The sequence below is a fragment of the Vanellus vanellus genome (assembly GCF_965231255.1).
Source record: "Vanellus vanellus genome assembly, chromosome: 17".
NCBI classification, from domain to species: domain Eukaryota; kingdom Metazoa; phylum Chordata; class Aves; order Charadriiformes; family Charadriidae; genus Vanellus; species Vanellus vanellus.
The window spans coordinates 9,894,525-9,966,613 of record NC_138922.1 but is presented as its reverse complement, the minus strand read 5'-3'; the positions used below and the strand labels follow the sequence as shown (position 1 = coordinate 9,966,613).

General features: G+C 42.6%; 2 protein-coding genes across 2 annotated transcripts; one reads left to right on the top strand and one right to left on the bottom strand.

Annotated features, from left to right (window-relative positions):
* Window positions 1–13,165: 13,165 nt before the first annotated feature.
* PCTP (phosphatidylcholine transfer protein) lies at window positions 13,166–22,885 on the bottom strand (the record flags this gene model as incomplete). Its single annotated transcript, XM_082492312.1, has 6 exons — window positions 13,166–14,345; window positions 14,861–14,928; window positions 15,624–15,795; window positions 16,114–16,193; window positions 19,999–20,116; window positions 22,562–22,885. 6 exons carry the CDS (start codon window positions 22,883–22,885, stop codon window positions 14,280–14,282), a joined length of 828 nt encoding a protein of 275 aa, XP_082348438.1. The 3' UTR covers window positions 13,166–14,279.
* Window positions 22,886–31,627: 8,742 nt separating this feature from the next.
* On the top strand, window positions 31,628–38,905 carry TMEM100 (transmembrane protein 100). Its single transcript, XM_082492348.1, has 3 exons — window positions 31,628–31,720; window positions 34,684–34,868; window positions 37,581–38,905. The coding sequence occupies exon 3, from the start codon at window positions 37,643–37,645 to the stop codon at window positions 38,045–38,047; it is 405 nt and encodes a 134-aa protein (XP_082348474.1). The 5' UTR covers window positions 31,628–31,720; window positions 34,684–34,868; window positions 37,581–37,642; the 3' UTR covers window positions 38,048–38,905.
* Window positions 38,906–72,089: the final 33,184 nt, after the last annotated feature.

The following is a 72,089-nucleotide window of genomic DNA, read 5'->3' as shown; positions in this document are numbered from 1 at the left end:
TTTTCACTCAAAGGTTTGTGTGAGTGAACTTCGGTGAACTATCTTAAGTGAAGGGTCACCCAAGGGACGGTAGTGGAGTTGACCATACTCTGTTTATTTCATGATAAAGTCAAAGTGTCTTACAGCATTTCGTAGTGACTGATCCAGAAAAGTTGGGTTTCGCTTCTTGTTCTGTTGTTGACTGAGTGCATCACTTCGTCGTGTGTTCTGTCTTTAAAATGTAAATAATGATATTTAATGGTTTATGAAAGCTCATCAAACTAATGAAAGCAGGTTTTAGTTGCAGTTACTACTGACTATTAAGTCATATCCTATCATTTCTTTTCAGCCATAACGAGGATTCTATCCTGTTCTTTGCACTTCATTACTCCATGCTCCTTCAGACAGAACCAGTATTTTATGAACCGAACAAGTAAGTCACTTTAATTTTACACTAGTCCCTTTTCTCCCTCTGACTTTTCATAAATAAGGTCTTTACAGTATAAATCTCTTTAGAGGAAAACCCTTGTATATTTTTACCATGAGCTGTGTGGTGACATAGAATGTTATTTTTATATATATTTGAGAGACTGAGAGAGAGTAATCTAGGTCTTTCTAGACCTTGTTCTCCTCAAATGAAAATGTTAGTACCAGAATCCATCTCCTGAGCCAACATTTATTAATGCATGAGAAAAGGCTTTAGTCTGAGATATTGGTAACATTATACCTTGGTAAGTGTCAGTGAGAAACAACAAACTGTAAGAAACTTTCATGAGTGATATTTTGGACAATGCTTAAAATTCTTCTTCATCTACTTTTAAGATGCTATGTTTTTATTTTACAAAATCTAAGTGAAATATCTGTACTCTGGTCTTCCTGCTCAGGTTGGTTGGTGTTTAACACCATGGGAAATTTTGTGATGTTGAGATTACTTACTGTGAAATACATTTATTACTCTTTTAAGGATCAGAGTTTCAAAATGTTAATACCAGCTCCTCTTGGAAACACCCTCATCATGATGGTGCAGTTTCAAACAGCCTATGCAGTGAAGCAAAGTAATGTTTTTCCTAATGTGCTAAGGTTTCGGGTTGCTTTGGAGTGATCTCACTAAAGGAGAGGTTACTTTAGGCCAACACCTCAGTTTAAAAACAGTTGTGCTGAAAGAAGGGTTTGGAAGAGTTGGAGAGTAATAAGAGGGCATTTTTCTATGCCAAGTCATGACAATATGCAACAGAGCATTCTTCGCCTAAAGCAGACATTGCTCTGCATTGCAGATTTTTATAATATCTTTCTATTTGTTACTTAGAAAAAGAACTTGGGGATTTGATCTGTGAGTTCAAGGCTCAGAGGGACTTTGCATTGGGCTTTAAAGATTTAGGTGTTTTTGTTAAACAGCTAGCTAAATAAATAACATTAAAATGATTGATGTCAGTGTATTCTTACTTGGTCACAACAGCTATAATTTTGAATAAATCTTTACTATTTCTCCTTTCAATCTGAAAATTGCCTTTTATAGATCTAATTAAATTTATTTCATGCCCTTTCACACTAAACGTTGCTCAGACAAAGCTTAGTTTCATGAAATTTCTATGTTCAAAGAACATTCTAAAATGTTCTTTGCTCCTGGTGAGAGAAAACCCGCCAGGCCTTTTCTAAGAACACAAACTAGCACAGTGGTGTTTATTACTCTGGTTAGTTCATTGCCAACTCTGATCAAGATGAGTGATCTACTGATGTTGCTAAAATGTTTATCCTGTCTACAGACCTGTGAGATATGGCTGGCTGCAGTTAGTATTTGTCATTTTCCATGAGGTAGTAAACAATATTGTAATGTTTCCCTGCCTGTGATGAAGATACTATTAATGCATTTACATACTGTGAACCTAGAGAGATAGTCTCTTAACTTCTGGTAGAGTGTTGTTGCATTTACTGATGGAGATTTGTGTCAAATGAATTGTATTTACAAGCCAGTGGAGGGGGGGAAAGCACGGCCCAGTTCCAGTTCACTGTTCCTGTTGATTTCAAACAGAAAAAGCAGCTGAACAGCCCAAATATACTGCTACATTTACTTTTTGTCCCACTTACTCTTTCATTACTTGCTTTTCTTTTTTTGGTACCTTGCAGAAGTAGATTTATTACTATGAATAACATGCTCAAATAGGAATAAATATCTCTTCCCTATTTTTTGTACATCCCAATTTGATGTACATCAGTAATGTGTTCCAATGAGGAATTTCAGTGTTCCTTGAAACCATCCATCTTCTGCACAGTAATTAGACCCATATGAAAGATGCTGTGAAGAGAAGCACACAAACATTAAGTGACCCTTACAGGGGCATAGTAAACTAGTAATAGAATTGAGTAAATAATCCCATTCAGCCCTGCTGAATCTAAAGGCTAGATTTCTAGCCCTAAATGGGATTAGCAAAAATTTCTAAGATCTTAATCTAGCTAATTCTACCCTTTTAAAGATTTGTCTCAACGTCCAGACACTTGAAAGATTTCTGTCACTAAATGTCCAGGACCTAAGCTGATCTAATTTGGCCCATAATTTTAATAAAACAGGTTAATTATTTTTAAAAAATTCTTAGTTCACAATGAATTATATGCAAATTGAATGTACATTATAATCTGCCTTTGTAAATGAAAGCAGTAGCAGCCAATTGTGATAGTGTTGGAGATTTTGCATTTTCTTAATTTTTTTTTTAGAATGGGCCTCTTTGAAACTGCCTAACGTTCAGCTGTACCATACATTATGAGATTGAAAAACAGAGTGCTCAGTAGGGAGAAAAAATATTTTGGGATGTTGCTTTTTGCAGCGTTGCAGGGAAAAGTCATACTGTCTAACAGCTCATTTGTCATCCAGGGTGGTTTCTTGAAGAGGGGACAAAATATCTGCAGAACTTTTTAAGAAGGTTTCCTGTCGTTGTGCACAATTTGTGTGAGGTTTCACAGCCATAATTTTAAAAAGCAAGAAGCAAAGACTTTTGCTAAATTCAGATAAAAATGGCCCCAGTCTACTCAGTGATGCCACAGTCTATTATTTCTATTTTCTAGGAATTTTGTTTTATACAATCATCACCACTAGGTGTCCCCCCCCAAAAAAGGTAACTCCTCACAGGTGCCGTTTTAAATAAGCGGTAAAATCACAGGATATTTAAAAATACAGTTTGCTTAGTACGAGAAAATAATTTACAGCCCTAATAGGTCAATTGGAAACATATATCTTGAGAAGAATTTATTTGCAGATTCTTCCCCTTTTTTTGCTATCGGTGATTCACTTCAGAAGGGAGATGACGCTTTTTTTGTAATCTCTCCTGTGCATATTGGAAAGTTTTGAAGCACAGTTCATTTTGCCATGTGGGATTTCTTAGAAGAGTGCTTAATGCTAAGGCACGGTAAGGATTTGGTAAACATAAGCAATGAAGCAGAAAACGAGTACGTGACATACTAGAAAATACATGTCCTAGGTTATAAGCGTACCAGAAAGGCTGGTGGGTAGGCTCCTCTAGGTGACTGCTGTGTCACTTTTTAGAAAAAGGAAGAGTGTGGTACTGAGAAGACATCATACTTTATGGCTGAGTGGAAATACCAAGAGATCAAGCTGTAGACAGCCAGGTATAGCTCCAGATTTTGGGATCTGCAAAGATCCAGATAAAAGTCAGATTGATCGTACAGAACAGCTACTAGAAAAAAAGAAATTAGTCAATTTTTTCATTTCATTAAAGAAATACAAAGTATTTGGTGAATATGGGGAGGAGCAGAAGGAATATTTTATATTAATCTTGTCAGTTTTGACTAGTAATCCAAAAGATATTACCAGCTAGAAGTTTAAAAGACTAAGTGGCATTTCATCCATTGTTTTTTTATTAGTAGTAAATGAAATCATGAAACTGAGTGCTTCCTTGTTCACATGGAGACCAGGAAAAATTCAGAAGGTAAAAAGAATTAATTTCTTTTGTCATGCTGGACATGAGCAGGAACTGAAAAGAGACTGGGTAGATGAAAGGCAAAGCAAAACTCCCACTGTCTTAGTGTAGGACTTCACCCTGTGTTTACAGCAGGCAGTTTCATGCCATAATTAATGTATATAAGAACAAGGTTGACAACTCATCATTTGGATGACTTTCATGATTTGGGGGACACTTAAAACTTCCAGTTGCCAAATCTTAGTATTTACTTTATTTTCAAGCATATTTGCAGTCTTCATGGTTAAGAAGCTTGAACTAAAGATGCCTACTATCAGATGACAGAAATACATGTTATGTGCATGTGCATGTGTGTTTGTAAGGAGGGTATTAATACAATTTTGAAGGTATCATGTTGAGGCTTCTGACTGATTGAGACAGTGAAACTGCAGGGTAAAATTTCTGTATAATATCTGCACCAGAATTTACCTCTGTGTATGTGACTGGATTCTCACATAGACCTGAGTGAGTGTCTTTCCTAGGAACTGATACTCCCAACTCAGAATTTGCCTCAGTGTTTTCTTCAAGTAATTCCCAAATCCTACTTTTTTTCACAGATGAAAGTATTAGAGCTGTACTTTAGCCTCTGAATAGCACGAATTAACAAAACGCTTATGTTTTTTTAAACCAAATAACTTTTTTTTTTTTCATTTTTCTGGTCTTTTTCCAACCCCGTGTGAAACATCAGGAAAGTATCAGGAAAAAGGAAACCAAATGCTGATGTGACTTCTCAGATAAAAAAAAAAAAAAAAAGATACTGTGTCCACATCGCTTCTGTTTCCCCAAATCCCTGATGTTGTAGTCTGCAGAGATCAGTAAGCAGTGTGCGCCCAATGGTGCCCTTGTTTTACTCAGTACCTGTGGCCCTTTCCTAATGCTTTGATATGCCTTCCTGGTTCTACTGTGTTTGAGTACCCAGTTTCCTCTAGTCTTTCCTCACTATTAAGCTCTATTTACTGCCCTTTTCCAGGTGCTGCTTTGCCCTCATTTACTTCACATGCATGCCTTTCTGTGTGTGGGTATATTTGTTTTCCTTCTCCTCTGCCACATTTCAGTCAGTAATCCTGCGCTTGCAACCTCTGCCAGTTGAGTCACCAGACTGCAAGAACACAAGGTCATTCTGTAAGACAATGAGGCTGCCAATTTAGCAATATCATCCACTGTATCAGAACACATTGGTTTTGTTTCTCAGCTTCCTCAAGTAATCAGTATCTGCTGTTTTAAGTCCATTAACTAAAGATCTTATTTCCTGTGCAGATGCGGTTAGCTCTCTAGATAACTCTACTGAAGCAAAAGTTAGACCAATAATATATTTATTTCTATCCTGCAAGGCCCTTTTGGTTTCCCAAACTGCAGCCTTCCAATAGAAAGGAAACAAAATACTATTTGAAGTAATATGGCAGACTGTGTTGCCTCACTTTGAGATTGCTGGCTTCAACAGGGGCATTTAGTCTCTCACTATGCATTATCATAAACAGTTTGAAGATTAACATTTTTGTTCCTGGACTGTGCTGCCTTGTACAGCAACTCTTCAACACAGGCAGAATTGATCCAGGTCAATGGCGAAAAGAGGCAGGATTCTTCTAAAGGCTCTGATGAGAGGGAAGTAACTCTATGGAGCAAAGCCAATGTTAAAATTCTTAAATAGTGTGGGGGGGGTGACTTTCCACTGCTGCTTGTGCCTTACAGCTGTTAGAGGAGGAGGGATTTATCTGTTCCTGCAGATGTAATACTTTGTCTCTGTTTTGTCCAGAGCATTAGCTGCTTTTTGGCAGTGGGAAAGGCTGTTAGTAGTTGAAAAATGTTAAATTTGTTTCACAAAAGAGAAATAAAAATACTATTTTCCTTATTTTTCCATGACAATTGGAGCATTGTCCCAGTTTTCCCCCAAAACCTGAAGATTTATTTTCCTTGCTGCTCTCCCTCTCTTTGCATCTTTCTGTAGCTCTATTTTATTTCTAATAATGTAAAATTGAAAAGTGGGAAATGCTTAAATATTTTGTATTTGCATTTGAAACTAATCCAATAAATATTATTTGCAGTATGTTCTAAAACTGAATGAAAAATTTGAACTACTCCACTGCTTATTTGTGTACTTTACCACATTACAGACTTCATTATTACTTGAAAAAAATTGTTGATTGTGGGACATTGTAGGTGTTGTAGACAAAAACACAACCTTGCTTGATAAACAGCAACTGACAGAGAGAAATCCAAAGTGGACGGCTCAATATTTGTCCTTTTAACCCACCTAAAAGCATATGACATTAGAATAGCCTTCTACAGTATTTGCAATTTCCTCTAATGTCCCCAGTGAACCAGATGAGCTTTGTGTATGCTTGCTTCACTACCAAAAATAGACTGCACTATCCTAGCTCGCTGATGTTCCATTCATTTGATCTCTCTGCTGTGTAAACTACTGAAGGCATATTACTGATACAGCCATTCTGAAGAGTTGAAAAAGAACCTTTTTTGTTTTCCTCCTCATTTGCTACCGCAGGCAATGAACTTGCTCCCAAACAAAATTGGAACCTTTGTGCAACACAAGGGTGGAGCAATGCAGATTTTTTGGGTTTGTTTTTTTTTTTTTACCTTTCAAAATATTAGGAGAAAACAGGAAATTGCAAAAGTTGAAGCTATATTATCTAGGGAAGAATGCTCTAAGAGCTTGGCATTTCCATTAGTGCAGCAGTGCTAAACTAATACAGGTTTGGAGTTTTAAAAGTCTGAAGACAGTATTTACTGGGACTCTAACAAACATTTTTGTTCTTTGATTAGTTGGCACAGCATGCAAAAAATGTCGCAATTTCAAAAAGTGTCTCTGCTTTGTGGAAAAAGAGACAAATGTACCTGAAAAATTGTCCTGCTTTTTTAATGGAAATCTGGTGAAATGTTTTATTATAATATATAGTGCATATAATTTATCATATAATTTTAAATAAAAACATACTCTGTATTCAGAATGCTGCTTAACACCGTTGAACATAATTTCATGTTCAGTACTCTTTTCAGTCCAATTTGTATTCCCTCCCCCCTTCTTAGTTTCAACAGATACAAATTCCAAAAGGCATAATTCTTATTCCCACATAAATCCAGATGCATAGATCCACGTACATATTTTGGGAATGCATCCAACATTTTTATAATACAGTAAAATGCACAAGAACTGACATGCATTAAATAATAGGTGGGTAGAAGGAGATCCTTGAGAGTGATGTTTGTGCTTTACTCTCCAAAGCAGGAAACATGGCTAAGTTGGTAACTCACTGGGCTAAAATGTCAGAAGGTCAGATCACACATTAGGATTTGGGCTCATCCCAAATGTTGACAGAATATTGAAGGGGGAAGGGAAAGGGAAAGGCATGTGACAATAAAGGACATTGTATTCACCAGTAAACATTGATTGGAAATCAAGTAGAGGAAAGTCCACTACAGAATTTCTTAGTCCACAAAGATTTCTTAATCTTTTATTGTTGAATATTGAAATAGGCTGTTAATGAGCACCACTTCTGGTGAAGACTACTCTACTTACTAACACTAAATATCCTTTTAAATTAATTTAATTTAATTAAATATGATTGAGTATATATTCCCATCTGACAAAAAGTGAGTCTCACTGTGTAGAAGGCTAAAATTTTGTGAGTGCTATTTGGCTCAGCATGTTGTCTTTAAAAATACCATGCCATGATAGTTAAACTAAAACTAGAGGAACATTGTGGAATGCTTAGATATTCTAAATCTGCATTTCATCTTCTCTTTTTATTACATCTCAACCTTGCCCAGTTGAACTTTTCCCAGCTTTAACCTTTCAAATAGGATCTACAGCTGCTGGATGCAACAGGAAATGAACAATAACTGGCATCAATAACTTTTTTCTGAGTGTGCAGCACAGCCTCAGTTTGTCTGCAGTTGCGGTCCTTTTCCAAAAGTAGTCATCATGTTTTCACTCAATAGTGTATTTGTTATTATATTAAGCTTCACTAGCAAAGTTTCAGTCTGCTTTCATTTAATTTAGTTCAAATTTCTCAGATTTCTCACCAAACTCCTACCAATAATTTTATTTAAAATAATAAACTAAAGCAATAATGCAACCCTACAACGAACATCTTGTAAAAAATGTGTATGTACCTGTTTCTAATAAAGATCTTGATTATAGGATTTTCATAGACTAGTGCATCTCATTGTATATCATAGGAATTTAGCTCATTCAAGTTGGAAAGCAAATAATGCTGCCTTCTCAGAAGGATTCACACTGTAATTTCCTGGATTTATTATTATTAAAAATCATATAATAATTCATCTTGGAAGGGACATATGGGATCATCCCATCATCTGCTCCAACCTGCAGCCCAGTGCAGCACCAAATTTGATGTTGGCTCTAATTTCAAGGTCAGATAAATTGCCTGGGGCTTGTTCAGCTGAGCTTTGAATATCTCCAAAAATGGAGATTTCACAGTCTCTCAGAGCAACTTGTTTCATTGCTGATTATCATCACTGTGAAAAAACCCCTTCCCTTAAATTGTCATAAAATATTCCGAATTACCAGAATTGCCAGTTTGAAAGAGAAGATGGGTTAAGCACATATTTGTGAAACATACTTTATGAAAGGGAATGATTTATATTATGTGATGTCTGTAAATGCATTTGGTGATCTGGCAGGTATTTCTAAGCCTGTCTTTGCTGAAAGACCTCAAAGTGTCCTCAGATTATCTGTTTATTCTTATTCTCTTGTTTCAAATGGATTTTAAAGTCCCTTTTCTAAATTACTGACATGCCTGCTTGTCATTTTAGTGAAGTAATCAAGCTCATTATTCAGTGATAATGCCCTCAACTTCATGGTTCCTAGACCCACGCCTTAAGTGTTATCAAGGGTCAGTTTATTCCCATGCTACAAGAAAAAAATCAGTGGAAGGCAATGTACTCTTTCACGTACCCACCTCACGTTCTGAGACAATAGACCCTTTTAGTGTCAAAGTAATTTCCTGCTGAAGAAATGTTCCCACTGTTTGTTTTTATTTCAATAGGTGAACAGCATCATACGAGCCTTTCATAGGGTAAATAGGTTGGCCATGCAATTTTGGTTTCTTGTGGGATCATGCTCTCCACTCAAATGTACAAACCAATTATATGACTTCCATGCTGAGAAAATGCATTAACTTTTAAAATGAACAGCAGCAGCCTGGTCTTAATAAAAATGTTTAAACCCCATTTTTATACCTTAACTCCAAGTTGCAGCTGAATACGAAATATCCATTTACAGCCAATTACACAAAATTTCTATCATGCTTTGGAAGATATGTACACGCATTAGGAATATTAAAAGTCAAAACCCCCACAACTCTAGATGAAATAGGGAAAGACTTAAAACCTTTCAACATATGCTTAGGCAGAAATGCAGTGAGCCTTGTAACTTAACAGCAGACATCTATTGAAGTATGTACAGCACATACATAACCCTTGGCCTTACATATTATAGAATTGCTACAATGCAAAACTTGCCATTCTAGGAACAACACTGTTTTAAAATGATTCATTCTCAAGAGTTTCTTCCATAGACAAGGAATAATAAGAGAATTAAGCTTGGGGCAAAAATGGACTCTTCCAGTGTCACAAAGCCCCTAATAGAACCTCTTCTGCTTCCAATGATGAAATAGGCCTTAGAAAAATCTAAAAACCTGCATGAAATCTAGTGAGGACAGACAAAGGCAAACTCACTTAAATCTTACTGTTACGGGTACTTAAACTGTAGGAACAGCTTTCAGTTTAACTAGTTGCACTGCAGGGATACAGGAAATTTTTCACAAGGCTAAAATTAATACCTATATTCAAGGCCCTTCAACATAATTGGTTATTATAGCATGTTCCACTGAAACACTTATTCACAGGATGCAGTTGTTCTTACTTTGGAAATTAAGGTTTCCAGTGGAGACTTGTTCCCATTTAAAATGTTCCTGTCTCACAGCAGGACTCCAGAATACTTTTGTAATTCAGATTCTAGATGAGAATAATCATTCATGGTCAAGTTCTCAAAGAGCAGTGAATACTGAACTAACAGAGAAAGATGACATTCTTTTACATGTGCATATATGTTCATATGTAATCCTAATTAGTATGTTAATTGGCAGTTGCAGAGAAGAATTAGCAGCATGCTTAAACACCGGCTTTAAGTACCTTATTGGTTAGGATTCCTCCTAAGTCTGCAGGTATGAAAAAAATTCAGCAAAACTCATCTTGCTATAGAGATTTGTTCTTGTTACTGCTCCTCAAAAAGCATTTATCTTCCATATAGTCCATCTAGATTTATGACAACTTACCTCCTGTCATAAGCCTTCCTTTCTGTTTTTGTATGGAAGTTTTCAGTGTCTTTTAACCACTAAGAGACAAGTGGAAAAAAAAAAGCTTTATGTCTTAAAGTCTAGTAGTCTCCTCTGATCATAAGACTACAGTGGGGCAGTAAATTTGGTTATGAATTACCCTCCTGTCTAAAGGAAGGCAAATCTGTGCTCAGGGAGACATTACTCTCAGCTAAGAGAAATTTAAGTACCATTAGATCCCATTTGAAAATGTTCTTTATACATAGAAAACTTATATAATGGGAAGCAAAAGCGTTGGTGGGAAGATATACCGTCTACTAGTGTGCATTAATACCAGAAGTCTATCCCCCTATCTTCCCACATTTTCATTCCGCTAAATTATAAAAACAGCCAACGACCTGCTTGAGAAATGAAGTATCAACCAGATGTTTCCTGAGCAAAGACAACTTGTGTTTCCCTTTACACATCATCTTCTGAGAGGCAGTACTACAGTGATTGTGTATCTGACATCATTCACTATGTTGACTTTGGGTTACTCAGAATCTTTCCCTTACTTTACCTTCCAACTCAAATACAATAGTTTTACAGAGAGATCACATGGAAAGAATGGATTTGAATGACAAACAGAATGTGGAAGAATGGTTTATATTCACTTTGTTACATCACTCCATATGGAAACAGGGTACGGATGACCAGCCATCCCCCAAAAGAACCACTTCTTTATGTGAAGAACAACATGCAAAAATATGTTTTTGTAAGAGCTGATAATTTTAAAACAAAAGCTCTATATGAGAATGCATCCAGAGCTCAGAAAGTCTGATTATTGTGCTTTGGATCAGATGCCCATTTCTTGCCAGAAACTACGGGATTTTTCTAGTTCTTTTTGGCTACTAGGAAAACTTCATTAGTCACTATTAATCTGTATGTGATACCTACTGATCTGTTAATGGGGGTAGGATATAGAAGATGAGAAGCTCAATCATCATCTAACAGAAATGCTTCATTCTTTTTAGTCAAATAACCCTACGTTTACAACAGATCATTCTAAAAGCACAAACTTTGTGCTCCATTTTTAGGCAACCTGGTGGAAACAGCTAACTTTCAGGTGCTACATTAACAAAAAGCAGAAGGGGGGGGAGGGAGGAGGGGAGGAGAGAGTCCATTTTTTTAACCCCGTGCATGAGAACTCATAATGCATAATGACTTACAACTTTCACAGCGGGTAAATTTCTGTTCAAGCTTTCCAGAAAAGTTCACATGATGTATGTTTAACTTATACAAGATCAATATTTAATCAGCCATGAATAAAGCTCTAAAATACTTTACGAATGTCTTTACATCCAAATACTGAAAGATACCAACACTTTCTTTCTGGTCATAATCTCCCATTTAGACAAGAAGCCAGGTCACACAAAGTTGGAACTGCTTTTTCTTCCCTAGTAAAACACGATAGGTGTAGTAACAAATACTTAAATAGCATCACTCCATATTTATGTCACTATGAAAGTCCATGGGGACCTAAATTTAACAGACCACCTGATGTATTCATCTCACATCGTTGGTTAGTTGCTCACAAATATAGGAAAAGCTACTTTCAGTTAGCTACTGTTTAATCAAATGTGTTTTAATTTAGAAAGCTGCGCACAGCAAAAGAAACTGCCTGTGCAATAGTTTTAATGACACGTGAGCAGAAGCCATGTATTCTATACTCTTGGGGGGGGCAGGCTGTAGGAAATCAAGTTTTCAGCAAGATTGACAATGGAGCCATTCAGCCTCTCGACTGCTCAACCTTACTGTTTCAGCACACTGCAGACAAATACATACTACGTCTTGATGACAAATAACTATAATGACAAACATGCGACTGTGGATTTATGAATATAAAATGCTTTCACTCTTTCTCCTGCTTTCATTTCATTAAAGACTAAAGCAAATTACAGATTGGTTGGAGGTTGCATCTCAATGCACGTGCTCATCTCACCAGGTACACATTTCTTGTAAACCTCGAAACTCTTAAATTTTAAGGTAGGTTTACAATTTAGGTTTTGTACCACTGTGGTACAGAGGTCAGTTTTGTTCAGAAGGGATTGGAAATCAACTAGTGTGCATCATTGTTCCAGGAAGATTCATCCTTTATCTTCTTTTTGAACACTCTACCCAGGTCCGCCTTTGCTGCTTTGCTTCAGGACATAATTTGTACCCACATCCAGTTGTTCAAAAGCAACTCAGGTATTCCTGGGATTTCTTATGACATTTGGATTCCTACAAATTTAGCACACTGCTAAAATGCTTTCTGAATTCTCAAGGTAATTTTTTTTTTTTAAACACTGTCAAAAAAAGAAATTTGAGAATTGATATACTCAGGTAAAACACCATCATATTCTTGGTATGATGGAGATTATTCATTTTCAGTACACATAAATAAAAATTTGGCTCCAGGTCCAGTAAGTACATGTGTGCAAAATTTATGGAAAGTTAAAGAGAATTATGCTAGTCTCTCTCCATGTCTGTTCTTTATCTGCTGGGAGGAGGGAGGGGGGGAGAGAAAAAAAAAGTGACAGCTAAATTTAAAATTGATTGAAAGTTGTCTAGCACTCTAATATTCAATTCAGTAATGGTCTCCAAGTCAAGGACACTTGAAAAATGCCTAAACTGCTGGCAGTCAGCCCTTCAGAACACATGGAATCCTACTTAGTTCTCATGAATCCAAGTTATTCGTTCAAAAGCCTTTAAAAATAAAACAGCCCACGATATCAGCCTGTCATTTGTGACCTGCCCAACATGGCCACTCTTAAACACAGGAGACAGAACAAGAACACTGCATGAATAGAATAATGATTTATTGGAAACCAATATTTACACAAAGTATAAATAAAGACAATCACTTCAACCATTATTTTTTTTTAACAAGACAAAGCTGGCCCATTACAAGATTTATTCAATAACAGGAATAGATTTAGTAACAAAGCAGAAAATTTAAATCCCTGAGATTGAGGCCCTCTCACCTTTTATGCGCCACCACCACCACCAGGCCCCCCCAAAAATAAAAAAGTGCTGGAAATTTAATTTCCTGCTTAGTTGTGCTTTTAGTAGGATACCATCCAAAATTACAGTTTCATTCGTTACATCAGCATGAAATTTAAAAATGCTAGCAAGCCCAGGTTTCACATCAAGTTCATTCACATTCAGTTGCAGGCATCCAGTTTAAAATTACTTCCAATTTAAAGCTGGTATCTAAGCTGTTTTATACATGAGGCTACTGACTCTGAAGATGTAAGTTGTTCCCCTTAAATCAGACATACAAGCCAACTCCTACTTTTTTTTCTAGCTGGACACAGCTAATGGGTTTTACTTTTCATACAGGAGTATTGAGATGTGAATGCAAGGCTTTAGGCACAAGTCTTTTTATATCTATACTTAAAGTGATCACAAGAAAGCTTATTAACACAGAATTCCAGTTCCTATTGTAGACTTCTAGTCATTTACCTATATATGCCCTCAGCATTTTTTAGGTTTATAGCAGGCAGACAGTTTAAGAATGACAAACTTGGGTAGCAAAAGTGTTTCCTCCTAAGCAATGAAAGTTTCATTATTCAATTTCAGTAGGAAGCCACCCTGCAAGGCCACAAAGGCAGATCCAGGCATAACACATGTAGAGAATTTTCACTCCAAGATCAGACATTTTTCCTAGTAAGATCATTGTCTCTTGTCCAAGGATGTATTATTTCAATAAACAGAACTCCTCTAGCTGACACATGATCATCAGCATAAGCAAAGCATTGGGGACAAGGCTAAACTCAAGTACTTTCAAAAGGATGCAGCTGATGTTGGTGTTCTTGTCAGTGGCTAGCTCTTCAGTTGGAGATGGAAACAAAGATCTACTAAAATTCAAGGCATATACCAACTAAAAGATCACTCTTTCCAAAATTAGAGGTAGATTTTATCCAGTGTAATATATAATAGCCACTCCTGTAAGTGCAGAGGCTCTAGGAATTAAACAACTCAAATCCATTTTGACCTATGTGCTCTTAGAATAATTATGGCAAGCTTTTTGCATATCCTTCAAGAAAGTAGGCACACCACTCTGTAAAGAGAAAAGTGGAAAAAAAAAAAAACATTCTTGCATAAAGTAATCAAGAAAAATTATAAGCAAGATGAGAATTCCTACTATATAGATCAAGGCCTTCAAACAAATACAGGAAAATTGTGAAGTCTTTCACAAAGCAGCAGACCATTCCTTTAATTCCTCATGAACAGACTGCTTTATTGAAGTTTGGTTGTGTTAAGGCTATTCACATATGCTCTGGAACATGGCTTTGTTGTTTTTATTGCACAAATTTACCTGTCTGGTTGACCTAACCAAAGGAATTTGATAGGAATAAAAAAAAAAAAAAAAAAACAAAACCAAACCACAAAAACTTAAGACAACAGCAATGAGAGCAGACAATAGCAAGACTCTAAAAATGGAACTGTGTAAGAGCTAGGAAGGTCAATACATGCGTTTCAGAAAAAAAGATAATTCTACTCAACATTCAGAAGACAGGTACATTGTTTGAAACAGATTAGCCAAAGACAATTGTGCTGTCGACCTTTACTTACCTTGGCAGCCCAATTGACCAGCCACGATGGAATCATGCCACCAGGATTATCAAAATAGTACATATAGACTAGAGATAAGAGAGAAGTTACCAGAAAGTTATCCAGCCATAGTTTGAGTATTAGCTCTGACACCATATGACAGAAGCTGTTGATGTGCATGACTGAGTCACCAAGTACAACAGTTCTGCTCTAAGCTCTTCACAAAAAAGTCAACTTGTACTGAAGTGGAATGTGAAGTTTAACCTCTGGGAAGCTGAGAGCACCATAATATTAATTTAGACTACTACAAACCATTTTAGGCAGCCTGTCTTATAAAATAAGGTTCTCTTTAAGGAAATAATCTCAGACAGGAGTCAATCTCTAGGCAAACCCTTTAATCTATAAATCTGTCAAACATGATACTTTTATCATTGCTGAGTTAACCACATTGCAGTTAGCATCAGATTCTACCCAACTGAACTGGCTGGCAGGAAAAGAAGTGTGGGCTGGGGGTGGGAGGGTGGGATGGAGGGATAAAATGAAGTGGTCAGTAGTTGTTCTTAACTATCCAGCCCAACTGTTAAATAAAAGATTCTTAATGGTAGTACACTGCACTGAACGTTTCCAAAAGTTTCATTCACTTGAAAGTATTCCTAGTGCTCAGTACATCCACTTTATAGTAACTGTTTTACCTTAAAATTTCCAGCCTCCCTCTTTGTGCATTTAGCTAATACGTACATTCTTTGGCTACATGACTCGTGATCACACTTTCTTGACCTCTTACCTTTAGATCCAGTCTTGCCATCACTTTCAATTGCCAGACTTTGTTTATAGCTTTTAACTCTGATAATGCCAGGCTTTTCAGGGCACTGAGGAACAGACACACTTTGAGCTAACACAACCCAGATCTTCCGCCCATCAACATCCATCTCTCGACATTCACGAATATACACATACTGTATTCCAAGTTGAGGAGGCATGTCAAAACAGTGTCAGTTTGACATATGATGAATTGACAAGTAAGTTCCATTACAAATACCAGCCCCTTCAAGATATTTCTTATGCTTCTACAGGATTCAATCCTGCAGAGTAATAATTCTACTACATGAGCTTTCAGAAGAGGCACCCACACGCTTCTTCATGCTATACATATTCATGTAATATGAGGACTGCAAGATCTTAGATCAAGTGCAGCAGAGCAGTAGTACACTGTTGGGATCCCTGGATGACCAGGTGACAAAAATGCAAGAGGAACAAAAAGCTTGAAAGGATACATCTCTGTTTGAGAGAGGAAAAGGGTACTTCACTTCCCAATAGATTACTTTTTCACCATCATATGTTTTCTCATGCAGTTCTACAGTTGAAAAAGGAAGACTGTTAGATATTTTTAATTTCCACTGCAACAGAATCATACATGGCATCAAAAACTGCTCAGGTTTCTGACATGAGCACATTTTACACACAATTCTTGTGTCAAAATTGACACGCATGTAAAGTTGTAGCAGTAGCAGGGTTGTTCAGGAACCAAATACATAAAAGTAGGTGCCCTGTTTTTCTGCTGCTATTGAATGAAAAAAAAAAAAAAAACAAAAAAAACAAAACCAAAAAACAAACCCCAACCAGCAAACAAAAAAACCCCAAAACACAAAACCAGAACAATTCTGGGAGGAGGCAGAGTCAAATTCTTTTTCAGACAGTTGGCTCATTCAAAGCCTTTCCATCTCAAAGCTTTTTCCTCACCTATGCACATTCTGCATAATTCTGAACCACAAGTACAGTATGCTTTTTCACAGCATGTCATCATCCTTGTAAATGATTCTGAGTTAATACGGAAACAGGATGAGTACTGCTTTCTAATACATGAAGGCGTCTTATACTAGGGATTAATGAAGTTTGGAAAAGCTATTAGGAATTTCATAGCAGTATATACAGGCAACAGTGGACACAAAGCTTGAGCAGTTTATGAGCCTTCATTACACCACCTGCAGTCTGCCTGGAAACTCAATCAGAAGGCAGCTGAATAACAAAAATAAATATCTAAGAATAGTCCCTAAAACATGGCAGTGACTCAGTCAGGTAGTAGCGTGACATAAAGGAGAAAAACTAGTTCAAATCAAACTACATAACTGAGTTTGAAAAACTGTATACTGTATGGCTTCTTCCCTTGAGGCAACAACTGCCATTATCAGGGTAATGGACCTGACAAGCCACTGGGCTGAGCAGGGTCCATTCCTGTCTGCTCAGGGACTGGTCATTACATGGGTGCAGTTAAAAAGGGTGTGATCCAGAAAGGTGGTTCATATTAACAGTCTGAGGTGTCTTTTCCTCCTTTAGAGCAGACTCCTGCCTAGAGGTGCTGTATAACCTTCAGTAATGCACAGTCTGCCACATCGCTTTCTGTGGTTTTGAAAAGAAGGTTAGAATAAACTGATAATCTCATCGCTAAGGCAAGAAGAGTGCCACAGAGGGGAGAGTCTTTCCATATGTAACATGTTCCAAACTAGGCTTCTGTTAGTATGTTCTGCAATTCAGCTGTTATCCACAAAAACAGTTTCTCCTGTTCTCCAGGTTGGAGCAGTACTGGATGGTCAATACTCCCAGTGTTGTATATGCTATCCACCAGAGGTCAGTGGAGCATTGGTTTAGCTTTACTTTAATTTCTAACTGCAGAGCTTTCCTTTTTCTAAGAGATTAAGACACTGTTTTAAAGTTCTCAACGCAATTGTTAGCTACTAACTCATGTACCTTTATATCTTTGCAAACACAGAAAAAACACACAATAGTAAGCTGTGTCCCACCTGTATTCACTTTAGTCTGTCAATACTAGTAGACAGCTTCTGATCAGTGCATTTTAATCAATAACCAGATTTCACTTAGCATTAATACAATAGATCACAAGTCCATTTTATTCATAGTGGGCATAGCTACATTTGCTGCTTTAGCAGTCAATTATTACCATTAAATTGCTGGGAAGTATGATCTCAATCAGTATGGTGTTGCAATCAGGAGTAGCAAGTTTCAATATGGCTCAGGCCCAACCATCTTGTATCATGCCACAGCAGCATGCGGTACCTCAGTCACTACTCTACAGGTTAGCCACAGCTTCCCTGCTGAATTGGCCGCTGCAGCACAGACCAGGCCTCAGGATGTCCACATCTTGTAGACATCCATCATCAGCCTGCTCTGGAAATTGCCAGGGCACTACAGCAATGCAACAGCAGCAGCAGACCGATACTAACATTTCTGAGGCCTCAGGCAAAACCTTGGCAAGAACAGATCAAAGCACGGCAAAATCCTGTCCATATCTGCTTCCAGTCAGGCCTTCATAAAGAGTTTTGCTGAACAGAAGTAGAGGATAGAGATTAGTTCCTCCTATGCTTAATGCAGGAGCAGTTACCTTTTCAACTAAAAAGGCAGCTACTTCTACTCTGGTCATGTTTGTATTTCAATGCTAGCCAGCAGTTCAGCAGGGAACTCTTCTTTGGATTGCCATTATTGCATAGCTGTAAGAGCAACAAGGAATATAAACAGTAAAACAAATAGCAGGGAGGCTCTGAATGGAAGTTTCTGGATTTTCTCTCTAAATGTAGAAGGAGAAAAAACAAAATTAAATTATTTACATTGAAAATGTTGGCTAGTATTACTACATCATATGTGCAGTTCTAAAGAACGGGTGGGGTTGTGTCAATTTTTAAACTAAAAGGAAAGCATTTGGAGTCTCCCACTCTGGAGGCATTCAAAACCCGCCTGGACGCTGTCCTGTGCAACTTGCTGTAGGTGACCCTGCTTTGCCAGAGGGTTGGACCGGATGATCTCCAGAGGTCCCTTCCAACCCTGACCATTCTGTGATTCACATTATGCTCATGCCCTTCAAGACTTAACTCCTGTGAAACACTGGACACGAAGTACGAGCACAAATATAAATTCCGATCATGATCGGCAAGGATATAAACACCAGCTCTGCAACATTGTCTAGCTTTTAGTTTAAGGGTGTAGCTTCCCCCAACTGCTTCCTTTCTTTTCTCTAAGGCGGCATTACCAAAAAAAATGTGTTTGTTTAAGAAGGATTCAGATCTCCTTAATGCACTTAAATCAAAGACTACTGAAGTACCTTAAGATAACGGTATTTTCACATCCAATATGGTAATGTTGAGTCCCACTCCAGTTCTTTTTGTTTCATTAATGGCAAAGTGGCCTTTGCTACAAGAAACCTATTGCCCATTTTGACAAATAACGCTCACTAATGAAGATACAGCTTCTTAAGCTTGACCAGGTACTGACACGAGTCAAATATGTGGTTCTCTATATCAATAGAGAGAATAATAATGCCACAGACAGTATCAGTAATCGTTCACCATAGAGTCATCCTAGACTTAACAAGCACAACATTTAACAATTCTTTTGTTTTTAACACCGTTCTTTGTTCAGCGTAACACTTAGACCTGTTTTATTGGCCTGAACAGATTTTAAGCACAGGCTTAAAATGGAAGGGCTCCCCATATTTAAAATAAATGGATTACTGGATGCCTACACCAGCTGAATCCTTGCCTTGTCACTGCTGACTTCAGATGTTTTAACATCATATGGATATCCGGGTTCAACTCCCTGTTTCAAAGACAACATTAAATAAACACAACTAAATCAGTTACTCCTTTCTCTGTAAAAGCCCAAAGTCACCAACTATTCTCTCGATACACCCATTTCTGATTGTAAAAGAACCACCAATGCTTTCAGGAAAAGACATTCAATCACACATCAAACTGGTGTAAGCCATTGCCCTGCACTGCTCTGCTGCAACATGCAAAGATGCACAAAAGGTACCATCTCCATTTCTCCACAGAACATCTACTGAAATTTAACCTAGGAATTACAACTACAAGCTGCAAGGTGCTCCAGCATAACAAGTGATGCCAGTTATATCCTTTAACCAGCATGGAAAGAATTTATTCCAGAAGGAAGCTATATGGTGAAGAGACATTAGCTCTTCCATGTCAGTGTTTACTTCTGCATTTGCAGCGGGCAACTTTATCCCAGAAGATACTTAAGTCTGGCTGGATGTCTTTGGATGCAGCAACTTTAAAATACCTTTGAAGAAAGTTTTAGTGGGAAGAGTCAATGTGGGCATAAAGCTTGCTTTTAAACTGCCTAGATGAGCTTACCTTTAACATACTGATCCCATTGTTTTCTGAAGTCTAAATCCATATAGACATCCGCACATAGTTTTGGGGGACAGTCAGCAAGACCACCGAAGATTTTATACTCATAAAGTCCTGATTGCTGTGGAAACAGAATGGGGAGAGGAAAAGTCACACAGGAAAGGGAAGTACTCTGCAGCAGGGAGAACAGCTGAAGGAAGTTAAGTGGGGCACATACTACAAATTTGCTTAAGAGCTGTAAATGCAAGTGTTCAAAAAACAATGCAAGATTCAGTCTAACCCAACTTTTTCATCTATACATGAAAGTTTAAATCCAGACACTTCTACTTCATCAGTAGTTCCAAAGGGATAGTGTTCCTTCACACACATGCCCCTTTTCATCTCCAGTGGTCAGTATGGACTAAATCCTGCCCACACTGAAGCTTACCAGAAGCATTAAATTGTTGTGGCAAGGTCTCCAGACCCTATATAATGTGCTTAAAAATCTCAGCTGTTTCCAGGAGGTCACCAAGTACTGCACGATCTGGAATGAACTTTCCAACAAGTCAGGCATGCTTATACTTCAAGCTGTGATGCAAGAATGCTTTATAATGCTCATGCTTATACACAATACACTATTACATCCGCTTTGAATATTTATCAGCTATTTTCTTTCTGAAAGCTGTCTGCACTGAAGGGATGGGGTGCAGGAAATCTCCTATATTAATGCTTTTAATGTTTCTTTCAACATATGGAAATTCATTCTGTGCATATAGAGCACTGTTTGTTTTGTTAGTACCTGAACTGGTACTAAATTAAAACCATGAGAGTATTTTGAATATACAGTGTAGGAGTCAAATTTAAGCATTCCCAAGGAAAGGGAGGGAAAGATTATACAACATTCTGTTAGTGAATGGTTGATTTTTCTTTTTCTTCCCTTCCCCTTCACAAATCAACCCTAGAAGATGAAGATTTGATGTACCAGAAGATAATAATGGGACCAAGAAGCTTAAGCTACTCATCTTCACTGTGGCTTCACTGAAGCACCAATCTCTAGCTTCAAACATGAACAGTTCAGCACCTGTGCAGCCCCATGCACTTATATCACCTTCGTAAAAGGCATCAACTTTTTATTTTCACAAGAAAATCTAATTTTGAAAATACCACACCTGAAATTGAGCTGAGACCCAACAGCATATCCCAACGCACTACACTGGTACTTCAAAACCAGTTGTTTCAGCTTAAACACTATTTCATTCCATGTCACTAATCAGAAATGCTATGTGGATTCTCTTGCATGTTTGTATATTTACATTGTGTCACACAAGGCAAGAGAACAGCAAAGCACAATTCTCCTCGCTCTTCTAGTAGTTTGGAAAAAATGTCTTACTTCAGAAAAAGAAGTCTTACTCCCCCATGTCAGTGGGCTGCTGTTCCACTGAAGAACAGAAGTCTTTGTATTCTTTTCCTGGACTTTGATTACAACTGCACCTTAGAGGTAACAAACCAAACTCACCCGAAACTTTAATTCTGCAGTCAACACGCAAAACTGGCTATTCATCAACACACTCACTGTTTCTTTGCATCCTTTAACTCCTCTTAATCTGTCTGACAGAAGAAAGCCATGCAGTAATTTTCTCTTTTAAGCTATCAGAGCTTGCCTCAAAGATTTTGCATAGAATCGAGCGCTTTATACCTTAATGAGGTCAGACTACAGTTTCAAACTTCCAGAGTAAAAGCTTTAGCACTACAAACTATTACAAGAAATTATGCTGTTCTTCTCTACTAATCTATTTGTTCCACTGCTAGACAAATTGTGGCATACATCGTTAAGTATCTTCTACTAAATAAGGTAGTATTTGGTAACAGTATGAAATACCAAATCATTATATGAAAAGGGAACGGTACATCTTGCAGGAGGTACGACAGACAAAAACATTCAATAAAGCCAGCAATGTACAATAAGAAAGTTAAAACAAGAGTGAAGCATTTCAGGTTTTCAGAGGCCTATCTGCAGGAGAGACAATCAGTGGGCTGGGATACAGCACAGAGCAGGAAAGCCCGGGAGATCTGTTTGTGCAGCCCCCAGAGAAGGTGGAAAGAGAAGCCAACAGGAATATAAAGGTAGGAAGATCCCTTGGAAGGGAGTTTTGGAGAGAGGGAGAAGGAAAGGAATCAGGAGCCTGCAGATCTGGAGGATGCTGTAACCCAGGCGGTGCCTCGGGACCGGAGCGCAGGGAGGGCTCTCTCCTCCGCCACAACCCCCAGCGGGGACTCGGAAGAGCAGCGGGACCCCGTCAGTCCCACGACCGCTCCTGTCGCCGACAGCACATTCCACCAGGAACTTCGCCGGCGCCAGCTGTTAACAAGCTTTAAGAGTCTCGCAGTTTGCGGGTTCCCCCAGCTGTTTGTAAGAGCGGTGTTTACCGCAGCAGAGCAGCTTTCCCCATCAGCAGTTAATGGCATTACCCTGAAAGCTGCTTTCTGGGAGCCTGGAGAAACTGAGCCCAGGCCGGCAGCGCCTGCACGGGCAACGGACCTCAGCCTGGCCTGGGTGAGGGCCCGGCGGCTCCGGACGGGGACGTACCGGCGTCCCCCCGACCCCGGGGGCCGGGCACCCGCCGGCCGCGCCGCGCACCGCTCCCCCGCCGCGCTCCCCGCCCCGGGGGCGCCCCCGCGCCGGGCTCAGCCGCGGGCGGGGAGGGCCCGAGGCGCGGCCGCTCCCGCAGCGCGGGGGAGCCCCTCTCTTCCGCCCGCCCACCTGGTCGTACAGCCGGTAGATCCTCACGCCCATGCTCTCCACCAGGAGCTGCCAGGGCCCCCCCGCCGCCGGCGCCGGCTGGTCCAGCTCCCGGCAGGCAGTCCGAAACTGCTCCTCGGAGAAGCGCCGCGGCGGCGGCGGCGCCTCCATTCTCCGCGGCGGCTGGAGGCGGCGGTCGCGCCGGGCACAGCCAATAGCCGCCGACCCCGCCGCGCCCCGGGGCCGCCGCGCCGCCATCACAGGGCGGGGGGAGGCGCCGGGCCCGCCCGGTGCGTGCGCGGCCGCGGGGGCTGCCCACGGCGGGGCAGGGGGCGGGGGACGTGGGTTTGTATGGCTGTGAACCCGCCGGCATGGGTACGGGCGCATCTCTCTGCCCCGCACGTTTTGTCCGTGGCTTCTGCAGTGTGGTGATGGGGTCTCGGTTTCTCCGTGGTAGGTGGGGGAGGCGGCCCTTAAATGTGCGTGTCGTCAGTCCGGTGCCAGAGCAGGGCCCGGTCCTGTTGGTGTGTTGGTCAGGGCCTTGCCTTTTGCGTGTTCCCCAAGGATGGAGATTACTGAATAGCCTTTGTGGGCACATGTCTTTTTAGATATGTTTGGATTTTAAAATGTTTTCCTTATGGACTGTTCATACAAGAATATACAAAGAACCCATACACGCTGTGCAGCTGGTTGGTAGGTGCATTTGACACGGGCACCCACCCACAGAGGCACAGCCAGCCCCGCAGAGGGAGCAGCAGGCTCTGGCCCGGGGGGGGCTGGGGTGGGCAGGATGGAGGGGACAGAAAACTATCACTGGGCAGAGCTCCCGGGCAGGAGGTATCCACCTCACACCTTACTTTGGCTCCTGCTAAATGACACCCCTATAACAATATGTTAATGTGTGAGGCTGGCACAGACAGCCAAAGCATTCAGGTCATCAAAATGTAAGTGGCTAAGGCAGGTTTTCTCTTTGGAGTTGTAAAACTGTTTTCATTACAGCTTTATTCTTCTAATTCCTGTGAGACTTTTGAGCTGAATGCTGTGTCTTCAGAATAAAATGCAAGAGCTCTAAGCTGTGGGACATCATCAAACATACTGATTGACGACACTAGCTCAAAGTGGTAACCTCTGTGCAAGGCTGGCAAAATTCAGGTTTTTCTAGCTTTCCTGCCAAGTGGCTAAGTTCTTTGTCAGAGAGTTCACTTATGTCAGCTGTCCCTTCCAGTTCCAGTCAATTGGTTTGCAAGCAGAGCATGAGGATTTCTGGCTGACTCCGATTTGGACATACAGGCTGAGCATCGTCCTTGCACAGTCCAGAAAACTTTTGGAGAGAAAGCTGTGGCAGAAGGCAAGATGGCATCTCACAACCCTCCTCCCAGCATGTAAATGTGATGCCAGAATTTGACCTGTAGCATCTTTCTAAAATAATGTCACCGATGGTGAAGAGTTGTTGGTCATACGTTACCTGCTCTCACCTCCCAAGTGAAACTGCTAGGCAAACATTCCAGTTCTTTTGCTTTATTTTTGTAGTGTGCTTACATGTATTATCACCTTTTATTAGTATTTATACAATACGTATAAAATATTTTGGCTTATTTATGTTCTTTGTGAATTACAATGGTGTGCTTTCAGTCAGCCCAGTTGGTTCTCCAAAACATGATGACAATACATTTCTTATGGCTGAACCCTTACGAGTAAATTCTTGGCTGAGCTAAGTTGACTTCAGTGGAGCTATGCTGCTCACCTAGCTGAGGATCTCGTCTTTAAAACAGAATAGGAGATAATGGTCTGTAGGTGAGACTGATTTAGTTTATCTTGCAGAAATATTTCTTTAAATGGTAGTTTTACTTTTGCAGCGATTTTACCAGATTTCTATGTCACTTTTAGATCCCATTCATGTTCTGGAATAGGGCTCACGTGAGGCTGAAAGAGCTTGTGGTTCTTGTTTCTACAGAGATGACTTTCACCCAGTGTGAAAAAGGAGGAGTTATGAGTCAAAGGTTAATGTTTAACATGCAGCAAGGACACATGCCTGTAAATGATCCTGTGAGATTAAATGATGTCTTAGGAGCCTTGTTTGTGCAAAAAGACTGAAGTGATCACAGCTCAGCGTTGCCTATTGTTTTACGGTAAATGTTTTGCATTATGTGGTTGTCTACATGGCATCAGAGTTGTAAGTTGGTCCCAGCTGGCTGCCCACTCCCTCCTCCCCTCAGCACTCTCACGGAAAAAGAGATTTATCTCACAAGGCTACTCTGGGGACCAAAACTTTCAAAAAAGGCATTACTATGTGACCTTTTTTCTTGGTAAATAAGGAGTGGTGGTTACTAAGAAAGCACAAACCGTTCTGCAAGGAGACTTTATTTTCTATTTTCATGTATGTTTATGTAAGTGTTATTATTTATCACTTGTATGACAATGTATTGCCGTTAGCTTAGGGATAGAAGCTAAACTTTGAACCCAAACCCTTTGTTATCTGCATTGCTAGATATTGTAGCTGTAGTCTGGGGTGAGTTCAGACACAGCGGGGACTAACTTCCTTGAGCTCTGCCCCAGCAGACAGTAGGATAGCAACTGCTTCAGGGCAGCTGGTTCTGGGAACATGAACCCAAGCTTGAGCACAGCTACCAAAGGCAGCCTAGATACAGCACGATCTGGTCCCACACATGGATCAGGGACCTAAATACTAACTGAATGAAAATAGAGGGTTACTATTCTAGGGTAATGAGGGGGAGTTTCAAAAGTGCCCACAACTTGACCCACATACTTAGTGTTTCTTAGGTATTTAGCTGCTGCTGCTTTCAGTGGGAAATGATACCTCAAGGAAACTTGCTGATCTGGGCTATCAATGGGATTAATGTACCTAAATTGCCCACCTGTTTTTTAGAATGGAAATAATCTGTGTTAATTCCACCTAACCTTTCTGCTACTGAAATCAATGCTGAGTAATCCATTGAATTCTATGGTGTGGGATCAAACCAGTAAATTGGACAACTCCTCCATCAGGAAATCGTATGTGGCCAGAAATGAAAACAGTAACGAATACTTCGTTGATGTTTTCAGGCCCCAGATGATTTTCAGTGTTTGCTTTGGATATGGCTATCCATATGTGAGAGAGTGCTACCGGCTATATTGTGTTTTCCTGTATCTGTCTCTGTGTGGCACTGGTGCACTTTGAGAATTTCTTGAAGATGAACGGAAGGTGTGGGATTTTGATGGATTCAACTGCTGTGCAGACATTTATATACTATTGTAATTCCATTTTACTCAGTGCATTCCAAAAACCTCGCAAAAGTGCTGAATAGTCCTGACACACCATTTATACAGTGTGCACATTCATATTTCTATTATACCCAGCCAAACCAATTATAATCTGCTACTGTTGTTTTATTGACTGAATTATGTAAAAGCCTTTCTTACAAATTGTTTCATGACTTTTTCAGCTTGCAAGAAGCAAATTCTTCATCCAGAAAGCTGAAACCTAACAATAGCATCTCTCACCGCAGACATGCGTAAGGCAGTCTGTATTCTTCTCTCCTTTATAAGTCAAAGGGAAATCTGTTTTTTCAACACTTTTAGCATATGCAGAAAATCTAACCTGTCTGCCACTTAGATTTTTATATATTTTATATATATATTGTATATTTTATATTTTTTGTATTCCCGCCTAAGTATATAGGCAGGAAGGGGCACCCAGAGTGACACTCATCTCTTTTGCAAAGAAGGAGCACAAAACATGCGCTATTTGAGTTGTCAGAAGGGGTCTTAAGTGGCCATTAAACACTGGCTTGTAATGGCCTTCTTCAGAGTTTAATTTAACCCCAAACTATGACTATATCTGTATTGAGTATCTAGCTTCACCAAAGTGCTATCCAAATAGAATAGGATTCAGAGAATAACTGGAGTTCTGCTGGTTTCCTGTCTTCAAATACTAAATATTCTTTTTATCTTTGGTAAAAGAGTTTTAATATGCTGGACTCCTGGTGTCAGGACCCATCTCTTTCATTTGGCCGAGTTTACTTTTGTTTTACACCTTTTAGCTACAGCTTTTCTTAAAAGTAATGCATTCCGAATGCAAATGAACTAGAGATTGTGAAGTGTGACCTACTTACCTGGCCTGGAGGAAAGAGGGGTAATTTTAAAGCTTCGCTGTAGGAAAGAAGGGATTGCACTATTATCTGCATGACCTCAAATGACTCATTCAAAAGATAAGCAAAGCTATTTGGATCTTGATTTGGCAAATGGTCATCACTACCACACCCTCTACTTTCCTAACCTGTTTACATGGATGTAGAAATATTTCTAAACATTTCCTTTAGCGTGTGATGCTAAAGCAGATGATATATATGAAAAGCTTTCTTGTGTGGGAATAATGAGAACTGGTCTTTTGCAGCAATTCTTTCTTTTCTTTCTTAACTACCCATTAGGTCAGACACTTAACTTACTGTTAATTTCACAGAAGTCATCTATTATGTAGGAGAACATCTGGAGATTTTTAGCTATATGCAGTATTTTTGATAGATCTTGTGTATAAGTTTAGTCCCAAGGACTTTAGTGGAGTAGGCCAAAGAAAGACTCATTAGACAGGGTAAAAGCCAAAAGATTTAAAATAAATTAGAAAAATTAGAAATAAACCGTAGTATTTTAACATTGAAGACACTAACATTTGAATGAATTGGTCAGACAAACTCTCCATCTCTTGATTGGATGATCTTCTGAAAAATATAATTCAGATGAGCAGAGAATTCTGTTTTCATAGTACAGATCTTGGACTGAATGTAAAGTTGAATGCTTTGTGTTATGCAAGATGTCAACTAAGACAACCTGAAGGCTTCTTCTGGCCATAAACCTGCATATCTGTGCATCAACAGCCATTAAACGTCATTGGCAAGTGATGATTTCCCCATAATACTTTCTTTCCCATCTCACCAGTTTTCCCAAGCTGACTAGAGCCTACAGAGAAGCTTGTTTTAAAGGAGGTAATTCAACTGATGGCCTGCTGGTGTAGGTTAGCTGAAAGCTTTCTTTCTAATGCTGGAGTATCAATTACAACTGGCTGAACTGCTCCATATTCATTAGATTGACCATTTGAAGAGGGAACAGTGGGTGCTCTTTATGCTGTGTCTACTGGCAGATCAGGGAAGCAAGATACAAAATGTGTCTTGACATCATCTGCTAGTTGAGGTTGGACAAGTCACTTTTTCAGCTTTTTGTCTGCATTTCCCTTCATGTCTTTGTGTCCTGTAAATTCTTTGGGGTACTCAGTGCAGGTGGAAAGCCAAGAAAAGCCCTCAGCAGAGCCATAGGAAGAGATCATACCTACCCTGCCTTAAATCTCAGCTGAATCTGCTGGATCCTACTGAAATAGTTTCTAACAAAAAGTACAGTTTTGGTGGAACTACATTGTCTTGTGTTTGTCACCAGGCTTCCCCCTAGCTCAGCCAGAAAGTGGCCATGTTGGCTAAAGATTCAGGGGTTCTGTAACCTACTTGTGCAAGATTCAGGATTTGGCTTCTGGTGGTGTGGCACATCCCTCTGTTAATTAAAAGCACATGTCCACATAAGGAGTGCAGCCCTTCAAATGCAAACTTCATGTAATTATGAAAGCAGTAGGAGATAAGAATAATTGTTTTCAGTTCCAGATGTCCTGTCATCTTCAGCACTGCAGGAAGATTAAGTGAAAGTTGAGTAGGGCAATAACAAAGTTCAAATGCACAGCAGGATACCTGATGTTGACCAAAGTAGTGGTAGGATCTAATGGAGTTCAAAGAAAATTCCTTTTCATGTTCCTAGTCACCAAAGAGGTTTCTCACTATAGTTGTAAGCACATCCATTTCGTGAGCCTGATTGCACACAGAGTGGGTGGTTTGCATAGCTGTCCACCAACAGCACCGAACTCCTTTGTGCTGTAAGCTGTTTTAATGAGAGGGGAGCTACAGCATTTTACGTGAAATGATTTGTCTCTCTGGTTTAACTGGCTTTGTTAAGTCTCCATTCCCCATCACAAAACACATACGCTGCATGACATGATAAGAACAATTTACAACATATTAAACATGTTGAAAGAGTGCTTTCTCAAAGTTCCAGTAAATGCAATCAACTGGCATGTTGTGTCTGTGTGTGGGCTTAGGGGTGAAATAAAAGAAAAATTCAGTGGAGGGTTAGGGAAAAGGCAAGAAAAACTAATTGAATAGGCTGTCCACAATGGTTGTACTTTGCCAGATTAATGAGTCACTGTTTGCTGTGCTGTTAAGGCCCAGGAGACTGTTAGAAACTCAAAGGAAGTCATGAAGTATTGCAAGTGTGTCTTAGTAGGCAGAGCAACAGCATTGCTCAATTTAGGAGTAAAACTCTGCTCGCTCAGTAGGCTGCACAACGAGTTCCAGAATCACACAGGCTTCTTGTCCCAGCCGATGGGGCTGCACCTCCTCTGAAGCAGCTGTGTTAAGGCCACAGGGAGATTTTGTCAGTTAGGGCAGGTCCTAAAGGGGAACTATGTAGCATTTACGCATGGCAATCCAAAATTATGAACCTGTAACCCCTCACTGCAGCTGTTGCTCAGTCCTGAAGTTTCCTCAGCTGTTTGCACTGAATTTCTGCAGGTGCCAAACGTGCTGCTTCGGGTATATTTGGTACTTCTTGGAGAGTCATGCTCAGAACACAGCAGGACCTTAAAAGGCAGAGGTAGTCAGTCATCCCTTTTTTCAAAGGCCAGAGGGGTGGTGCCTAAGTTGTATTCCACCCTTACGTCCCTGAGAGCTACAAACCCACCCTTCTAGGGGAGAGCCCACTAATCTCTCCGCACTGGAGAGAGATGTTACTCCCATCACTTTTCATCGTAGCTTTTCTGCTTCACAAAAAGGGGTTACAATGGCACTGGGTCAAGAAGACAGCGTGACTTTCTGGCCTGTTGTTAGGGCATTTATTTGTACAGAAGCATGTGAATTCTAAGCCCAGCTTCAATGCTCGTTTCTGTGTACTTGAGATTAATTCCTCAAAAATCAGTATTGGGAGTTATTTTATGTAATACTTTCAGTATTTTATGTAATAAACTTTCAGTAATAAACTTGGCATAGAAAAGTAAGAATGTACTAGTGAAACCGTTGATGGTGTAAGCATGGGAGGGAGGTCCTCTATCAACACAGGAGGACCAAATACTACACTGGAAGGACTTGAGAGGAACTGATGTAATAGGAATGGGGTGAAATTTCGGTCATGCACATATGTGCTAACGGCAAGAATTTCTGATATAAAGTGATAAATGGAACTGATACTGGAGAAAAATCCATATATACTGAAGAATCAGAGGATAATTATGAAGTGTTAGTATTTCTGGTAGAGACAAGGAAATACTTGCACTTCCATGCAGAATAGTGGTGAGGCCACATCTGAAAAAATTATGATTGGAAATAAGACTGAGAGAGTCTGATTTCTACCTCGTAGGACATTCGACGATTAATTGCCAAAAGAAAGAAGATAATTTTCAGCCAAAGGCTTGTTTATCCATGTATAATTGCCTATGAATACACGCAGCTAGAAACAAGATAGAGGTTCCTAGATATCAGCAGAATAAGGCTCATAGCCTTTCAACAGGAGGAGAAGGAAACCCAGTTGGTTTGACATGGAACTCATCAAGTTTAATAAAGATATCACCTGGCACGTCTGCCTGTACTAGGAAGGACTTAATGGCCCAAGGATCCTCTCTAATGACAGTTCCCCTCGGATCCAGTTTGCTTGTCATTTCTGCCGAAATGCCGATGTATTTGGAGGGAACACTAGCAAATGGGGAAAAAATGCCAGTTTCTTGTATGAAACTGTGGAGCAATTCCAAAACTCTCTGGCTGATTGGGCTGGAGGAGATGAACCCTTGGCAGGATCTCCATCACTGGGGAGTTCTTAATGATACACAGGGTGAAATCCTGGCCCCTGTAAAGCTGATGGAAGTTTTGCTATTAATTTCTGTGAGGCCAGGGTTTCACCCTGGAAAGGGAGTCAAAAGTACATGCATGCTTTCCAAGACAGAGTGGCTGATTAAATACATCTGGTGCACTGCTCTTTTATCAATCATTGATAAAATAGCGCCTTTTAAATATAAACTTTGGGTAGGCTTAACTGCAAAATTCAAACATGTCCTTTTACAAGCCTTAAAAGCAAAATTTGTCTGCTTTTTGTCTGAAAAGAACAGGAATCATGGTAAAAAAAGAACACACACTCGTACTCACCCGCTCCAAACCCCTGTAGCATTTGATGTTCTGCTGAAATGAGTGATTAAAAGCATAGAAAAGCCAGTTAAAATGTTTCTACACGATACATAAAACTTTATCCTCTAAGGATGTAATCCAAAACTGTGTTCCTCCTCACTTAATTCCTGAGCAGTTAAACACCAGCCAGGAGTTCATCCGGATTTCAGCACGGACCATGCTTTCACAGTACCACCCGGCACTGCCACTTCGGATGTGCCACTGGGGCCAAGGACAGGCAGCAAGCCCTCGACTCACGGTGCGTTGATACCGACGGGGCCGGACACCCCGCGTGGTGGTGTGCAGGGGGCAGAGAGGACTGGAAAATACTCTCCCAGGCCCCGTGTTTAACGTGACAGGGCCAGGCTGTGATGCAGAGCCTCGCCACGGTGGCGGAGCGGGAGACACGCGTGTCCCCACCGTGCGCATCTCGGAAATGGGCACGAGAACCGTGCGGCGCCAGCACCGCCGGGCCGGACAAGCAAACCGGCGGAGGGAGGGCAGGGCAAGGAAGGAGGCTGCCCTGCCCGGCCCGGCCCCTGAAGGACAGCCTTCCTCCCGGCCGCCCTCCCAAAGCGGAGCGGGACCTTCCCCGGTGAGTGCCGCCCCGCCCGTCGCAGCTCCCGCCGCTGAATTTGCTCCGGTCCCTTAATTGCTTCGCTCTCACCGAGAACTTTGTTTACAGTCCCTTGTGCAGCGGGCTGCATCCCCCTCTTATGCTCGCTCCGCGCTGGTGTCCGACGCAGTCCCGTCCGGCGGTCGGGAGGTAAGGCACGGCTCGGCTCGGCACACATACTACACTACACTACACTACACTACACTACACTACACTACACTACACTACACTACACTACACTACACTACACTACACTATACTATACGCTACACTATACTATACACTATACTATACTATACACTATACTATACTATACACTATACTATACACTATACTATACTATATACTATACTATACTATACTATACTATACTATACTATACTATACTATACTATACTATGGTGTGGCACGGTTCCGCTCGGCACGGCACGGCAGGACTCGGCACGGCACGCCGTGGCTAGCAGCCGCTGGATCCGCACGCCCGCGGCCGCGCCCCCGCCGGCTCTCGGTGCCCGCGGGGCTCCGGCCCCGCTGCGGCCGCGGCAGCGCCCGGGGACCGTCTCCCCGCGCCGGCGGGCGGGCTGGGGTGCTCGGGCGCCGCAGGGAGCCGCTCCGCTCCGGGCGGCGGGTGCCGAGGCCGTTCGCAGCACCGCTCCCTCCTGTGCGGCACAGGGCTTTTGAAGTATTAACAATGAAAGCTTCGGGGTCTCCGCCGCCGGAGCTGCTCCCTCCGTTGCAGGTCGGCGGGTGCCCCCGCGGAGTTGTGCCGTTTCGCTACCGGCGGGCTCTAGAGTGGCAAGCGCCCATAAAGCTTTCCTTGCCTGTTCGCCTCTCTTCTCTCTTGCATAGGTGTTCGGGGATAGGCGTGACGCGCAGGGCTGAACCCTAGGTGTGTGTGGCGTTTAACAGGCGCGTTTGAAAATTTTTCAATTTGCAGATAACAAAGTTCGTTTGTGGAGGGGTTTGGTTGGCTCCCATCCTACCCTCCAACTATGCGTGAAAAACGAAAAACGTGTGGGAGCTTAAATCTGGTAGTTATTTTACCTAAAAACTTGGTGGTGGAAACTTAGGGCATCCTGAGGCTCGGACAGTTGACATAGGTGTAATGTGTTCTTCTCCTATCCCTGCAGTTCAGGGCCTGATCCTGGAGTCTTGTAAGTACAAATTCTAGTTCTGCATTTCCAGGAGTGTTCACATGGGGAAGAGCTGGGGGATTGTGTTCAGGATCACTATAGTCTGTTGAATTCCAAATGAACTCTGGCTCTCCTCTTAGTACAGGACTCCTTATACTGTTTTCCATAGACGCTTTAATGCAAAACCAAGTGTGAAGCATGAGCGTTAATTGGAATTTTACATAAGCAAAAAAGGGTGTCTGAAAAATGCAAGGTATAGAGAATCAGGTCCAGACCCTAAAGGCAGAAAACTTAAACTTACTGGTTCTGAGTAAAATGCAAAAAAGGGGAAGGGATTGTAGTGGCTGAGAAATACCAGCTCTTTGCACTTGCACAGAGATATTCAGTACGTGGGAAGCCTCCTACGAGAGCACCATATTGAAATGATTCAGAGTTAAAATATTGGAAGCTTAACGTATAGGTTTCATGTGTTTCTGCTTCTCAGCTTTGTGGTGAGGGAGAGAAGGGAAGAAATCTTGTCTAGAAGAAGTTGCTTTGTCAGTCAGTTTTTTTGATAAAGACATTAATTTAAAAAAATTACCTAAACTGTATGTATCAAGGACAAATACAAATAAATTACTGACAGAGAAATTCATCTTTTCAAAGAATGATGCTAGCAGAGTGTCTTAGGGGGCACAATTGCATTAGCTTTTAAACAAAAGTAACCATTCTTGTAATATGAGTGGAAGTTGACTGCAAGATAATTTCAGAGGTCTGCTTTTGTTTTAATGTAATTTAGATTATTTATCTAAGGTGGTTTTTTTCTGCATTTCCCTCCAGACTTTTCAAAAAGTTAAACTAATTGCTAGGTGGTGTGCACTAGAATATAGTCAAGGAGATATGCAAGGAGACTTCCTTATTATTAGCTAACTTCAATAATCAGCTAAATATACTTTAGCTATGTCACAGGCTTATTCCAAGGATCATCTAGAGAAGAACAGCAGCAGTTTGTGCCTGTAAATGTTTGTGTTTGTGAAATGTTAGTAGAGTCTAAATAACTTAAAAAGAGAAAAAAAACTTAAAGTTTATCATTATACGAACTTATTCTTAGGAACTTATTCTCATCGCCACTTGGGACTCCCGCTTCAGTGTCGAAATGATCTTCCATAATCATGCACATATAGAATGGGAATGTTGAATAAGATTAGCAACATAAATCTCTGCTGCTTCATAAGTTTTACCCAGCTGCTTGCTGATTTCACAGCTATTTCTGCAGTTGGTAACAATTTCCATTGCTCTGCTTTCTGCAGAGTTGTTAGACTGCTCTGCTGCAGATTCTGTCTTGTCCCTATTTGAATTATGAATCTTGTGTTAAAAAATCCAATAACAGAAATGAACAATAATAAATATAATGAACTTATGTTCATTACAGTGAGTTCTTGGACTCAGTTTGCCTTGGCTTTTTTTTTCTGAGAGGAGTTTTCAGGATTGTATTACTTAGGTTTTGTTACAGTAGAATAGATTTAAAAGGGTTTTTAGTGGGAATCATGTTGTCACTGTCAGTTTACAGCTAGAAAAACCAAGGCACAGGGAGATGAAGTGATTTGCTCAAAGGAACTGGAATCAAAGAAGAGACAAAACCCGAAGTATTCTGAGTCATGATTCACATAGGTGAAGTGAGCAATAGAAATGAAGTTAACAGAAATTTTTAACTTCAGAAATTCATGTGCATTAGCTTTTCCTGCCTAGCTCGTTCTGGGGTACTTGGCTGGGTTGTGACACTCGTCGTCAAGATGTCACATCATCAAAGGAAAATGTTACATAGGGCCAGAAATGGGTGGCTGCTGCCAAGAAAAGAGGCAGAAACCACTAGGAGAGCCAGAGGGATAACATCTCCTGCTTCAGTTAGGTTAGGAGCAGGAATCAGCATTCAGTGGGAGCTTTTCCATGCAGGAGTTTTGTTCTTAAAAGCTGACAAATATTCAACAACTTCTCTTGTAGGAAACTTCCATCCTAGAATATTGTCACCTCCAATTCATCATTCAGCAACATCTGACACTTCAAAGCCTGGAGCAGCTCTTTCTGCTGCATGACTCTGCCTTGAATTGATATATGAGACATCTTAAGCAGTCTTCTTCTGCTTACTGAGCCAAGGGATTTGTTACGATGGATTTCTCATGGACCTGGTAGGTGTGCATGCTGATAGATTTCATGTCTTTTCAGTAAATCTCAACTTACACTTATTTGTGGGTAAAACATTCCTCTCCCGTTTATCCAGTGGTAGCCACGGATTGCTACGGAAACACATTCTTCCTCCAAGTCAAAGTAGTTCCTTAAGATAGTACTTCTAGTATGATTAGTGAGAGGATGCTGGTGTTGCCGGGTATCTTTGCCTAAATTTCTTACCCTGAAACTTGAACCAATTCACCTGTTGGCATAAGTCAGAAGTGACTTTGCTGGCAATGAGGATCTAATGCCCTGTTTTCTAGGGCTGAATACCTTTACTCACACTTCAAATAGGTTCTGTTGTTTGTTTAACTTACAGTATTTGAATAGAGGTTTGTTTATTTGTTTTATATGAATGCCTGTCTGCTTACATCCTATTACAGGGAAGAACTGTGCTCTGCAGAAGTCAACAGGTATCTTGCCCCTGACTTAATTTTGGAGATGTTAGGAGATTTAAAAAAAAAAAATCATGTTACTTTTGACTATATAAATATGTCTTCTTTCTTCATAAATTTCTGTACATGACATCCAAGAGATTTAATGCTCATTAGGGATGTATCTGAAGCAGACAGACAAGGCCTCTAGAGAAAGGAGTAAATATATTTAGGTTAAATGTTAAAGTTTTTCAGAATAATCATGTTTATTATGAGCCCAATCCAAAGCCTTTTCAAGTTTCCCTATTTCTGTGACTGTTAGAGAGAGTATTTGGACTTTTAAATAGTTATTACAATGTATTTGGAACTAAGAGACCTTTTATATGGAAAATGGTTAGGTTTTTTCCTCCCTCAAATTTAATAATAAAATGTTGAACAAATTGAATATAGCTAATGGTAAGATCAAAAAAAAAGGTGACATTTGGGGGCTGCATTCTCCCGTTGTGATGAACTTCTGTAACATTTTATGGATAAGTAATGCAGCAAACATAGTGGTGCCAGCGTGAGTCTCACTGCCGTGTAAGTCATTATTGAAAACGCAGAATTTGAGCTCAGGTCCATGTAGGAACAGATTGATGGCGCTCTAGGCAACCCCATGGCTTTCCTGGGACCTTTCAACTGATATAAAAAGTGCTTAATCGTGTGTTATGATCCAAAGGACAACAGAGTTGCCAGCGTGTGTGCTTAGTGCACGCACACTTGTGTTGTGCTCAACATTGTCATTAGGGAGGGAAAGGCTACTCTGTCTTGTAGCTGCTGAACCCCTTGCAGGACTGAGCCCTGAAGATAGCTGTGTGCAGCAAGATACAATATTGAGCTGAGCGCTCTTCCTTAGAGCAGTAGAACAAAAGCTTTGTCAAACCAAATCTGAACTTTCCTTCTCTCATTAAGTTTCAAGGAAACTCAGATACAAACTCTGTGACTAGACACAGTATAGCCTGTTTGTGTGTGTGTTTAAAAGTAGTGAAATCTGCTTTCCCGCAAAACACACAGTCAGTTATATGAGGTACCGACATACAAAACCAAGAGTTCTCCACAATGGACGAATATATCTTAGCAACAGGGGTGGGAGTGGTGGGAAAGGAAAAGGAGAATACAAGTGTCTGGCAATTAACTTCCTAGTCACAGATGTGAAGGTGATAAAAGTGATAAAAGTATTACTGCATTGCCAACGCTCTTCCTTGTTCTCTGAGCTGTGTATCATGCCGCTTATAAGAGCAACTACCCAGCCTGGACTGCAGATTGGTGGAGGAGCCCTGTGAGCTACATGCAGCAGGGAAACCTAATGGTTACCCAGTGTCCCAGTCTCTGTTGTATGTGGTGGGGTGCACTGAGCACGCAGCCTGGTCCAAGGCAGCACAGCTGTGGTAGCCTCAGCATTGCCAGAGGCTCACTGCAGGCACCAGGGCGGCCCCCGCACTACCAGAGTCGCAGTGAGATAGCCGAGGTCTGTCATGGCAGCCTGTAGTGGTGGAGAACCACGGGCTCATCTTGCCCTGATCAGATGGACTCTAGCTACGCACTGGGCTCCATGGAGCCAAAAGCTATTTTGCCTCATAATGCAGATGCGATCAAACTGTACGTGCTGTCTGTAGGACTGAGAGCATGTATACAATATGGAGACAGGAGGAAAGCAACCTAGTGTAAATAAGATGAATGAATATAAATCTCTCTCCCATGCAGTAACATGGATGTGGTTTCATGGACTTACAAGGAACCCATTGCTTTTGCATTAAGCCAATTTAAACAGCAAGCTGACTGTTTGGCATTGATGTTGCTGTAACAGTAGGTTCACCAGCTTTGAGCTGGTGTTTGCTGAGTGCAGGGAACTGTCTTAGTCCCCATTCCCCCCATATCCATACCTAGTCATGACCATTTGAATTTTTTCACTAAGTAGCACTTGTGTTGAGAAAGGGTCCTGTTTTTTGCTGGGCCAGTTCTTGCCCATGTTACTGTGATGTGCATTGGAGCAAATCTGTGTAATGCATGTGTACAGGTGTATATATAAAGAAACTGTGAAAAAGTCTGTGAGCAAGAGTAGAATTTTTAGCCAAAACAGCCCGTGAACTTCACCTTCTTGTCAGAAGATGTAATGCCATTGAAATCTAATTCTAAATCTGTTAGAGTTAAGCTTGTGTATAGATCCTTGCAGGGTCAGAATGTCTGCTTGTTTGCGATCCTGAGTGGGATACTTCTGTGTCACGCTTCTTAGTTGAACTCATGCTCTTCTCTCCGCAGTGCAATGCGTGTTCAGCAGAGCCTGCTCTAACCTAAGAACTGAAGAAGTCAAGACAGTCAAGATGACAAACGAACCTATTAAAGAGATCCTAGGTGCTCCAAAGCATCCTGATTCTGTAACCACGGAGAAGACTAATAACAATGACTGTGTGATAACCACCATCCCTCTTGTCAGTGAGTGCCAGCTGACTGCAGCAACAGGGGGAGCAGAACTCTCCTGTTACCGCTGTACCATTCCCTTTGGTGTGGTTATCCTCATAGCCGGCATTGTGGTTACTGCTGTGGCATACAGCTTCAATTCCCATGGATCAATCATCTCAGTGTTTGGATTAGTCCTCTTGTCATCAGGACTCCTTTTGCTGGCTTCTAGTGCAGTGTGCTGGAAAATCAGGCAGCAAAACAAGAAAGCAAAGAGGCGTGAGAGCCAGACAGCACTTGTGGCAAATCAGAGAACCCTGTTTGGTTAAAGACAACCAAGAGAAGGCTGGAAAGAAGACAGAACCTTTGTAAGTCGACTTGACTATTTATCAGTAGGAGAGATTGCAGGTTTTAATTTAACTTTGGAAATGAACTGAAATGAAAATGGAATGGATTAAGAAATACTCTTAAAAATTCTGCAAGTGCTCTTAATATTTTTCTTACTGCAGACTTGGTAGTGATTCTTTCCAAGACAGAGGAAAAAACACTTTTCCTTCACAGAAAACAGTGCCATCATAACTGCAATCATCATAACTCCATTCTCCAACATGCTGATCATATTGGAAAGGGAACTTGTGTGAATTAAGAAAATAATTTGAACTGACTTGAAATGCCAGAGATCTCCTTAAAATACGTACTGTGTCATTTGACCAAGGGAGAAGTCACAGCATTTGAAGTGACTACAAGCTTATGGCCAGATTGTCTGTGACTGAAATTGTAGCACAAAAAAAAAAAAAAAGGCAATAACAACCAAACACAGTTCAGATTGCTCAATAACCAGATTCTTATATTTTATGTAACTTTCCCCTCCCAATATCTGTGGTACTTTCCCCCTTTTTTAAACCAACTAATATTGATTTTGTTTTACTATTGAATAGAAATAGGTAGAAATATGTAATTATATTGTCTAACCTAAATAACGAGGTATGATTATAGCTTAAAACACAAGACTTTTTTTTTTTTTGTAAATTAAAGTGGTCAGGTTTAGCACTTTTGATTATTTTGCTATAAAATTAAAAAGTAAATTTCATTAAAATAATAATCAGTGCTGCTAGACCTTTAGAAAATCCTTTTTTATTGCTATCAAGATAGCTTGTGTCTTCAACTTTGACTACTTTGTGATTCTGTTTTTGTAGAACAACACCTATGACAATGCGAACATGTGTACTGATGATCTCTTCCAAAAATCTCTGCAGACTATGGATTTTGGTTTGATAGTCCATCTCTCTTGCAGCTTGAAAAATCATAACAGTCAGTTCTGCAGACGCTTACTGGCATAGTCAGTTTTAGACACAACTATTAATAATTACTTGTGGAAGCAACGTCATCTGTGTAGTAAGTGTTTGCTGAATGACCTTTGGAATTAAGAATCTTTACGAAAAGCAGGTGCCAGGTGTCCCCTGTGTGTGTCTGAGATGTTTGATTCTGTAACTCTTGTGTTCTAGAGGTCTTCCAGCTTTTCTCAGGCAATGAATAATTGAGGGCTGGTCCCGATTTTAAGTAAACCAGAACTTAATTTCTTCATCTATATCTTGAAGGACAAGTGGTGCTGAGTCAAGTCACAGACTTATCCCCCAGCATGGATGAGGGTGTCAGAAGGCAGAGGGGCGGCATGGAGTCCTCTTTCCTTTTTTGTCTCTTTCTCCCCCCCATCCCCCGCCGCCCTTTCTTTCCCCAGACTCAAAAGGGTTGGATAGATTCTTGCTTTCCGCTGCTACAGCGAGCAAGGCCTGTGCCGGCATGCCTCCTCTTTGCCCTCCGCAGCCTCTGGCATCCACGACGGCTGTGGCGATGCCACTGCAGAGCACACCTGCCGAACAGGTGCCGCAGGGCATAGCCTTCTGCAGGTCATCCTGGAGCCATACGCTTCTCCTGCTGAAATCACCCAGGCATCCTGGCTGAGGTGCTGCCTTTTCCTCTGCCCTCCGTGGTTTAAGCTCATTACATCCATAACTTATCCCCGGATTTGCAAAGTGCACTTCATGTTTTAAATAGAGTGAGCTATATGTATGGGAGGGGATGTTTGGAGTCAGTATTTGCGTTGCCACACTCCGTGGTTACCAGACGCTATAATAAAATCACTTGCATCAGAGGAAAGCTGACAACACATTTTAGCACTTCCATAGCCCTAACTTAATCACGGCAGGAAGCTTTCCTGCTGCTAGGAGAACATGTTGCGTCACCAGAACATCTGACACCGGTGTCTAGTGTCAATCACTTTGCTTAAGGTCATTAAAAATATTAGGGTGTCCCCTTACGATGTACAGGTTTTGCATGAGTGACAATTCATGGGAAATGCATAGCATGATAAATAATGGAACAGGTGGACTAAAGTGGTGTCTTTCCTGTTTAAAATGAGAAAAGTGATTGACATTAGCAAAGCTGGATAAGCTAAATAGGGCTGTTTATTTTTTTTTTCCCTGGGAACACAATAGTTTTTCTGACTCCTTCCCTCTCCCCGTTTCTTTTTCCTCAGTGGATTTTTGCGGGCTGCCGAGGAGAGAATTGCAGGGGCTGTAGAGATGCAGTGATTTCCACTACACATGTGTACCAGCTCAGCCCCATGATTCCCAGGCTGAGCCCAGAGCAGAAGCAGCCTGTTGCCCTCTTCAGAAGTCTTTCGCATACATGGGTCCTCCCTTCGCCATTGCTGCGATACAGGCGAGCTTGTGTGCGGCGTGTGGAAGGAAAGTAGAAGTGCAAGGTGAGGCTCTGTTCCAAGTCAAAAGAAAAGGCCAGACTTGGTGGAATGGAGGCAAGGGGGTTTTGGGAGCAGTTTTTTCAGGAAGGGTAGATAAGAGTGAGTAAGAGTTGCTCTGCTACTACTAGAGGAGATTTCCTTTCCCTTTTCTCTGCTCTCTTTTGTATCTGCACTGCAGATACAAGGGCACAGCAGAGTACCTGCACTACCATTTATTTGCCTTGCTAACTGTGGGGCACCTATGCATTAAGCAGCATGTAAGCAGTGACAGACAGCATTGCAATGATCCTACGCATGATCCCCAGCATAGCAAAGCTTCCATGCAAGATGGTGTCCCATAATATCAGCTAACGGACAGGTTGAGAGGCCTCTAGGTAATATGGGGCTGTCACAGCACACACTGCTGAGCTCAGTAGCATCATCTGTATCCTAGTGAGACAAGGTACGTGCACAAGCATCTTCATATCCAGCAGTGAGTGAAAGTCTGCACAGGAATTCACTCTTGTTTGTCCTTTATTCAGAGAAGCAAAATAGTAACTATATGGGGAAGAAACCCAACACCTGGTCCCGGTGTCCTGCAGGAGCAAGGCAGAGGTTGTGAACGGTTTTGTCGGAGACCTCACGCTGTTGAAGATGTTTTCACATGTTTCATCAGTAAATTGCTACATGGCTTTAGAAACTGGCACAGGCTTCTCCACCATGATTTGTGTACATTAATTTGGGGACAGTCTGAAGTGGTAGTAGCATCTTTTCTGAATAGACCAATGATAACATCCAACACAAGTCTCAGTCTATGTTTCTTCTTCCTGTAAGTCTACATATTACAGACATTTTCATTACTATCCTCTCTCTCTCTCTCCACCGCTTGTCCTGGTTCCAACACAGGAAGAATACATTCTTTTTATCCCTTAAAAACCAATCATTCTGGGAGAGGTGCTATGTGAGTACAGCGTGACAGGCTTAGCACCTTCATTTTTCATATCATGGTGATATGTTTTTTACAATGGCACATTTACAGTGCTTTTACAAGGGCCAACTGCCTCCAACTGGTCAGCTACAAACAGCAAAATTTCTGTTTCAGCTTTTCAATCCCCTGACCTAATCTGGATTGACTTGAGGTTTCATGCCTGGATGCTGGGTCATGCAATCCACGAAGTCTTTGATACAAAGCCGTTTGGAACTCCACAATTGCTGTTTGGTGTTTCTCATGGGAACCTGAGAGGCAAAAGACAGCCTGGAGGATGCAACCCTGTGGAGATCACAATGACTTTCCAGTTCAGAAACACCTTCCCTTCTGGTGTTAAAAGGCTTTGAATGCGACAAATGGTCTTTTGGTTCTGGGAGAGGTTGGGTGGGAGCTGATGCAAATTTTATTGTCACAATTGCTTGTCTCTCCCTTCCTGAAAGCTCTGGCAGCATTGCGCAAGCAAAATCGCCCTCACAAGGATAGAAAATTATCTAATAGGGGAATTGCGCTGGTGCACCGGGCAAATGTTACGGGGATCTTAAATAATAATTTCAAAACCTAAGCACAGGAAATTGTGTCTGTAACTACACCCTGTATTGCTATTGTACACAAAGCCAGTTATAGCCTGGGACAGTATTTTAAAATAATAATCAGTTTGGTATGACAATGCCTAGTATTTGTTCAAGTCAAAACGCCCAATTTACGATTCCCCAGTCACTTAACGTGTCATGTTTTGTACGTGACTGTGGTTCTAATACCATAATTTGCCAGGTTAAAAAAAAAAAAAAAAAAAGAGAGAGAAAGGTTAGTTTCATGGACTTGTGTCAAGAATTAAGTTTCTCTGCCTTGGACACATGGGAGAGCTCCTGTTACCAAACAACGAATGTACAATATTACTGCAGCTCTACAGAATAGGAACCAGGCTTGGAGTATGGAATGAAGAAAGGCCTGAGAGTCTCATCAGGATGCAGAAGGGTCAGGCCAGGAACAAGCCCTCTGGAATATCCCATATTCTTGCCTCAGTTTTGCTTATCTAGAGTCAAAGTCCAAGGCTACCGCCCCTTTAATATCTGAGATGGAGGTTGTTGCATATTATTAGCAGGTTTCACCTAATTTGTTTTTACAATGGGCTCCAAAATAAGAACAGAACAATATTGGCAGCCATCATTTTGCATATGTATTTCAAAATACCTCTGATGCCTTTAGATTGTAGGATGTTTTAGCTACATCAGTATAAATCTCTGTCAATTACAAAGGGCTTTTAGATGTAAAAGTACATTAACATATCAAGAATTGCACTGTATGGTGTAAAAAATGATATAGTAAATCTTATAGGCTAAACTATATTGGAGAACAATGGTCTTAAAGTGCAGAATCAACTTGAAGTTTTGGCTTTTATTCAGGTTGTTGATATCACTGTTAGCATGACAGAGGACCTAATCCTTCCTCTTGTAAGCAGCCAGTTGGAGTCCTATTGTCCTAACTCAGTGCATCCAAAAATTAGCACTTATGGCAAACCTGGCATTTTTCAAAAACACTTTTTTGGATTGATTGCTTTCACATGTTAACTCTTCTGTGCTTTCTAGACTAAGAGAAAAAAAGTATTAAACTTTAAAAATGGAGAGGAAAAGAGGAAGAGCACACAACAACAAATGTTGGACACTGCATAAAGTCATGGAGAGATAGCAGAGCTTTACACAAGTGCCTTGTTGAAAGCCAGAGACTTAAAAATACGGAAGTCTTATTTCTGATACATCCTTGGCTGTATTCTCAGTTACATTCTTATAAAAAGTCTGAAGTATCCAGGTTAACATCGGTCTTAGATCTCAACTCATATTTCTTCTCCTTTTCTGTTTCCCAGGAACCGGTTAGCTCAGCAAAAGGCAGAAACTTAATTTCTTACCATCATTTGCAGTCTGACTGAAATTAAAGTAGCCATTTGGGATTTGCAGAGGCAGTGCTCCCGTGGTTTTTGTAAGTGATGAGGCATTCAGCCAGTCTACTCTTGAAGAGGAAGGCACTATAGAGAGGTAAAGATTTCTGTACTGCAGCGAGAGATGTCAGTGAATAATCTATTTAAAAAAAAAGAAGTAAATAACACCAGACCAGCCCTTCACCACCTCTTCTCAGCCACATTCCCTTTCAGGCTGAAGGCCCAAGTTTGTGAATAGAGTTAACAGCTTTCCTGGAAAACTGGCCCATGACATTATTTCCTTGTGAACTCCATCCACCTGTCATGTTAGGGCTTGGTGCGACGCCAGCACTGGCAGGAAATAATAGGCAGCAGGATGCTGGTGTGTGTCGATGGCCCTGACCCTCCCATTCCTGAACATGAATAAGCTTCAAGCTCACAAGGCGTCACAGCAGCGCGGCTTCTGGGCCCACAGAAACGCATGGGTGGGATGCACAGCCACTAAAATAACATCCAGCCGGCCGAGCCGCAGCAACAGAGCTGCATGGGAAGAGATGGTGTCACATTCTCGCTGCCTGCAGCTCTTTGTTCTTTCGCCGGCACTCTCGCTGTGCTGGGGATAGTACAATGGCTGCTTAACAAAGGAAAAAAAGTACAAAGTACGTCTGTGTGTGAATTAGCTTAGATTCCCCCAAAGAACACAAAAGCTTCATTGAACAACTTTCACCACTTCTTGAGGGAAATGCACTGGCGAGGGAACATAAGCTATCAGCTTGAGATGGTTTGCAGCTTTCTCCTGATACTGCACCATTGTCCCTGGGAAAGGTAGTCAATTCAGTATTTGGCAGGACAAACTCTTGGGAGATTAGATGGTGGATTAGGGGAACACAAATCATCCCTTAAATGAGACTTGGGTTCAGTTTGTGACAGGGTACAAACTGAAGTGTGCATTCTGCAAGATTATCCTAGCAGCCCCTTATCGATCTGGGTAGTTGGCATCCCCAAATCCTTCATAGACATTGAGCAGAGTGCAGAGAGGAGGATAGAAAGACTTCTTGTTCCCACTTTCCCCTCTGCCAGACCACATGTGACAAAATCTGTTTAGGTTCTCATATGGCGATTCTCTGAGGTACTTGGAGTACTAATCTGGAATGTTAGTCCTCTTGCCCCTCATCTCAAAGCTGTAGGAGATATCTGTGCTCTCCTGAAGGACATCGCATTTTTGAACCCAAAGTCACTAGTGCGTTTTGTAATAGCTTGAGCTGTTCTGCATTGGTAACAAAAAAAAAAAAAAAAAAAAGAGAAAAGATTATATATACACACACACATATGCTTCTTTGACTACACATAGGGGCAAATAGCCTGAGATATATATACTTCTAATGCTTGCAGCATAAAAATGCACTCCCCCAAAGGAAGCTTCTTCCTAGGACTGATGGCCGAGAGCCAGAATAATTGCTGGAAGGGCCGGGCACATTGGGGCTGCAGCTGAAATGAAAGGTTGTTTGTAAGCCAGTGCTCACCACCTCCCCACTCCCTTTGCAGTCTGATGGTTGAGAAATGTCTGATCCGACAAGCTAGCTCTGGCTTCTTGTGGTGAGATGTCTGCTCCTCTGAATCAAGCCATGATCATTTTTCCTCATCTTCCATGTAATGGAAGAGCTGAAATCCTACTGCGCTGAAATCCAACTGTACTTGACATCATGTAACTCAAGAGCTCCTCAGTTAAGAGTGCTGGGGTCAGATACACAGTCTGTGTGAATAGGCTTAGTCTCCTGGAATCAATGGGGTATGTTATGTATGAACATCTGTGTTGCCACTTCTGTTTTGGTTTTGGCTAGAAAATTTCATTCTTTGCCTACCAACTGATGGTGCTTCAAAGAAGGACCTCTGCTATCACACAAGCAAAGGGCTTTTCAGCCATCACTCTGGCTTGTAAAATAAATTTGTGAAGAAACATCCTGATCTCTTAGCCATTTACCTATAAATAGTTTTCATAAGAAAGTCCAATGACTGGATCAATTGTTGCCTGATCTGGAACAAAACTGATACAGCTTAAGTTTAATGAAATCCAGCTTGAAGCAAACCATCCTGTCACCCCTTGCCCTTTTTGCCCAAAGGCAAAACTGCTGAAGTGAATAATGTCATTCCTGTGCAATGATCAGAGAGACAGTCGAGTTATTGCTAACGTCTCAGCTCTTCCAAGATGAGTGATTAAGTGTAATGGGACCAATGCCTTCACTTGCCTTTGAAAATTATCAAAACCCCAACAACCTAGAAAACAAGCTTTTCTTCCCTTGGCAAAGTATTTCGGTTCCTCCATCACAGCAGCTGGGACATGACAGGCATCATAGCCTCAATTGCGACCAGCTCCAGGTGTTGTGAAAGATGTAAACCGTCAGTGTTGGGCACAACATTCACATTACATTCACTAACTTGCTCAAGTTCTGCCCCACTGTGTGCTGACATCGGTGGGGCTAAGATGGCTTTTCTGAGCAGCCACCTCTTCCTCACTGTAGTCCAGGCTGCTTGGTCATGCCAGGCAGGACTAGACAGAAGAGTGCAGTTGGACTGTAACGTGACCAGAAGTTAAAGCATCATCAAGCCTGGAGCTCAGGATGGGACAAAAAACCCCAAGGAGAATCCATGTGCACTTGTGTGTTTTGTTCATACTAATGTTAAAGCAGAGGTAAGTAGTCCAGGGAAGAACTGAAGCACATTGGTAACCAGCTTGGAAAGGCTTTCACCATTGCTGCTCATCTGGTCCCTGGCAAGATAAAGGGCTTTGTTTCGCTTTGGATAAAACAGATGACAGTCAGGAGATCTGGGCTCCACAAAGAGTGGTGCCGGACACCCTGGAGCATCTGAAGAATCACAGCGTGTTGTTGCTAAATGCACTTCTGGGGGTGGGGTTGTGGGACTTCAGGGGAACTGGTCGTTAGATCATTTCCCATAGGCCACCAACCGGGGACTTGATCAGATGGTATCGACTTTCACTCTGGTCTTTGGTCAAAATGGTCAATAAAAAGCATTCCCCTGGTGGTGATAAAACCACTTGTGCTTCTGTTGAAGAATTAGTACTCAATCGCCTTTGTAATAAAAGCTCTTTCCGGTCAGAGCTACAGAATTTAAAACTGGCACCAGAACTGGATCTTACTAAACAACACAACTGCACAGGAACTGGCAGACAGTCATTCCCCTGCCCGGCAAGTCATGTTCTACAACTGCCCCGGATCATGGCACTTCTCCGCAGCTTGGCTGTGTTTTTACAAGACTCGGATCTCTTAATCCATTACCTTCATGTGTATTTTCTGTTAGCTTCACACTGACATACACAGTGACCAGTAAGTACAACCGCTGGCTGTGCGTGACAGAGCAGGGTGCTGAGGGGGGACTGGGGGGAACTGGGACACGCATGGCCTCATTTCCCATTGCATGGGTGGGCAACAGCTGCCTGCCAGTGCCGAGCCAACCTTTGTGTACGGGTCCTGCAGCTCTGATTGTCTCCCGTCCCTGGTGAGGGCTCAGCGCAGAGCCCGGGTGACATCGCAGTGCCAGACCAGCACCTTGTACCGAATCCCCCCGAACCGCAGGGCTGCAGAGCTGCCTGCACGAAGCCGTTTGTACTGCACTAAGGTGCTGTTAGAGCCCCGCAGGGACACAAATTTTGGATATTTCTGAGCGCCATCTACTGGAGTTTTATCTGTTTTCTATTTGTTTGCACGCTAAGTGTGTATAGCTTATATATTCATACATATATAATACTCTGTGTTAAGAGGTGTGAAGGATTTCAAATTGAGAAGAATGCGAAAGAAAGACTTCAGCGCTGTGGTGCTCCCACGACTGATAGGCATCCCTACAGCGTCACAACAAGCACTTCGCCGGGCTCCCACGCTTTCATGGTTCTGATAGTCTTTAATTTCCTAGGATGAAAGGTTTCCAAATCCTAGAGTTACAGCTGGCCAGAAACTCCCAAGTGAACAGTCTTCCACTGGAAAATGATGATCTGATTAACTCAAAGCGTTTCATAAATATGTAACAATTTTGTTGCCTACTCATTTTTACAGGAAATTGTAATCATTGTATTAACACACTTAATTTTCAAGTGCATTGTTTTTAAAAAATCAAAAAAAGAAAGGTGACATTAAACATTTCCATCTTGCTGAAATGAAATATTATACATGTATATGGAAGCTCTATACCTAAATTCATGCATAGATAAACTCCTGAGACTGAGATTTGCATCCCGATTTGGGAAGGTAACAAAATGAGAAAAATCCTGGATTTTTTCATGGATTCAAATTGCAGACCGTGAAGAGCTCCGATCCCTGAATTTTTATCTCTCTCTTCGATGTTGTTTTGACAGAAAATAACCTGACTTGGGAAATTCTTTCTCTCCATTCCTGTCCACGCACACACTGCTGATACCTTGCTAAGCCCTAATTCTGCCGACATACTCAGTTCAGCAAAGCAGACCGTTGGCAGTTTCAGTTTCCTGCAGCAGAAGCAAACCTTTTGTACTTTTTCCCTTTGGGCAATTTTCTTTTTCCCAGCGTTAGAAGTGTGCGAGGTCTTTCCAGCTGGGAAATGCACGTTGCAGGCAGCGAGGCCAAGCGTACAAAGAGAAAGGAGTCTCGGTACAAGTTACGACACCAACATCTGGCATATAGATTTGACGTCTCTGTCACCTCCTTTGCTGGACAATGCTCTTGTCCCCAGAGTGAAGTCTTTGTTAAATGCTGGAACTCTGCAAATGTGACTGGCATCAGCTCTGCAGAGTGCTTTGAGAGAGTTCTCATTTGCACAGTTTGAGAGAAGTAAAATCTTCTCCTCAGGTCTCCCTAGCATCATGCCCTAAACATCGAGTATCTGGGAAGTCAGCCCTGGTTGCAGAAAGCTATAGGCTGAACACGGGACAACAGACATCAACTTGGGCTGAAGAACGGTTTGGAGCGAATGAACCAGAGAAATGTTTGGGAGAGAAGTAGTACTCACAGCTTGCTCTCCAAATAACTGGTGCCAAAAATGGCCAGTTTTTACCAGGAGTTACAGGGCTGTTGTTCAGACCCAGGCACTGTTAGGTCCCGATGTTGCCACACCATCTGTGGCAGATGACTGCTATTTCCATCTCCTTTAGCCACTCATTTTAGCTGCTTTGGGACAGACTAGCTGTGGAGGGACAGCTAACCCCAGGGACAAGTCTGAGAAGGAGCTGTGTGAAGGACACCCTGTGAAGTCACTCTTCACTTTTTTTCCAGCTTGAGCATGGTAGTAGGAGGGTTGTTCTGTGGATACGACAGTGCTTGGGGATTTATATTTAATTTCTAGATCTGCCCATGAGTGAGACCCTTCCAGTCTTTGTGGTGTGTCTGGAACACACCACAGATGGTGTTTTTTGATTTGCCTTGCTGGTGAGACTGCAAGCTCCCCGGAGCAGGGCTGTCTCTGCCCGTGTCGGCGTGTAGGGTCAGCGCACCAGTCAGCAGCCCTCTCCAGTGGTCCCATGCAGCTCCAGCAGACCAAGTTGTTCAGGAGGCCGCTCACTCAAAGGGCCTGGAGAACAAGTATTACAGGCAGGAGAGGAGAAGAAATCATCATTTCCAGCAGAGAGAGATGCCGTGTGCCGGTTGTTGATAGGGGTGAGGTGGGCAGAGCCATTCTACATCCCCTGCCCATCGCAGGCAGAAGGACCAACAGTGTAAATTGTATTAAATGGTCTGATTAGATTTTTTTTTTTCCAGCAGAATTTAAATCCACCTTGAAACAAAGCTTTCCCTTGCGCTAGTGCAGCAATTCAGCTGAACATAAGAGATGCTATTGAAGCAATTTTTGGCATGGAAGAGATTAAGTACCGTGAAGTCAGAACTAAAAGCTTGCAGTTCAGCAACACGCATAGCATGAAATTACATTCCTGAACATGTGAATTATATCATGGTCAGAACTCATGGCCTTCTGACAACCGCCATGGGAAGTTTTGTATTAAAGTCCTGTCAAGCATTACAAGTGTCCTAAAGTGATGATGGAATGACTGATTAGAGAGGGGCCTGTAGCATAGCTGGCAGCTGCTAATGAATGGCCTTGAACTGCAGAGAAACGCTCCGGGCTCCTAACAGAGGAAGAATGCGTTCTAAAACTTTAGCTCATTTTAGAGGATTTTTAAGTCTGTTTGTAAATGAACACGTGCATCCACAAAGTGGCTTCCTTCTGTGTCATCAATGACCTTACCTAGATGCTAGAAAGGGAGAAAAAAAAAGCTGTGCTGTTTTAGGAATGGAGACCTTGATAGCGGGTCCAAGAAGAGAACTTGGTTCCTGCCTCCATCTTCTCCAAATTTACTCTTTCTTGTGGAGAATGGAAAGAAAAGTATTTACTTTTTACTAGGTTCTTTTTATACTGGCATGTTTCCATCATCTTACTTGATATATGAAGCACAAATAGGCAACTTTCTTAAGCATGGCCTGTGTTCATATAGCTTAGTCTTATCATATGATGTTGGAACATTTTGATAGTGTTTGCCAAATATAAGCTTGTGGCTCAAGTTTCTGGATGTATTTAAAAATTTCCAAGATGGGCTCATTAGCTACACTTCCTATTATACACTTGTTCCTAATTGATGAAATTAATTCTGATTTTATTTTCTCAAAGTTATTTTTTCAGACATTATTTGTTTTGTTGTTAATTTGTTTTAACATCTGTTCAATTAAACAACATATTATCCTTGTCCGTATAAGCAATCATCCTGTTACACGTTACTCTTTCCTTCACTAAAGTAGATGATCTGGAAGCGTTAATTCTCCCAGTTTAGAAGCGTGCCCTGAGCAGCACACCTATACAAATACGCAACATAAAGAAACTACAGCACTTCCTTTATTCTGAATCCACAAGATTACATCTTTGTCTCGCTGGTGATAATAACACAACTTTCAGATTTCCATAAAACCAAGATTGTACCCACAGTTATCTTGTTGACAACTACTTTTTCATTATAAAAAGAGTTTAATCTTCATGACAGTTTTATGGAACTGAGGAAATAAATTTATACCAGTCTCTAAATCAAAATAGAAAACCATTTCTCTCAACAAAATTTGAGGAAGTTTTTAGTAACAGCTACCTCCGGCAGTAACCTGGACCCAAGTCCAGCATCCGTTAGTGGATCTTTCCACGCTTTCTGTGGGTTTTATCCAAAGCGCGTAAAGAAAGTAAGTTCATTTGCTACAAGCATGAAACTGCACTAGAATGCGTTAAACCAATTCAGCAGCAATTCAATTTCCAATTCCAGTTCCAGGGGTTTTTTCTCATAGTGAAAGTCATTTGGTTTGGGGCCATCAATTAAGCAATCCAAAAATCCAGCAGAGCCGCAAATTACAATCTAATCACATTGCAGTGAAACTGCAAAATAATCGCAGTTGTCATTGCTACACAAAGGTTGCTGTTAGCTGTCAATCTGTCTATCACCAACAGGAAAGTCAACTTCCACACTGTTTACAAGCCTCGCTTAGGGAACCTTGGGCCTAAATCCTAAACAAACTTCCTCTGCAATAATTGCTAACATAATAGCGCAACGAGGAGACTTTGTCACTAGAAGTCCATTATTCTTTAAATTGCCATATCACAAAGCCAGCTCACTCCTCTTCAACACTCATTTTGTTTGTTCAGGTGCCAGAGGTTCTTGGTAGTATCACAATGAGCTGAGAAAGCAGCCTTTCCAAAAACTACCATTATTTGAATGCATCCAAAGAACAGCAATTAAACTCCATATCAAATCCCATTATTCCCTGGTCTATATATCTTATTTGGAAACCACTGAATACATTTGTTCAGATAAAACTCACCGTGAGGACTGCACTTTGGGATGACTTTCTGCTATTGTTGCAAATTCAGCAAAGAATACAGAGATGCTTAAGGTTAAACTAGGGTGCTCATTCTGTGCTGAACCAAGCCTACGCTGATACGTGTCACCCCTGAACCAAACACTGTTCGACTTCTTGTACCTCTGTCCTTCAGCGATAGCTCAACCGGCTCAAGCAGAAAGGTGAAATGAGGTGTCTTTCAACCACACGCACACAGTGTGTACAATGAAGGTTTCACAGCTCATGGTCACGATGATGTATTTTTCCCATAGGCTAGGGGAGGAATATTGGAATATTGCATACAATTAGAATGGTGTATACAATTAGAATATTTGCATATAATTAGAATGCGTGCATATACTTAGAATATTTTTTCGAAGTCTAAAAGCCCACAGTCTTATTTCGTATCTTTCAAGGAAGTTTGGAGGATAGCCATATACATTTTGAAATCCCTGAACCAGAAAAAAAGCCCTTAAAACAGATTTTGCAAGATATTTTTTACAATAAAGTGAAGGAATGGATCTCTTGTTCATTTTGGATCCTAAGAGTAATATCTCATTAATCTCTTTCCACAACAAAAGTAAAACAAATCGATTGCTTTAAGTTCTCTGTTCGGGAACATTCCAATGACATCACACCTTACGCTTTGCCTTCTGCAATAGCTTTTCCCTAAGCTCTCGACAGCAGGGTTCTGTCTTTTGCTGAGTTAACAGGGTGTTCTCCAAAGTAATGATTCTGGAGGCAATAAGGAAACTGTAAAACAGAACCTGGATACAAGATACAACATGCTTGAAACCTCAGACAGACTGCTGCATATTTTGCATGGTCAGTCTTAGATTTCACGTTTAAGACTAAGGAAGCAACACTCAGAATGCCCTTTGTAAAGGTCCTTCCACATTTCTCCATGAAACAAATTCTCTTGGGCTTTTATATATACGCCTGTGTGTAAATGTGTATGTGTGTGTGTATATATATGTGTATAAATATCTGTAAAACCCAACCTGTAATATTCTCTCTTTAAGAAATTATATAATCTTTAAAAGTACTTTTATAATCAGAAGCATCACTTTCTTTGCACTTCAAAGCTAGCAATTGATTAACTGAATTATTTACAGATGCCAGTGGTCTTAATTGGTTTCTGATGAATCAGAATGCATTATAATTGCAAGTCAACCTGAACTGCCGGTAAACTGAAGGCTCTTACTGGTCTCAGTAGGATATGCAGGTTTGTAAGATTGTGATTTTTTGTATGTGTGTGTCTGAAAGAGCTGCTTCTATAATTGTTTAGTCTACTGAAAAAAATATGGGCTTAATTACAAATTAAGATAGTAAACCACTAAAATAAAGGTGGGTTCCATGCATAGCCTAGTGTCTGGATCAAGTTTGCACGTTAATAGATCTAGAAGAGCACCACTGATTATCTTGTTGCCTGGCCTAAGCAATTATCATTTTTGGTGGTATCTATTGAGCCTCTCGGTGCACTTTGAGATTGATTTCTAGTTCAATTATCTGCCGAAGCATAAGAAAGCTGGTTAGAAAATATATTTTCCCTACAATGCGATGTTTTCTTTTATAAAGACAAGCATACAGGGTAGTTAGCTTTGATGCTAAATAAGTTTTCCTATGGGATCCCTTAGTTGGATAGCAGGATTTAATTTTGCTGTTTGAGCATCAGAATGCCCAAATTCTTCTGGCTTTCACAGGGAATTGGTGCCTCTAATGCACTGTGCTCTGAGCTGATAAAGCCAATACAATATTTCTAAAATCTCCAAATTATTCTATAACTTTAAAGTGTTCTGGGCAGGATTACGTCCTCCACAGCAGTATACCTATACGTGGGAAAAAGAAACGTAACCAATTCCCCTGCTGACCTTTATCTTATTGTGTCTGTTTAAAACAGGAAAAGCATGCCCATTGGCTCAGCTAATACCTTAAATAACTAAAAGACACCCTGCTATTCCCAATTCCTGACTACTTCCTTGTTTACTTCCCTCTGGCTATCAGTAACTTGCATATATATATTTATCTACATATGCAAATTTTCAATTCCGGACAGATCCTACCCGAGAAAACAAAACCATCTGGGTAGCCCTTCCAAAAGCATTGCAGGGTTAGGTCTGTGGAAGGACCGAACCATCTTATGACAACCCCATAACGTTCCCTGAGCTTCTCTCTGGGGTGGGTGATTGCTGGAGCACATGCGTTTGGGACCTCCCCCACACAGCATCCCAGCTGACTCAGATGCTGCTTCCTTCTGGAAAGCCGAGTGCTCCAGCACCCGTCGGGTGGGTGTCCTTGTCACAGCCCCCTAAGAGCGTTAGCAGTCCAAGTGCCCCGAGCTGACCTAGCGGCAGGGGTTGTGCTTTTCCTCACCTGTCTTGCTAGCCCAATTATTCTGAATTTAGTCTCTTACTGTGTAGGCTAAAGAGAAATGTTCTATTTTATGTAAAATAATTAGGGGTTGATGGGGTGCAGCAGCATGACGAGGAGGATACAAGCCCACGCTAGTGAGCTTCTGGCCAACTGCGTAGGCCATCTTCCTGGCTGAGAAGAAACCTGGGAAGTTAGCGTGGGCCAGAACTCTTGCAAAATCAGTTTGTTACCTGGTGTCGGAATGCGAACCCCCACCAAGGCTTCTGAGGTCAGGCACTCCACATTCAAGAAGCTGTATGAAGAAAATGTGTCTGAGAGTCATCACCTAGGCTCTGGAACATACTTTTATTTACCTTGCTGAGTTGTTATCTTTTGGTACGAAGATTACTCGCTTAACTGCCTTTAATTTTAAGCTAGATAGAAAATGTGTTTAATGTATGATTTTTATCTTAATGTATGTATATTTTCACTTTTGCATCTTTCCACCGTTATATGCAGAACTTCATAACTTGGTTAATAGGACTGGAATTACATTGGTCTTGAGCAGTGTTCTTAGCATAAGGAAACTGGAAAGCAAACACACTTAGTGCAGCACTTGAGGGAAAACACTGATGTTCTCGGTCTGTCCATTTGAAGCGAAGGTGTTGAGTGCCTTTACTTACAGCTAGAGACCTCCCACTTTCAACGGTACATTAAAATACATATAAGGACATTAGGGATTTTAAAAAGCAAAAAAGCTTTTTTCTGAAGCCCCTTAGGAACCTGGTGCCATTTTGAGCATCTGGATCCTCAGGCACTTCTGTGAAATCTGCAATTTGCAGTTAGCCTGAGGGACCTGGGCGAGGTGGAGAATGAGCTGAATCTGCTGAGCATCCTGGTGTATGTCTGGAGCTTACTCCAAAACGCTGAAGTCAAATGATTTTTCATCAATTCCTGGCATGCCAGGGAATAAATATGGTCACCTGGACCTGCAGAAACTGAACTGGTAAGAGCTGTACACCAATGGATCTGGGAGACACACTGGCCTGGTTTGAGGTAGAACAGACACAACTTCTCAAATCAAAAAAGCTGGGGCAGGTCCTGACGGCAGGCAGGGCCCCAGAGCAGCATTCCCTGTGCTTCATTAGCTACGTTTGGTGCACATCCATTTGGCGCTTGTGGAGATCCAGCTGCTTTCCAGGGGTGAGCAGCTGACTGGTGAGACAGAATGGCAGATACACTGTAGCAGTATGTGCAGATGGTTGTTATTTCAAATGGAGACGTTTGGTTTTTATTTGCCAAGTATGTTCCCGAGCAGATAAAAGGGCAGCTCTCTGTCTGCATTGTTGGTAGTGAGGCTCGAGCCTGTTAACTGAAGAAGGGAAGGCTGAGAAAGGACTTGGTTATCACGCAAAGCAGGGCAGGAGGGACGACTGGAGAGTTAGCTTTTGCCTTGGCCGATGTTTGTGGGAACTGTGCTGTGACTCAACAGGCTGGCGTTGTACCTCGGCTCATCTGCCCGAATGGGTGGGGAGCAGCATTGCTTCCTCCGCGTGGACTGCACCCGTGGGGCATGGTTGGGGAAGGTGAGGCGCTAATGAAAAGCAAAGTTCCTTCCAGCTTCCCCCGGTGAACAAGGTGAACCCCAGCCCGTCGTCTTACCGGGTCACTGCAGCCTGACACGTCCTCTCTCGTTACCCTCTTGCAAGGGTTGTCACCCATCACTTTAACAATAGGAGGCTGTGGAGGTGTTGGCCATCAGCAACCCCTGAGCTCTCTGAGCTGCTGGTTCACATGGCCCCTGGGGCAGGGTCCAGGGGTGTGTTTTGGCATATCGCATACAGTCTGGACCTCTCCCGAAAATTGTTGCCAACAATCCTTGTGGTTTGCCAGACAGACATGTGGTAGAACTGTCATTATGAAACATGTAGTTTTGGGAAAGGAACTTGCAAGAGTGACTATTTTGGAGTGAGTCAGTAGGTCCACATCAGAACAGATGTGAGGCAAGTGGGAAGAAGAATCCTTCCAGTCTTGTGTAAAATCTCAGCTCAATTTATGTTAGAAATACCGGAAGCTTGAAAAGGCATTTACAGAGATCCTGTCCCGTGTTTTAAGGGAAGGCAGCAAAGAGAAGTCATTGTAGAGTTAAAAATCATCTACCACTTTATTACATGGAGGAAATGTGGCATGGGATGAAAGGAAGAGCTTTATTTGCTGTTGAAGATGTTAGATTCCATGTGGTAGACAACATCCAAAAATATGAAGTCACTTCCAAAAAACACAGCTGCTCAGCGAGAGCTATGATTTCCATATGACTGGGCTGTATGAGAACATCTTGGTGGCAGTCTCAGGACAGGAATGTCGTCATGAACACTGCTGAACTTTAGAGACGACTGGATTGTTTTTCTGGTAGTATTTAGTGACACTATTTTGTAATGCTAGCCTTTTGGAAAAAAGATATTCCCCCGAATTAGCACATTACGAGCTTGTTTAATGAATGTTCTGCCTTTAAGACGTGAGATTAAGCAGACTGTTTTATTGCTCTAAAACTTTTAGAGATGTGATTTGTCTTAAAAGGTATGTTCTAGCTTAGGCTGTTGGCAAATTAAAGAAAGTACTGGGTGAAATCTTGGGAATAGTGTTTTGCTCAGGCTCAGCTTAGAGGGCCTCAGATGAAGGGGTGTGATACTCTCCCAAGAGACCATTGCCGTAGGAGTAAAATTCTGGGTGTACTTCAGTGCTACTGAAAGACATTAGGACTTGGCATTGACTTTACCTTCCCCAGTGTGTTTTTGTAGCTGCACAGTGGAATCTTGCTCTGAGGTAGAAGGCAGTATCCTCTTCCACTTGCATGCTCAATTCTGTAATCATAACATTTATGTTTTCTATCATTTGAAACAGACCTGGTATTGAGGTTTCATTGTAGAAAAAAAGGTACTTTTCCCCTCCTTCACTCTTGCAGTAAAAGAGCAGTAGGATTTTTTGTTTAGACATTTGTGGCTGACAAATTTGTTTTAACACTACTCTGAAAGATTGATCGATGACTAACAGAACCAAGTCCAGCTGCCTGTGAGGTCTGAGCTGTGCAAACCCCAAAAGAGCCTAAACACACTCTGCGTGTGGGAGAGGAGCCTCGGCTGCCGTGCAATCACTTATGTCAGCAGACACGGGATATTCCAGCACCGGGCAAATAAATATACCAAAAATGAGTAACCGAGTGAGAGAAAGGGACAGCTTTAGGAAAGAAGGTGGCGAACCTGTTTGAATGTAACGTACACTAAAGCGGCTGGGGGGAGGACTGGTGTGGGCTCTCCGGTTTCAGTAGCGTGTTGGGTCGAGAAGTGTTTGAAGAGAAAAGAATGACCACTGTGTTCTTGCGGGGACGTAGTCAGCACAATTACGTATGGTTTCTTAAATTGCTGACAAGTCTGTATAAACAAAGCTTGCATGAACTGATCTGAAGCTTACAAGAGGTCATTGACTTTAATTACGGTTCACGAGAAGTAAAAAATGAGCTAGAGATACTTGAAAGGTGGAAAGCTCGATGCTCCCAGCCTGGGTGGGTGTTTGGATTTTGTGGGTGTTACTAAGCAGGCTTTCCCTGCGTGCGGTTTCCAGCGGATCACAGCCCACAGCTGCTTTGCCTGGGCTCTGTGCTCCACGATAACAACTTCCCCTGGAGTTATATATGTAGGCACGTAGCACTGAATAGTGTTATTTTCTGTAAATCTACAAAGTCATGACACCCAGACACTGAATGAGTGACTTTGATAACTTCACTTCTGCGAACAGTGCTTCAGAGGAGGCATTTCAGAGGCAATGTGGGATGTTCTTCGATTTTGCAATTTACGTACCAAATATAAGTGACTGAAACGTTCCAGGCTTAGACCAGAGCCATAGGTAGCAGTTGTAAACACTCTCAGTGGACCACGCTAGTTTTCTGATTGTGTTTTATTTCTCTCCATCCTCCCTTGTCCAGACCCAGTGTTTGCTAGCAAGGCCTCCAAATTGCTGGGCTTATATCAATACTCGGATTTTTCCCTTCATGTGAACAACGGAGAACTTGGGCAAAAGCCCATCCAGGATCTTGGGAATTTCCTACAGACCTCTAAGGACTTAGGAGCTAGCTCATAGGTGAACAAACTGTTTCAATTAGAAAGGTCATGTTACGACTGTAACCCGTGCAGGGCAAGAAAGGACCCGCTGCGCACAAATCCCTGAGCCGCTTCCCTCTGTTTCTTTCCTCCTCTTCAAACTGCTAGAGAACTTTCCAGCATGTGGTTATTTTCTCATGGAGAACAGCTTGTATCTTGATCTTTTTATTTTTTATTTTTAAACCAACACCCTCTGATTTGCCTCATCAGATCTAGAAATTGTAACGATCCAACAAAGATGTGGATGCGGGCTGACTGGGCGCTTGTCCTCTGCAGACAGTGTGCTGCGTGTTCAGTAGCATGCCTTGGCTCACAAACTTTCCCAGCAGGAAGCTTATAATGAAAGGGTTATTGAGCAAGAAACAGAAAGATTTAAACTAAAGTCACTCCCGACTGAACAGCTGGCTTTGTTTTTAATTTGTGCGATCAAGGAGGGATGGGGGTAGCGGAGAGGAAGTTTTCCCTGTTTCATGTAGAGGACATCCATGACCTTCAGGTGCTTAATCACAGCATTTTATGGCTCACTTCTAACACTTCCCCATCTGTAACATCTCTGTTCCGAAAAGTAGTGAAGTGCCTTAAAATTGTGATTAATTGTGAATTTCATTGCCAACCCCTCCCCAAAAGAAGCTACCCGCAGCTAAAGCAGAGAGAATAAATGACCGGCCCTGGGAATGCTGAATATTGGAGCTGAGTGCTGGAGGCTGAGCAGGAGCCCAGGACACAGCACTCCTCCTTGCTTTCTTTCCTGATGAGTGTATATTTTTTGGAGGCAGAATGTGTGTGTCAGGATGGAGGGGAAGGGTGGAAATCTGGGGATGGAATTGTACTTGCCAGCTCTTACCATGAATTAATTGCATTTGGCTTGCCCTGCAAGTATTCATTGCCTTGAGAGAATACAAACAGAATTTAGCAAGACTGAACTATCCCAGCTCCAGCTGTGATGCTTCCTACCCCAAGAACTCCAGCAAAAAAACTGCTTTACCCCTCATTTTTATGAAAGCACTTTGTGAAAGCATTAACGATTTTGCACTCGATAGATGCCTGTTTCCACCGTATCTATCCCTGACTTCTCCCCTTTTGTCTGCAGCATATCCCGTACCCTGCTAGATAACTCCTTCACCTCCAGATGTGGCCACACTTCATGCAAGATCTGCAAGTGGTGTAAAGGTCATAAAAAAGTGTGGAGCACTTTAGCGTGAAAGTTGCTCTGTCGGTGTTAGGTATACCATTAACATGGCATCTCTTACCGAGTGCGTCTGCACTTCTCGCATTCAAAGCATTGCCGTGAATTCCTGCCGTGCAGAAAGGTCAGCACTTCCCCAGCAAATGTATTCCCACTGTTCAGGGGTCTGAACGCAGCTGGGCAAGTGGTCAAAATCTCCAGGCAGTCTGGGAGCTACTGCCCAAACCAGCCGCCTGCCCTCCTCAGGGTGGGAAGGGGATCCTGGCTCTTCTGCCACTTGCACATGATGACAGTTCAGACAGAAAGAGAAATCCAAAGTAAATGATTTACACCTTGCATTAAAGCTACTGCTTCTGGGTGATAACTGTGTTTCGTCCCTCTGTACTCTGTAATACAAGCAACTTCAGAAGGAAAAACTAAAAATCCCACCAAAAACCCAACAGAGCGTTTTCCGTGGTAGAAAAGGGAGAGGAAACTGTTTAGGCTTCAGGCGGAGGGAAATCCTTGGTTTACCAGAAGAACAGGGGAAGTTATTCTCTCCTGTGGGAGTCCTCTGTACAGGTGAATTGCTTTAGGCTCAAAGCTTCCCCTGCTACTGCACCGGCGTTGCCGACCCTTGCCTGGCTCCCCTAGGGTCGGGGTTCGTTTCAGTAGCCGAGCCCCATCCCTGGTGGAGAGGCAGTGCTGTTCCAGGGGAATGGCCAAGGCCATGCCGTGTGTGCGACTCCTAACCCTGGTACCTGCCGGGAACCGGTGCTGCTGCCACACTTCAGCAAAGGGGCTTTAACCTGTGATCTGGATGATTTTTGCTGTCTAGATTGGAGGGCAGGTGCTACATACCCTTGTGTCTTGAGGTCTGACAGTCTCATGGGGCAGGTACATCCCCTCCGAGTGTCCATGCTCACATCCAGAGCCTTGACCCCTCTCACTTGCCTCCCCCAGCCCCTCCAGAGCTCAGCCTGCTTCTATATAATAAATAAATCTGTTTTCTTTTGCCTTGAAAGGAAAAGGGCTGAGGGCTTCCTAAAGCCAATTGGGTAAATTGTTTATTGTGCAAATTTCAATAAGGGTTTTAAAAAGGAAGTGGTCTGTAAGCCCTGATAAACATTGTGTGGTAGATAGCGGTAGGAAAGGGTTGCGGTTCCATCTGAATGTATACACAGACCTGGGTCTCTCATGGGTACACGAGAACAATGAATTATATATCATGTACTGCAAGGCTGGCTCCTGGGCTCTGGAGCACCATCTCCCAAAGCTGCTGGCACCGGTGGCCATCAGGGATGGGGCAGGACCTGGGGCAGCAGGGACATGAGTTTCTGCTCATTAGGTGATAGTTAGTGATGCTAATTGCTGTGGCCAGCTCTCCCGCAGAGACAACTGCTCCTTAACAGTGTAAAAAGAGGGTGAGCGTTGAATGGGGAATAAATACAGGTGAACATCGAGGCCCACTCTGAGTTGGGTCTTCTGTGTGCGTTTGCTGCTCTGTTGCCTGTAGCAAGCTCTCTCTTCACAGAGCTCTGACAGATTGGGCATCTTGGCTCACAGCTTCCAAATCCTGAAGACAATTTTTTTTTTTTTTTTGCCTGGCCAAGGACTATTTACATAATTATGTGCTTGAAAAATTGAGTTGCAAAGAAAGACATGATTTTAGCTATAAACACACACTATCTTTTTTCAAAGCATTTGAAACTCCCACAAAGTAAATTTCTAACTCTATTAGCTTGAGTTCATGTGTGTTTAGAAACTTAAAAATCAGTGGAGGAAAGATGGCTCAAGTGAAATTACAGCAGGAAAAGTTCAATATTAAAATTAATTATAAAATCAATGTTACCTACAAAAGATTACCCTTTTTTGTCTTGTTAAGAAGGATCATGGTATTTGCCCTAGTGGTTATATTCTAGGACCTGTAAATGTTTTTTCCAGCAATTGGCTTTCTACCGAAATTATTTGTTTCTCATTAAAATGTAGGTAATCCCTTGCTGTAAAGGGGGAAGAAAAACTGCAAAACCCCAAACAAAAAAAAACCCAAACTGGAACTGGTGTGGCCAGAGCAGAATCACATTTGGAAGATACAGGAGACCCTCATAGGATGTTGATTTGTATTGGCTCTGAAGTCCTTTATGTAATAGTTTTACTGTCATATTGAAAATTATACATCATCTGTAGCTCAGTTTTTTTCCCGGTGTTGCTGATAAATCCCTGGACACTGGTCAAGTTCTCTTGATGGATGAAGAGAAACTATTTGGTGTGCTAAGGTCATGCTGGGATAGCTTAAATAATTAAGTGCTTGCCCCGTGAACCCATATGAAAGAGCTGCCCTTCGCCGGGTGTGCAGCTCCACTAATCCTGGTGAAAGAGTATGAGCAGAAACGACTCCTGCGAGTAAAGCTGGGCGGGCTCGGGCACAAGTGTTGCTTTTAGAGAAGGATGAAGGTGTGTCTGATGCAGCTGCAGAGGGTCACGGTGGGGATCACAATGAGGTAATAGGAAGCTCTGTAGTTTCTCTTGGTCCAGATGAGAGAAGTGTTTGTTTAGGAGTGTCCTCCCCAGAGCTGGGTAGCGGCAGAGTCATAACACTTAACTTGCATTTTGGAGGTAGAGCTACAATTCTCCCGGGTAGGGGTGGGAGCGTTGCAATCAAGGCTCCTGCCCTCAGCGTGATAGGAGAGGTGGAGGGGAAATGATTTTCCAAGTCACTCCTAGGAGCTCTGTATTTTCATGGTAAAAAGGCAGGCTTGACGGATCACACTGCCAAAGTGTTGGCTGGAATAGAAACTCCTCCTCGGCTGTTTTGTGGACAGGAGGTACTGGGCGGCTGCACTAGCTTCTTCGGGGCACGACTTTTTCTGCTTTGCAAATTCAGAGTGTTCTGAGGATGCATCTGTGCATCAAGATGCTTCAGTGGAGCTCCACAAAAGCAGTTATGATCCAGAGACGGCAGCACATGAAGGCCCAGCTGCTACAGTGTGCAATACCCAGTTAAAGGTGGATGTGAACATCCTCTTGTTCATGGAGTCCAGGGGTCAGTTGGAAAAGTTGGGGAGGAGGTTTTGCTAACGCCAGTGTACTAGCAAGACACCAGCACCAAGAGACTGAATGGTTTATTGGGGGGTGAAGGATATTCTGGCAAAGAGGGGGTTTCCATGTCACCTGCATCTCAGTCCAGCAACGTGGCCATGAGGCCGCAGGAGAAAGGAGCAGCGAAGCGCTACCATCTCACGCCCCGCTCCCTGAGCGCTTGGCAGGATTACGTCCTAAACCCCGAAGGATGACTGCAAGCCCCGGACAACTGTTTGTTGTGGGGTTGCTACTGGAGTCTGTGGTATAAGGGAGTTTCTCAGGCATGTTGGTGAGTCATCTGATACAGGAGGAGTCTGAGAGAGGAGCTACACGTTGCCCCCTCGCCCAGCAGCCGATCCTGGACGGTGGCTGCTATTTAAATCTACAGCAGAAGTGTCAGTGTATCTGTGACATTTTTTTAAAGATGGCTGAGGAGACCAGGAGCTGACAAATGATTCTTCCACTTCTCCCGGCTAATTTTGGATTAGCTGCATTTACAAACAGGTGCTGACACATCCACAGGTCCCCAAATTCCTCAGTGTGTCTCTTTGGGATTTCCAACACCCAAACCTGTGGAGCGGAGAGCAGTGAGCTCAGGTGTGTCGGTGTTCCATCCCTTGCAGTGTATCCCTTGCCTGTCACACGTCACCAGGCCTGGTTTTAAATGCCTTCTTGATTGATCTCTTAGAAGGAAGCTAAGCACCTTCCTCCAGCTGCTCTCTTCTGCCCGTGTCGTTGGTGTAAGCTGTGGGTTTTGCTCAGTGCTGGCCTGGTGCTTTATGTAAAGGTGCCCAGTATACCCTGGAGCTTGACCCAGCAGGGAATTGTGTTGGTCACAGCGCACGGCTCACAGCGGAGCCTGCGATGACAGAGAAATGACCACGAACGCAGCTTGTGCACTGCTGTGTCAAACTAGTGAGAAGCTGCATGTGGTGAAATGGCTTTTACCATGATGAGGCATGTCCAGGAGGAGGGAATCTTCTAGTACAGACTCACAAGAGTCCATTGCTCCCCATCGAGCATTGGCTGCCAGGAGCAAGGGAGCCAGCACCCATGGAGAGGTGGGATGCCCTGTCAGACGAGGACTGCTTCAGCTCTGCTCAGGGGTGCTGAGGCTCCGAGATGGAGCAGGAGCAGAGTGCTGCTGAGGGACTCTTCAGCTGCTCACCCAAACCTTCCCTGCTGCCAAGATAGGCGTGGAAGATGCCATATCTGCAGCCGTTTCTGAGAACATGTTTATCTCTGAGGCATTTCCAAAGAAAATACTCAGTTTCCCCGGCTTCGTGCTGGCACAACTTCTATGGAAAGGGAAAATGAAAAACAAACAGAACTCCTTTTCAGAGAGCTCTGGTGCAATTATCCATGCATTATCCATGGCCCAGCAATGTGCCCTTTTGTTGCCAAAAAGGCCAATGGAATCCTGGGCTGCATAGGGAAGAGTGTGGCCAGTAGGTCGAGGGAGGTCATTCTCCCCCTCTGCTCTGCACTGGTGAGGCCACAACTGGAATACTGTGTCCAGTTTTGGGCTCCCCAGTTCAAGAGGGACAGGGAACTGCTGGAGCGAGTCCAGCGAAGGGCAACTAAGATGATTAAGGGCTTGGAGCATCTGCCTTATGAGGAAAGGCTGAAAGAGCTGGGACTCTTTAGCCTGGAGAAGAGAAGGCTGAGGGGAGACCTTATTATGGCGTACAAGTATCTAAAGGGTGGGTTGAAGGAGGATGGAGCCAGGCTCTTTTCAGTGGTTCCCAGTAACAGGACGAGGGGTAATGGGCACAAGATAGTACACAGGAAGTTCCGTTCAAATACACGGAAAAACTTCTTTACGTTGAGGGTGACAGAGCACTGGCACAGGCTGCCCAGGGAGGTTGTGGAGTCCCCTTCTCTGGAGATTTTCAAGACCCGCCTGGATGCAGTCCTGAGTAATGTGCTCTGGGCAATCCTGCTTTAGCAGGGGAGTTGGACTAGATGATCTCTAGAGGTCCCTTCCAACTCTGAAAATTCTGTGATTCTGTGATTCTGTGAAACCACAACACTGTCCAATGCTTCTCGTGTGGCTCAGGACTTGCAGAGGCAGTTGCTTCTGGTGGTGATCAAGCAGCATTTACTGAACGGCTGCAATTAAACTTGTTTTCTTTTTCCCCACTAACTCTGTGCCAGTGCTTTCGGTCCCAACCTGCTTGAGGGAAGAGGTGAACAGGGCTAGTGCATCTCCCTGAATTTCACCTCAAAACACTGACTGAGAATGAGCATCATCTCCTCAAGGGCAAGCACCCACGGAGCTCTTCTTGTGGGGAGAGGCATGGCCAAAGCAAAGGCAGCTGACTGTTCAGAGCAGTGTCTTGGAGGACCGCAATGTGATGGGACTGTCCTGCAGACCTGAAAGCAAACTGGCAGCCAGTTTATGCAGAGGAATAACATACATATTGAGTTATCCTTGAAAGTTTACTAAGTTCTCAAGAAGTCTGGTAATTTTTTGGCTTTTATATTGATTCTCATGGACCTTTTTTTTTTTTATTTTTAAGTCCCTGTAGGGTCGCAGCACCTGCAGCCTTCACAGATTTGAGGGCCCTTTCTCATCAGGGTAAGAGCCCTGAATGCCGTCTCTCCCACAGGAGCCAGCATCCTCCCCAGGCTCCTGATGCTCCTCCGTCTCTCAGCACGGAGCATTAATTCAGTCTCTGAGTTCGGCACAGTGATGTTACCAGTGTAAATGACAGGAAGAAAATTCTTCAGTGGCTTTTCTAAAGAAATGTAATCTGCACAATTAGATACTATTGGAAGGTTTATACTTGACAGCATGTGGAGTTGAACTATGTCCATTTATCAGTCTTTGACTTCCTGCAATGCTTACCTCAACCATACGTAAGTTGGCCAAAGATATGTGCTACTTTTAAATCAGCTCTAGCTTCAAGTACAGACTTAAGTAGAAAATGTTAAAGGTGAGGATGTGGATGAGAATTCAGAATCTGAGAAAATATACGATGTCTTTGACTAGCTCGTTTTCCATGCTCCTTTACTGGATGTTGATTGAAGGAGTCTGAAGAAAAACAGTGCCTTAAATCAACATGCTATCAAGTAACAACACTGTGGAAAACAGAGCTCCTCAGAGCTGCTGCAGGCCTGAGCTGCCCTGGGAACTGTACAAGCCTAACAAGTCAAAAGCACTGACCTGAATAAGAATGAGACCATTTTGGGCAGCTGAAATTTAATGTGGAGCCTGAATAAAAAGGCCTTCCAGTTCACTGGGAGTAAATGTGAGTAACTTACTGTTTCTTGGCTGAAATCATGGTGTTAAGAGCAGGCAGCAGCATTACACAGCACGCTTTTCATTACTGATGTCAATTCTGATACAGTCCCAGCGGGACTATAGAAAACTCTGCCCCATTATGTTTCAGAACAATAGGATCACTGCAAAAGAAAGACACCAAGTGCGAACGTGCCAAGATAATTCCTTTCCAACTTCAGCTGGAGCAAACACATTCAGGAACGAATGTTTTTCATCGTCAGATCTTGAGGTGGACAGAATCAATATTCAGATCTGTGTGATGTGGCTTTTTATGGCCTTTCTTTATGTTTGTACCCTAATTTTTGCAAGGGTGACATATCACCTTTCTGCTCTTCTGAAATGCCGTTACATGTGTGTGATGGAGCTCTGCTATTGTCTGAGCGCTGAATACCAATGGCACCCAGGAAGGGATGTTGCGGGCTACGATGCTGATCTATCGGGTCATGTCTCCAGTAGTGGTTTCCGATATGAAGGTATAAGACTGACTTTTAGTCATGTTTGGATGAAGATGTGCGTTTTTAGCATTCCTGTCCATGGACTGCTTTCTAGGATGGCACAGTTGTTAAGGAAGTGCTGATGTCTTACTGCCCTGACTTCTAATAGCCATTGGGGTTTCGTGAACCGAACGGTAGGCTTATGATTAAAAGTCAGACTCCTCTTCCTGTATCTGTTTTCACAGAGGAGTTAACAGTGAACGAACAGGACAGCATTAGAAGGTGTTTAATAACTCTGTCTGTAGGCTGTGAGTTGATGCTGAATAGCCGGTAGTTGCCAAGCTGTTGACTTGGGTTGAGCCACCAGGTGCAGCGAGCATTGCATTGGTACCCTCCCCCCAACGCCTTTTCTTTTTTGAGTGGCTTGGGACAAGAACTTGCAGTTTCTGTCAATAAGAAAGTAACCAATGGGAAAGATATAAAAGCTTTCTGAATACAAGCTGTCCTCATTTAACTATATCATGAAGGTAATAAATACATCAGAGGGGTAAGCACCAGGGAGGAAGAAGAGCTATTTAAACAGGACAATGTTGGCACAAGAACAAATGAGTGTAGGCTGGCCATAAATATACTTGGGGTGGAATTTGGAAGAAGGTCTATGGCCATCAGAGAGAATTTCTTTCAGTTAAAGGAGTGTGGGAAAGAAACGTATTTTTTTTTCGCCCTAAGATGAAGCTTACTAAGTGTATATGAGCAATTACAGGTCACAACTGCTGTCTGCAATCCTGCAGATCCCTTCCTGATCTGTGCTCCAGTTTCAAAGGATAAAGGCAGACTTTCGTCACCCTACTTCAGTTAATTTTTGTAAAGAAGGACTTCCTGTGCAGTTCCTTGAGAACAGAAGCAATTATAATTCCAGCTTTGGACAAATGACTTCAGATTTCCAATGACTTTTTGAGTCTATTCAGAAAAACTGGGAGCATCAGCTGAAGAGCAATATGAAGAACAGCTAGCAGAGCTAACTGGCATCATTCCGCACTTTACTTTTCCAGTGCTAAAAACAGCAAGTCATTGGAGACTGGAATTTGCAAAGAAAACCATGTCAATGGATAATAAACTGCGGGAAGAAGGTAGTAAATCTATCATGTCTCATCTCTATAAACCAAATTATTAAATCCTCAACTTTATTCAGAAGGCTGCAAGTGTGGTTTATACTCAGAGCTGGTACGCCTCTTCCATTTCTGAAATGTAAAATTTCATCCCATGATGGGATGCAACTCACAGGCATGTCTGTGTCTTCCCGTCTGTTCTGGTGCACTGGAATGACTCACTGAGTCAGCTGTCTCTGCTCGCTTTTCCCTGTCTTCTCCTCTACGTCCTCAGTTTGCAGTAGCTTCTTCCCTCAGCATCATCCAGGAGCTCCTTTTCTCCCTAGGAAAAGGACCAAACTCAGTAGAAGCATGCCAGAAGTTCAAGACTCGGTATCTCTAGCTCAGGTCTCAAAACCACCTCGTGCTTCACAGCCTCCCAGCTCAGACCTAGGGACAGGTCTACATCTCTGTGTGAACCAGACACCTTCTTTCCCGGCTCTTTGCAACCCATGAATTGCTTCCAGGCCTCTGGCAGACTGGTTGCTAAAGGGGTCCCCCAATGGTCCCTACAAACCTTACCCCGTCAGCCCAGATAACAGTCCCACCATGTATTGCACTCGATTTTTCTCCAAAAAATGCCTTTGGACTGAACCTACCTTAGAACAGGCCAGAAATTTAACAAAACTATGGGGGTGGGGGGAGCTTCCCACTTGCTGAAGCAGAACTTCTGTGCAGGAAAATGCTGTTTCCAACTAAACTTTCACTGTAGTTCTTTGATCTAGGGTGGAATTTCTGCACAAAATTAAAGTTCACGTGAGGCCAATTCTTTTGTTTTCTTTCCTCAAGATGTTTGGCTCCTTTGAATCCTTTGTTGCATCCTAAAGGCACAACTGTGTGTCTCTGAATCACCCCTTCAACCTCCTCACAGCTGCTTTTTCCTCTTCTTTGCCTGGCAGTTCTCATACTTCTAGTTGGGATCAGCCTCCCCGTTAGTCCTAAATTATCTCCATACTCACCATCTCTTCTAATCTCAGTTTAGGAACTACCTGGTTTAAGACAGGCTAAATGAATAGTGTGGAATGGAGGCTTGTGGAAGCTAAAATGTCTGCCCCTGGTCCCCGTTTGTGGACCTGAAGGTAAAATCATTGATTATGGACTTCTACCTCAAAAACCTGTCTGCTTCATCCTAAACAACTGAGTTTCAGAACATTTTTTTCTTCCTTCTTACCCCAGTAACATATTTGAAACTGCTATTAAGATTGGATAGTTTCTCTGAACTTACCTTAGCAGCATAATTATAATAATGTCACCTGACAATCTATACTAATAATATGAGAAGTACAGAAACAGTTGTAAACAAGCAAGTTTAAATTGATTTAAGCAGTCTCTGCTACAGAGAACTGAATGTACAAGCCGTCGCAAGCCATTAGGAAAGCCGATGCATTAGAAGATATTTTGGTATGCCTTTACAATCAGATTTCTTCCCATGATGTAACTTGATTTTACTTCAACTCCTGCCTCGTTGTATAATTTCTTGTAATGATAAATTACCCAGTCTTGGAGATGTTTATAAGTCTCTGTTCACTGAGGGTGGAACAGATACCAGTGCTCACATCTTCCAGTTGTTCTGCGAAGATGCTGTTACTGGACATGGGGAAACATTGTCGGGAGGTGATCCGTGCTAATAGACATTTGTAGGAGCCCCTAGCAATGGGACGTGTAAGCAGAGCCTCTGAGATGGATTTTAATGAATTTTTGTAGCCAGTTTCCCTCTCCCCCTCTCCTTTTTTTCTTTCTTTTCCAAATGTACTGAAGGAATAAACTGAAAAGCACTGTATATGTTATAAGTCCACAAGGAAATGAGCCAGAAAGTGATAGGCTAAGCCTGAGTTATTAAAGTCAGGTCATACCCTGAAGGAGATTACAGCGAGACGAGCCAACATAAATATATGCTATATTTCAGTCATACGTCTTTGTTACCCTGGGTGGCCTGCAGTCAATTAACAGGGTAAGGGGAGAAAAGTAGAATACATGAGTATTATAGGATCCTAATCCAGTTGGTTGGAATCCAGTTCTCATTAACCAACTAATTTATGTTCCTTCTCTGGACCAGACTTTGATATTAGTCTGGTGTAAATCTGGAGAAATGACTCTACTTGTGTGTTTTACTGAATTCAAGTCCCGCAGCTATCAGAACCTGCCCCTTTTCCTCTTTTCTTGTTGAACGTTCCTAATCCCCTAAATAACAAATGGAGGTTTTCAGTCAAACAAGAGTGCCTAGTAATAAGAAAGGCCATGTTACGTTAAATGCAAATCTTGCACAGCCAGTCTATTTTGTAGATTTTCAGACCTTGATCCCTGGATAACCTATAAGGGAAGGCATACAAAGGTTTTTGAGAAAGATGCACAATGCTGGAAGACATTAACATATTGGCCACGAGTACAGAGAGCGTTATCTCTTAAGATGTAGAGCCAAATTCTGTTTTTCATTAAACTGGTGCAAATCTGGAGAGCACTGCTTGCAGTGCTGTCACTCAAGATTTGCTCTTGGTGTAATAAGAAACAGAGAATTGGTCCAAACATTAAATCGTCAACCCACGCAGAGTTAAGCTCTGCTGTTCATCTGGGTAAACACAGGTGTAAGCCTGATAGTTACTGGGGGCAAAAATGAGGGCTCAACCTGAGGTGCTCTGTGTCAAAAATGCTAAAGACCTTGCCCATCGTATGGCACCTTTAAGCACCCCGTGGGAAAGCGTAGCCCCGGCCACGTTGTTCCAGCCCAGGAGTAACCCAGGGCTGCACTGTTTGCCACAGGGCTTGTGTTCCGGCAGTAGCTCAAGGCCAGGCTGTGTGAAATGGTACCACTCACCCGGGGGATGGCATCAGACCTTCTCCAGGAGGAACACTGTGCTCGCCCCAGGGCGCTCTGGGGCAGCTCAAATTCAAGAGTGACTTCTCACTTCAAGCGATTTATGAGTTTCATGATTAAGCCCATGGCGAGCGTGCGCTGCAGGGTGGGTCTGGATGCCGGAGCGTGCTTGGTCTCAGCCTGCAGTTTGGGCACACGCCCTGCTCTGCACCAGACGTACAGGGACTGGGCTGAAAATACAACGAAACCAGTGCCAAAAGGGAGCAAAGCCTTCCCCGCTTGGGGGGTCGGATTTTGATTTGACTTATAAGTGCTGCCTGTGGAAGGGGTGCTGGAGAGACCCGCGCGGGACGGGGCTGGGAGCTGCAGTGCACAGGGCAGCCCTTGGATGAGCAGGGAGTACACCTGCAATGGGAGGAGAAGGCTTCTTTCATCCTTCATTGGAAAACCCTACATGTTGGCACCACGGTTTCCTGCTTGAATCATGGCAGATCTGGGAAAGGCCATTTTAATGAGCTCAGTAACAGCACTACACGAGATTTGGGCCACAACGAGCCTCACACACAAGGTCCACCGCTGTCCCTCTTCCTCATCCTCCCAGGGAAGTCGCATGGGTGCCCACCAGCGCTGCGTGGCTGCTGCTGGCAGGAGCAGGGCAGAACAGGGCAGGGTGGGCAAGGGGAGGCTCGGCACTCACCCTGCTCCATCCTGTGGCTGTAAAAATAAACAAACGAAGGGGGGGACACAACACGACAACCCTCCGAAAACATCACTCACTTGTTTTGCTTGCCTATCGCAAATCTAAACACAATATTTTCTCATTCTTGGGCCTGTATCAATTTCTGACAGTACAATTGGAGGCCAGCGCCTGGAGCGTATTGTCTTGAGGAGCTTACCAAGGAAATCGAGAGTTTGGTCAGCAATTGTAAATATCCTCCCGTAATTGAGTTTGTTTGTTCTGCAGTGCGCTCCGGCGTCATGGGCTGTGGGACACCCTGGCACCAGGTTACTGGTGGGAAAGATCCGCTGCTCAGATAAGGATGGGAATAAACTCCACCCACAGAAATGCCACAGAAAAAACCCTGATTTATCCATTAATTGCTTTAAGAGGTGGTGAGTGCGAGTACAACAATGGGGTATTGACAATAATATGCCTCGTTGGCAGGAAAAGGGCTTTCCCCTTGCTCTGAGGCTTTAATGCGCTTGTTCTTGGAATTATTAAATGTTTGCAAATCCTGCACTGGCTCGGGGATGCAAAATGAAAGACAAGTACCCAGCAGAGAAACCGCATGTTGGAATGGCGATTTCCTGCTTGGGATGAAGCAAAACACTTCTGTCACTGTGAAAAACGCTCAGCACTGCAGGCTGGGACTCCACTTGTGATAGAGTTTCCCTCGAGGGATTTTTTAGGTTTCTTTTTGTGACCTGCTCCTTATTTGTAATTCACAGTGTAGGTGGTGTCCTGGGGTCTCAGCAAGTACAAAGAAATCTGTTTGCGGGAGAAGAACCATTCACAAACACCAGCCATTTTCTAAAAGACTGCACATGAAGATTAGTGGAAACTGGGTTTCGGAGAGCACGGGCTGTGGGGAGAGCGGGCCTGGCCGCCCTGCGCTGGGGTGGCAAGGGAGCAAAGGAGCAGGCGGGGAGCTCGCCGATGCCTGAGACACAGGGGCTCAAATGAGGACAAGCGCTAAAAAAAATTGCTCGAACTTCTTTTAAGTCTTTTGAGAGACACGGCCTTAGGTCATGGGGCTTTCACTCCTGATCTGTGTTCCCATGAGAAGCTCTAATAACAAACACACCGATGTGTTGCAGTACGTTGTCTGCCCGCAAAGGCGGGTAAACTGAGGCACGGCTCCTCGCTGAGTCCTCTTCAAAGGTGACAAAGATCCCAAAGGCTCAAAATCCTCAGCAATGGCCAGGCCTTTGGATATAAGTGATATTCAGCCAGTTAGGGCTCTACTGCCGAGCCCTCCCCCCAGGGCATTCCCTGCGCCGGGCAGCCTGCCCACGGTGCGGAGCTGGGAGCAGCAGTTGGGCAGCTTATCCCCAGGGCTCTGCCTGCGCCCCGGGGCACGGCAGCACCTCCTGCTTGTGCTGGCAGCATGGGACTGCTTGGCCTGTGGCAGAAAAGGAGCTATTTTCTGGTCTGTTTGTCTTCCTGTGCTTGTGAAAGATGGGAGTGCTGCTGGGAAGGGCATGCCGGAGGCCACCGCCGGCCAGAAGGGAGCCACCTGGACCGGTGCAGTCGACTCACAGTAGCATGCTCCTCCATTAAGGGTTTTCTTCCCAAAGCCCAGGATAAACAGTCTCCACTCTGATGAATACATTAATAAATCAAACCCAGCTTCAGTGGACTGACTAAGGAACAACTAGATATGATACACACACAAGAAATATCCCTGGGACTCTCGAGATCCATCACTGTGTGCTGCTAGTGCCGTCC

Excerpts from the sequence above, each read along its gene's own strand:
- TMEM100 (XM_082492348.1), top strand. The coding sequence starts at position 37,643 with ATGACAAACGAACCTATTAAAGAGATCCTAGGTGCTCCAAAGCATCCT.